We start from the raw sequence: 72,089 nt of genomic DNA, 5'->3' as shown, positions 1-72,089 counted from the left end.
CACCACCACTTCTCCCAACTTACGTTCATCGGGGTTGTTGGCTTCACCACTTCGCACAAGGCTCCCTGGCACCAACACGCACTTCGCACTGACCTTGTCCTTGGTGGGCGACTGCCGTTCGGCAGTGCATTAGGTGCGGTGGCGGCCACGTTGCCGGCTTCGGATGGCGAACCTCTAAAACTGCAACGCAGATCTCATCCCTCCGAGGCTTTCAAGTAGTAACGGTAAATGGTCCTACATAAACAGTCCAAGCAAGGTGAGGATGAGAGACATCATTGCTGAGACATTAACTTTGAGGCAAACTGGATGAAATCTTCAGCGCCACCGAGTAATGAAAAAAACTTACGCACCCCTCCGTCCGACGACGACGATGGGTGAACGCGAAGCTTTTTCGTGATGGATTCTTTTGTCAATTTTCTAGATTATCCACTGCAACTCTCTGGTGTGCACTAGGTAGGCCTAACGTTTGTATTTGAATAGGGCGTGAATCAGTACCTGCTAGTTGGCGTTCAGTAAGCCCTTTTTTCAGTGGGTGCTGGTTTAACAAGATCGCACGTTAAGCCTACCTAACTAAACAGCAAATTGGGAAGTTACCACTAACGTCCTGTAGCTAAGGGCACGCCGAGCCCCGTCATACTTCTCAAGACGGATTCTTTGGTTGCGTCTGAGTTTTTGTAACCAATTCGAATATGTCGAAATGGAGCAATGGGGTAGACGCCGGCTTCATAACGCGAGGTAACCATGCTCGTTTCCGGCCACTGTAAGCATTCTTTTTTAGCTTAGACCACGATCATTCATCGTAATAGACAATGTTGGCTGACCTGCAGGGCGTATTGGCCTACAACCGGATCAGTGGGTAAAATAAACCTTCGCTTTAAAAAAGGACGTAATCAGAAAAGGCGATTGGTATTTCATTGTTCGGTGGGCAAACCCCCGCAAGTGGTGTGTAAAATTACTTTTAAGAGATCGATCCCAACTTTTAAGTATGTGCTGACGACTTGATGATGATTTAGGATTTTATGGCGCAAGGCCGACCAGAGCAAAGAGCGCCATGACAATGGTGGGATGCTATGAGGCGATATTAAAATGGAATCAGTAAACATCCACTACATTAAAATTAAACTATGGAAGTTGGTGTATAGGGCCATAATTAAAAGTAAGAAATGTTCGCATCCAAGGAGTTAAAACCCCCACGATACCGCTGTGACGCTCGTTTAATGGGTTGGTCACAAAGTCATATTAAGGTAGGTCCACGCAGAGCTTGGAGGAAATGAGACACACTAAGGCGGGTGAAAAACATTAACAATTAGTTTAATGGGGCGCTTAATTGGTGCCGGCTTCCTCACCAGGTTGGGCGGAATCGTTCGGGTTGCAGGGGGGGGTCAATCGTCGACGGGACGCCCACGGGCCAAGTGGGTCTCGGGGCCAGGAGATGGAGGCAGTGCGGGGCCGGTGGCTCGAAAGGTCTGCGTGGTGAACCCGAGGGCAGGAACGGGAGGCAGTACGGGACGCTTATTTCTAAAATGCAGGGAGCCCAGCGCATAGCAACCATACCGACACAGGATTGGCTGGTTTCAGAGGAGCGACGCCCAAAACGTCACACATAGCAACGCCGGCAGGTACCGTACTCTCGGCGTCAGGGACGTTGGAGCGGCCGCGGCTGCCCGATTCCGGAACTAAGCCGGAGCGGTAGTTCGGCGGGCTCGAGGTGTAGACCGGGGCAGGAAACGCTGGCAGCGAGGGGGCTCCTGGGAGGGACGCGCTTTCGGATTGCTCCTACGGCTGCGTCCAAATGGCAAGACGGTCGCCCCAAGTCTAACCTCGATCCCCTCCGTTCGCTCCTCTTTATGTCCTCGTTCTCCTACGTCCGAGCAGCGGTGGGGTAACGGGGGAGAAGGGCCGGCTTCAAGCGGCGGTGGACGACGTGGTTGTCTGCCCGCCCGCCAAGGACGCGTCGAGCGGGGGGGAACTGACTGCTCTATTTGCAAACAACCAGAAACGGTGGAGCATGTCTTTCTCCATTGTTGGGCAGCAGTGTTTCTATGGGATTTCCTCCAAAGGACACTGCGAAAGGACTTTCCACTGAACCCCCATGGAATACGGTTTTTATGTATAGAGAGAGAGGATGGGGTGCCGTACGACCTCGTCATGTTGTTGGGTCTGCACAGTATTTGGCGGTCGCGCATGGCATGGCTCAACTGTGATGTAGACGCGCGGCCGACGCGACAATATTTCCGCGAAACTCGTTTCCAAGTTCATTGAAATTCAGAGAGCGAAGTTTTCTGTTCCTGAGTGGTTGCCAAGGGTGGAACCCCTTGCCATGCTTAGGGAATTTTAAATGACAACGCCAGTCCACCATGGCATGGCGGCCTTTTTGTATATTGTGTGTTTTCTGTAGTACGTTTATGTTGTGTTGCACTGTCGAAGACCGGCAATAAAGAAAAAAAAAGCGGAGGGAAGCCTGGCTCGCCCCGAGGCAAAGAGGAACCATGTGTCCTTAGCGAAGCGGCCGTGCGTTCCCACGGGAAAACTTCCTGCGGCCAAAGTTCTTCCATCTGCTTCGGAGTAGTCCGGGCACACACACGACCATCACACCGCCATTGTTTAGTGACGGAACATGAGGCCAAGTGAGATCATGGGGAGTATATGTACTTTAAGAAGTCAACATCGGCAAGGTAATTAAACACTCTTCTGTAAGAAAACATGGGACTATCTGATAAAAATAATGAAGAGTGCAAGGGTATGCAATGAGTGTATATTTCATGAAAGTGACGTTTTCTCTCTATGTTGGACATCTCGCATTCAATAACTGCCCCCCACACCGATGACAGTGTGGCTTGTTTGCGTCTGTTAAAAGGTATGAGTGTGTGGTGTGTGTATGGCCAATTCTCAATCTGCATAACAAATCTGTCATGTTTTTGAGCAGGGGGCTTTTCTATTTTGGGTTTAACGACATGTAGTTTCTTTTCTACTTCTCTGTCCCATTGTTGCTGCCAGTGGTACCACAGCTTCCTTTTTACAAAAGGTATCAGATCTGGATATGGTACCTCATTTATTCTATGCTGCTTCGATGTGCGGCAGTTGCAGCACCACTGTCAGCAACTTCATTTCCAGCAATGCCGCAGTGGCCAGGAACCTAGCATATTGTTACAACGAGTTTCAGGCCATAGGCCGAGTAGAGAGCTCTTAAAACACAATTAAAAGTAGGGTTTCTACTGACCTTCCGAGATGAAAGATTTCAGACGACACTCAGAGAGTCTGTGTATATAACTGACTTCTTAATTTTGTTTTGAAAAATGTGGTGCAAAGCCAGTAGAATACCTTGCGCCTCTGCAGTGAATATACTTGTGTTCCTGTTCATTGTTTTGGGCACATTACGTAGGCGGCCATTTTCAGTACAGGATACGGCTGTGGTAGTTTTTGAAGCATCTCTAAAATTCAGCTGCCTTGTATTTGTCACGGAGGAACAGAAAATGCTGAGTGATGACAAAGTTTGGTACATTTTTCTTTGGTATTTCTCTAAAAGACATGTCACAGTCATTGGGAAAGTGTCCCACGGAGCGACCAAATCATAAATTGAGGTACACTGGACATCAGTAAGAGGAACTTGGAACTCGCTGACGAGGTGTGACACTGCCAGCGGAAAAGGTGGAGCTATGGATGGTCGGTTTTCAAAGAGATGATCAGTTGTGTTATTTTTTTATTATGGTATTCAGAGGGTGTTCCTTCTGAGAAGTGATCTTTGCGGCATACATCAGATCAGTGTAGGCGCGCTGGTACCCTAGAGACCACTGATTTGATTCGACATGAAGGGATGGAATAGGACTTGTTCGATATGCCCCTGTGGCCAAGCGAAGCCCCAAGTTGTATACAGGGTCCAACATTTTGAGTGCTGTTTTGTTTTCAGACTGGTATACAATGCAGGCGTAGCCTATTCTTGACCTAACAACACTATTAAGAAGTGCCAGCAGACATTTTGTATCCGTTCCCCAGGACTGATGAGATAGTACCTTTAAAATGTTCATTGTTTTCAGGCATTTTACTTCTGTAATTTAATGTGTGGTATGAATGTGAGCTTGTGGTCGAGCAAACTACCTAGAAACCTGTGTTCCTTTTCCTATGTTCCTGTGTTCCTAGAAACCTGTGTCAGCCCATACCATTGAGTATGGGCTGACCTCCTAACGTGAAGAAAGTGGTTGATAACCACGTATCCTAGAAAAGACAACAACAGCACTTTTATCAGCGTTAAACTTAAAACCATTTTTTTCAGCCCATGTAACCAGCCTGTTGACACTTAATTGAATTTGACGCTCACATATCGACAGATTACAGGATTTAAAGCTAACTTGGATATTGTCAACGTAGGCAGAGTATGAAACAGTTCGAGGTAGCACAGTTTTAAGAGAACTCATTTTAACAATGAACAGTGCACAGCTCGACCACTCCTCCCTGCGGTACGCCATTTTCTTGAACAAATGTTCTCGACAGGGCAGTCCCCACACGGACACGAAATGTGCGATCAGACAAATAGTCTTGAATAACATTGAGTATACGCCTCGAGATTCGCGATCGCTGCGCCGCCTGCCGCCGCTTCTCCGCGGCGTTTGCGGGATTAGCGCTGCGTGGCTGATAGGTGGTCATGCAGTGTTTTGGTTCTCTTTCGCTTCTCTTTGCCTTTCCGCGCACTAAATAACTTGTTATGGTGACGTCTGTAAGCTAACTGAACGTTTAGGGCGCTTAAAAAAACAGCTGCGTCTTGGTAGAGCGCTCGAACGCCAACAAGAGCTACCCGGGGAGGCGGTTCTGCGCGCTTCTTGGCCGCTCTTGCGGTCGTCGGCGACGGCAGCAGCATATCACCGCTGTCGCCTTCGAACACGTCAGCACAAGTGAATTCTATTTATTGTCACCTCGTTTAGACCTGACATTGGCACTGTAAGAGGTTGGTTCGTTTTGCAGCGCAAACAACAAATGCGGCTTTGCTTCGAATATGTACGTCGTAGAAAAATATATTTCGGGGATGTGATAACCCAATAGCTGACAAAAACTTGTGCCTTTTATGGGAATATAAGCCACGCGAAAATGTTAAGTACACTCAAAGGCTGTGCATTGTCAGATATGTGCCCACTCATGCCGTATAGTAAGAACCAAGGTATATGTTAATGAAACCACGGGAAAATGAATGGTCTGCAAGTCAGGAATAAATAGAATAGTCGTACGGGAATGAAAAAAAAAAAAAAAAACCGAGAGCAGCTTCTGAAATGCTAAAGACGTTTGTTTGAGCAAGGTAGAATTTACCAGACCAACTAGATGCGAAATGCACTGATATTTCGCTAGACATGGGGGGGGGGGGGGGGGGAGGAGGGCGCTCAACTATCGTTTGTTTACAAATGCGGAGCGAAATCAACGAATGAACGTTTTAGTAATCACACACACAAGCTGCGTGTTCACTTTTCGTTTGTTTTTCGCCTTCAACGATCGGCTGATCACTCGGCAGACGCATTTTTCGAAGAATACAGGGTAGGCAGTTCACAAGAAATACGAGGTGTCGTTGAAAGAGTTGATTGATTGGTTGCAGGGTTTAACACGCCGACGCAATGGAGACGATGAGGCACGCCGTAGTGGAGGGCTCCGGATTAATTTTGACCACCTGAAGATCCTTAACGTGCGCCGAAATCTCGTACACACGGGTTCGTTTGAAGAGTGTCGTATATGATAAGGGTCTCTGATTTCGGTTTATGCTAGATTCTGCAGTCTCCCTGTGTACGACGATGTTTCGAAGAAGCGTTTGGTCGCGGTCGCGGATTACTCTATAAGCCCATCTTCGCGCTTCTCGTGGAGGATAAATGTAACAGATGAATCTTTGCGAGCGCTCACCTCGGGACAAGACGACCCAGCATTAAATTTGTCGTCGTGTGCTGACTCCGGAGTGTAATTTTGCATTATCCATCGTACTTCTTTGGTACAATGTTTGCGAAATTTATGCCGCATTGGCTTGTTGAGGGTACTGAGCAATATCTGATATGTGATATTGGCAGGCGTAACTTGCGTGCCGTCAGGTATGAGTGCTCCGCTAGATTTTGTAGTGCACAAAGTCGATTTACATCATAGTGTGTATGGCCGCAACATGACCATCGGAGGAAACACTGCTTACAGAGACACTGCCACTAAATTTCAGGGCAGCGGAATTGCAATCAGCTGCATGCAAATGCTCGCTTCGGGACGCTGGCCTGTGACACACGCCCGGCGCTCATATAGATCTTTCTAAGATCGCGTCATAAACGTTTATACTCTCGTGAACCCACCAGGCTTGCAAACAGAGTGCCTGCTCCACGTTATTCGGTATTTCGAACGGGGACAAACGGTAAATCGCTGTCTTGAACGAGCCCCAAAAGCAACGGCGACAGGGGGGAGCGGGCCGGGGACTCCCGCTCCTGCTTTCGAAACGGGCCGCTAGGGGGATTTCAGTGGCGCCCCTACAGGCCGCGCTCGAGGCGTATAGTGCCACTAAAGCCAAACGACTGCAAGTCCAATAGAATACCATATCGCCACGTTCTATCGTATAGGCTTTCTCCAAATCAAGGAATACAGAGAAGCAGTGCTGTTTATGGACAAAAGCGTCTTTAACATACCATTCAAATGCCACCAGATTATATGTAGTTGATTCCCAGACCTAAACCCTGTCTGGTTTTTGTCTAGATCACCATAAAACTCCAGAAAGTAAAAAAGTCGCCGGTTTATCATTTTTTCCAGGAGCTTACACAAACAGCTGGTCAGGGCAATGGGCCTGTAACTAGCAGCAAAGCATGGTTCTTTCCCCTCTTTTAGATTCCATGCTCTTGGAAAGCGGCCTTTCTGCCATATTTTATTAAAGAGAGAAAGAGTATTGTGTGAAGTGTGTCAATGTGTAAGTGCCTGACCATCTCATAGCTGATTCTGTCAGCTCCAGGGGCTGACTTACCACATGTGGACAGTGCAGTAATTCGTTCGGGCATCGTAAATGGGGCATTGTATCCTTCATGTCAGCGTTGGTTCACACAAAGAGGCTGGCGCTCAGTTGCTTTCTTGTGCTGTAAAAATGTCTGTGTGTAATGAGAGGAACTGAATACGTGTTCAAGATGTTTGCCGAGAGCGTCTGCTCGGTCTTTTATTGTGTTACCCACACTACTTACAAGGGGAGTAGGGTTGGTCTTGTAGCCTTCTAGTTTATTTATTCTAGTCCATATTGTGCGATAGTCTGTGTAAGAGTTTATAAACGATATAAACCTTGTCCAACTTTCGTTTTTTGCTAAGCGCCGTGTCCGCTTTCCTTTGGCTTTTGCACGTTTAAAATTAAGCAGGTTGCCTGCGGTAGGATACCGGCGTAAGAGAGCCCATGCTTTATTCTGTTCGGAACGTGCCCGCTTGCACTCCTCATTCCACCATGGTCTAGGTTTGGGGAGGGTTCTAGGAGTGGTCTCTAGAATGGTTTTTCGAGCACAGTCATGAATATGGGCCGCAATAAGTGAACTTGCTGCTTCAATATATAAATGGCTTATTCCAGGTACATGATTAAAAGTTCGAAGCGAATCGGTGTCTTGTGAGTTATTGCTTATAGCTAGTAGTTTCACGGGGAAATGGTCGCTGCCATAGGGGTTGTTAATTACTTTCCACTTACAGGTGGGCAGTAAAATTGCGGAGCCAATTGCCAGATCTATTGCAAAATATGTGTTGTGGGCCGTGTTGTAATATGTTGGATGTTTCTTATTAAAGATGCAACTTCCGGATGATATGATGAACTTTGCAATAAGCCACCCTCGCGCGTCAGCTCGCGCAGATCCCCAGATAGGGTTGTGGGCATTAAAATCCCCAATAATTAAGTAGGGTTCAGGTAGCTTATTGGTGAGGTCTTCGAATTCGACGCTGGATAGGCGATAGACCAGTGGAATGTAAAGAGAACACACTGTTATTAGTCTATCAAAAATTATGGTTTTAGCGGCAACTGCTTCAAGTGAAGTTTGTAGCTGCAGGTGCTGACAAGCAACAGATTTTTGTACTATTATTGCCACACCACCAGACGGCTGGTGGTCAGTCTGTCTTTACGAAATATAGTGTATTATGTTAAAAAGTTTGTCTGAGATTGGCGTAGGTGTGTTTCTTGGAGGCACAGTATTTTTGGTTTATGATTTGAGAGTACTATATCATATATATCGTCAAGGTTGTTCCACTGGATAACACTTCCCACTGAATTCCACTGGATAACTTTCAGCAGCCATAAATACCACGAGAAGAGAAATACAGATCATGAGATGTTCTATTTCCATTAAAAGGGTCATTAGTGAAGGAGTTTTGTTTTTGGGGCCCTTTGAGTAGTTTACCTATAGGTAGCCGAGTTAGTTCCCGGTGTGGTGATCTTGGGCTACTTCGGTTTGTTTTATTTACCTCGACCAGCGAAACTGCGGCGCTCGTGTTGGGTTTCAGGACCAGCTGTACTTTGAGAGACATGCATGGCCTCATCCAAGGTTTCCGAAGAAGTGTCAGTGGAGACACTGTTTGTGCTAGAGGCCGCAGCCACAGCACTGGACATTGCTGCAACAGCAGTGACTGCAGGAGCAGCCTTCTGCTGTTTTGCAGATGCCCGGGATGGAGCCAGATCATCACTCATCTGGACTGAGCTCGTGCTTGAGGCCTTAGGCACAGCACCAGAGCTCGTGCTTGAGGCCTTAGGCACAGCACTGGAGCTCGCGCTGGAAGCCTTATACAGCACTGGAGGAGAGTGCAGCAGCAGAAGCCACGGGAGCGACTTGCTGCTGCTGAGTGGGGGGCTGTGGCGGGACCAGGTTGCACTGGGTGCCCGCATCCACCAAACGACGCTGCACCCCCCGGCGAGCAGCGTCTGCATAACTTCTGCCTGAAAGCAGGGCATGCTTCAGGCGTGCTTGTGCAAAGGTTAGGTTTTCAGTGACTTTGAGTTGAATTATTTCTTTTTCCTTTTTGAATGCAGGGGACATGCACGTGAGTACGCAGAGTGTGGTTCACCACATTTTGGACATTTCACTTGTTCTTTTTTGCCATCATATTGGTGTGGTCAGCACCAGTGTGCACAGGTCGGTCGGCCACGACAAGACTGAGTTCCGTGGCCATACTTCTGGCACTTGAAACACCTTCGAGGACTAGGTATGTAAGGGCGTACTGGGCAGCTAGATATGAAGGCAGCATGGACGGATTCAGGAGGCGTTGGACGTTGAAGCAGGTTGAAGGTGAGAACAATATGCTTAGTTGGAATTTCCTCACCTGTGCGACACATGGTGATCCACCGCACAGCCGCGACGCCCTGGTCCCTCAGTACTTGAAGCAAATCCTCGTCTGTCTCGTGGAGCAGTTCCCTCTCAGAGATCACGCCTTGCGTTGTATTCAGGCTACGATGTGGTGTGACCGTTACTTTGAGTTCAGCCAGGGTGCCCTGCTTTAGTAGATTCTGACTTTGGTTCCTTCGTTGCACTTCTACCAGCAGATCACCAGAGGCTAGTTTCTTTGCTTGGTAATCGCGGCCAACAACGCTTTCAGGGCACCACCTGCAGAACGCATTGGATGCACGCTATTCTTTTAGTGCTAAACTTTTGAAAACTGTTGCGTGGTATATGTTTCGGCAACCTTTATTGTAGAACAGTAAACGCGCTGGCCCGGTTTGGGAATGGTGTACTGACCCCACAGAAAGCGATTGACCGTCGCCGATGCTCACGGGTACCGCAAACGCAGCCATCACTATTTCTCAAACAGCTGAAATGCTGGCGCGAGCAGGTGCAGCGAAAATTCGGAGGCGAACAATTTAATTTGTAAATTTCAAATATTTGAACACAACACTCTGTACCAGCACCGCATCTACTATAACCTTAAAGAAAATGCGTGTTATGATTCTGGACGAATAGAATGCATCGATTGCGTTTTTTTTTTTTAGTGTAGATTAAAAAAATAAACGCAGTCGATGCATTCTGTCGTTCAAAACCGTAACCCGCATGTTCTGTGCTATCGCACTGTAGGCTCCGCACCTATGGCTGCATTGCCACAGAAAGTTCTCTCCGAGTACAGCGAAGTGATACATGCTTCCAGAATAGGAAATTCCCGACATGATTTATTGGACCACATTTTACAACCAGTTGTGTACGAAAGTGCAGCGCGGGTGGCAACAGCCGCTACAAGTCGTGGTGCAAGGGGCGTATGCAGCAAGCCGCCAATGAATCGATCCACGAATTTCTTAGAGACTACAGCCAGAAGAAATCTGTGCCCGTATTCAGAATCTACTTCCCGCACTGGAAGCGCACAAATCCGTCGCATATCCACAATCAACGCATACCCTTATTTGTCAGCGCATTATGTGCAAAAACATATGTTGCCATGGTTTGCACAACCAAACGGTTTCTTATTTATTCTTTAGGCGAAGATTTACTTGGACTATTGGCGGTAAGCGCGACCGCGGGCGGCGCTGCGAAGCGCGTCTCCTCTCCGTGACGTCGGCTTAGGGATTCTCGCATCTGTCGTCTGCTTCACACGGGCTCGCTCTCCCTGCTGCTTCTTTGTGCGCGGTTGACTTTTGATGTTTGTCCGCACCAGATTTTGCGTATATCATAATAAAATACTTAAAATCATATGCACTAGCTCAAGACATAATCTAAAGTATAGTTTTTGATACCGCTCCGGAAGAAACATTGCCGTCGTCGCCCCATTCCCGCGAAGCCAATCCTGTGCGGAGCGCGCAGAGTCAGAGCTAGGTGTTAGCTTCTGTATTCAGCAATCTTTCAAACAATAGGAACAGCCAAAGTCTCATAACCGACAACAGCAAAAATGCAAGACGAAAACAAAATCCAGGCCGTCGGGGCTGCCGGCTTTGGCAGAAGGCATTACGATTCCCGGTAATGGTATGAAAGGTAAAACAGTTTTTGCAATCTTCCCGAACAGTCAATAGTATTGTACGTATCATATCAGTTTACGTTGTCATGGCATGAAAGTGTGCAGACATGCACTATGGGGGGGTAAAAAATGTCAGTTGAGTTCCAAATAAGCTAGTGTGCATAGGCACGTGCTGGTTTTATACCAGGCTTCTAACCAGTATGGGGGCTAAATGAGTCAGTGTATGGTAAGAATACAGTAACACTACGTTTGTTCAGACCTGAAGGGATATTTCGGTACATTTCCCACCGCCATATCTTCCCAATATTCAGATATGCATTATAGGAAAACTGCACTCCAGAGTAGGATGAGGAGGAAGAGGAGGAGGACATCTTGAAAAAGCATTTGATTCGATATATCATAATATTTTGCTCAATAAATAGGAGAGATATGGAATACGTGGTGTGGCAGGCAACCTTTTAAAAACCTATTTGACTCAAAGAAAGCAGTTTGTTCAACTAAACTCCATTGCATCAGACATATTAGAGCTAAAACAAGGTGTCCCGCAAGGCTCCAAGCTAGGCCCATTACTGTTTATAGTTTATGTAACTGACATCATAAATATAGAAGGTCTGCAAGAACTTGTATGTATACGGATGACACTAACGTATTCTTCACATCCAATAATATAATTAAACTTCACTCAAAGGTAACTGTTTACATGGAACAATTATCAAATTGGTTATTAGATAATAAATTGCAACTTAACAGTACAAAGACAACTTGCATGATATTTAGGCCGTACAATAAAAATGTCGAGAAAGAAATCCCGATTGTATTCAATGGAACCAAGTTAAACCGAGTGACAGAACAGAAGTTCTTAGGTGTTTGGTTTCAAGAACAACGCATATTGTTCACCTGTCCACCGAACTCTAAAAGTATAGGTCTCATATATAGAATTGGCCATTTGATACCACTATGATTGAAACAAAACTTATACAATGCTCTCATTTATTCAAAACTATGCTATGGGATTTTGGTGTGGGGGACCACAACTAAAACTAATTATAACAGGCTCATTGTATTGCAAAAAAGAATTTTGCACATATATTTAGATTATCATGGCTGTTACGCAGATTTGAGGACAAGTCCTTTATTTACTGAATATTCAATGCTTCAAGCTGACCAAATCTATTACATGAAGGTTCTGCACACCATTTATAAGCAAAAGACCCACAATCAAGTTAACAATAAATCTTCTGGCTGCCATCTCAGGCATACAATATGGCACACTCCAAAAGTAAGAATGAGCTATGGTGAGCAATCTTTCCTGTACCAGTCAACTGAAATATTAAATAAATTGGGAGAAAAATTGAACTTCGACGCTTAAAAAACAGGTCAAAGAAGTGTTACCTAAGCAAAATGCTTGCAACACTGATATATAATTAAGGGTTTGGAGTATATGTCTACATGTTCCCCTAAAGGTAGAAATTAAAAAAATTGCAAACAAAAATACATTAATACGCAATTGTGACATAGTAGTGTAACTGATGAAAGTTCATGCGTACGAATTAGGTACTGCGTTTATGTGTACACTGCGATCCTTCTGTTAATTTTAGACTTATGCTTTGTATAATACATAGGAAATGTAGTAATCACTTTGCTTTGTGCTATTTCTCTATTACGATTGTGCTATTATGCTTAAATTTGTGAACCGACGTGTTATTATGTACACTGTAAATTGGGTGGCTGAAGCCTCTGTCAGGCCACGTTTGCCTTTAGCCTCAGCCTCCCCTTGGTTTTGCCAAGAAATAAAAATCACATACTCAAAAAGAATGAGGTCAAAAATTTCAAGCGAGTTGGAGAGGTCGACCAGCCATGCTTTGTTCGATCTTATCCGAAATGACCCCACTTTATCCACTAAAATTGTGCCAGTATTGCGACCACGTAATAGTCCAGAAGAAAACATTTTATGTAACAAGAGCTTTTTATTCCGCTTTCGCCCCTCGTCGCACATGAAACACCCAGTGACGTTTGGTGAGATGGAGCCCCAATGACAGGCTTATGACGGCAGATGTGTGAGACAGCATCACTTCCTGCGGTATCTGCTCTTGGATTTGAACTTCTTGACGGGGCCCTTGCTCTTCTTGACCAAGCCCATCTCCACTCTCTCCTGGTAAGACGGCCTAGAGGTGGGGATGCAGAAAAACAACGAAAATTGATCACTGACATGTCGTCAGAAACCTGCAAAGCCTTTTGTGTCATTCTGGTTGAAACACTGCATGCAGAAGGAACTACAGATTAGAATTCTACAGAGTAGAACTGATCACACAACCCATGAGTTCGTGGTTTGGAAATACAGTCTAGCCACACACAACACCTGTTATCCAGCATTTGTGATCCGACATTTGTCTCAAATATTTTGGTTATCACAAGCATTGGGGTGACGGTCTCTTTTTGAAATTCCCTTTCATGCTCAGGAAAGGTGTAGCACTTCTGAGTGGCTCCAGTAAGAATGCTAGCTTTGCTAAGCACAGTTTTTTTTTTTTTCCAACAGAAAAAATTGTCATAGTGCCACTGTTGTGACCTTACAAGCAGATATGAAGTTTACAGGGCCTACTCTCCCAGTTTGCGCACATAATGCAAGACTTTTTCCAGGGTGCACAAGTTTTCTTTTGCAACCTTCCACAGTCCCTTTTTTACGTCAATAAATACATTTCTTGTTTTTAGTACACAACAAATGAAAGATTTCGTGCAACTGCCTCTGCTTTGTGCATTACTGTACGAGGCAGCATGTAGAAAAAAATGGAAGTCAAAGGTGGTGCATACATCCCCCAGATATAACACCAGGCAACAGACAGAAGAGAAAAGGAGTGTATACCACACAGCTGACTACACCAAACATCATTGTACAACCGGTTGAAATCAAACTGCATATTTTCTTGTACAGTAACATGAGAAAAAAAGGCATGGAAGAAAACACAAAGCCCCAAATGTTCGGTTACATAAAACCGTCAAAGAATGCACACACAACAATCAAGGACAGAACCTGCACTTCACAGGTGTGGACAATCCAACACAGTCCCACAGCTATTGAAATCAAAATCATGTGGAGGGTAATTTAAACTAGTTGTAACAGATTAATGTAGCACGGCAGAGAAAAACGTGTCCTTGATCTTCCATGGGTCACCCAGCTCATGATAACTTGCACTGCCTAATCCTTCACGTATTCGACAACTCCTTACTGTGCCATGGTAAATAGCAAACAAAAGTTTTAACAAGTATTCCCGTGCATATTTCAATTCATCTGGAAAATTAACACATACCTACTTGAAAATAAAACCTGATTTTTTTTTTTTTTTTTACTTTCCTATTCTTACATGCAGCAGCTTTCCTGTGCTGTTTTCAATGACCCTTAGCAATGATAGAAGGTTCTGCCAGCCTTTAAAAAAGCCATGAAGACAAAATACAAGTTAGGTTTGTTAGAAAGACTGCTTAGTCCCGATAACAATGATAGCAATATCATCGCAATCTTCGAACAAATAACGGAGATATTAAAGAAAACGTGTGAAGCAGTCGCAACCCCCTAGCCAATTTCCCGCAACTTTTCTATGACGTCACGGAACCTTGTTTGTGCGATTGGCGGCCGCCTAACTGACCTGTCGCAACGACACATGACTGGACGTCTGTAATGGGGCCTCTAGTTCCATTTCACCGCATCACTTGAATGCTAACATGCAGTTAACGCACTGAAAATGATGTTTTATTGTTGGCCCGTATGACGTCATTCTTGCTCATAACACGCCACTTTGGTGCAAAATTTGAAAGTTTTTAAATACTTCTTGCTTTTTTTTCATTAAAAAAAACATCTTTTGTGGCTGTAATGGAGCTGAGTGAGATACTGAATCCTAGTTCTTTCAAATTAAACGAAGTTGTATTTTCTCTTCATGGCTCTTTTAAGCTTGCCCAGTAAGCGTTCTTTGATGCCAGGAAGGGAGCAGCAGACTCCCTTGTCCCCTTTCTCGCATACGTACCCATAGCGGAATTTCTTGACTGCTTTCTGGCTGGTGTCCACAAGTTCGGCATCGAAGCCCTTGCGTTTCTTCGGCCCTTTCTTCCCCTTGGCTGCAATTGGTAAAAGCACAGCACGTGCAAGCGGGTCACAAGGATGTCTGTGTGTGCACAAACACACATGTCGCTCCACAATAATGATCGGTGAAGAGCAACGTGCCCTCCATCCTGATACACTTAGAATGAAACAATAATGTAAAGACACGGTAAGCTAATCCTTGCAGGGGTGGAGGCGGGAGTGGGCTTTTTGAAGCACCTCAGGGAGTAAGAACAGTGTTGTTTAAGAGTTGCTTCGGAGCAATAAAAGGGGAGTTTTGGAGCTGCTTTGGAGCATCAGAAGACGAGTTTTGGAGTTGTGCAAGTCTGTTTGGGAGCAAATTTCTGGAGTCAAACATGAATTTTTCGAAACTTTTTGTTCTTGTAAAACTTGCAATTTTTTTGTTCTTGGTCGACTGAACAGTAAAACTATCTTATTCTCATTCTTTGCTTTTGATAATAAGTGGGAAGAATGCAACGAATGCTCATGACAATGCATGCATCCCGGCATAGCACGCAGTGGTGCGGTGAGCTGCATTTAGGGACATAGTGCATTGCCAACCCCCATGTTCACTCCCAAATCCCATAAAACCGCACTGCCACTTGGAGACCTCGAAATTGTGACGAGTGAATCACATGAGTGAATTAGTCTTTTAGGGAGTGTGCCGGAGGACGCCATGTCGTGAATGACAGAGCAGTCCTCACTGCTCCCTGCGCAATGCGAATGGCATTGAACATCGTCTCACGGTTGTCTCACATTTTGCAGCACTGCATGGGAGCAGTTACAGTGCAATACTGCCCTTTGGAGAAGGGTGGCACGGGAAAAGTGGACTGGCACAGCACGGTGCAAATGGCGCAGCACTTGCACTAAGCTTGCTACAACTACTAGTGGTGAGGGGACATCAATTCACCTGCCTCACTACTATGCCACACAAACTAGCTTCGTGGCCTGAAACAAAAATCAGAATGTGAAGGGCAGGCCAGAGGAACTGTCATCTGCAACAGCGTTGAGACGTGGTGGACTGGCTTTCGTACATACTCACATACAAGGGAATCCTGTTGATCAGTGCAATCTTGGATTTAAAGATTTTACTGGCTTGACATTTTTTGACAAAATTTTGTGACACTTTTGTTATAAACAAGACTTATTGGATAACACCTAGGTGTGGAAGCATAAAATTTGAGGCTGTATCTCACGAAAATAGTGGGCGAGGCAATAAAAGACAACCCTCCTTTCCCCTACCAAAGAAGGAGTCTTACTACACAGTGCTTAGTGGGAACACAGAGTGTGCAAATTATTTGACGAAACCAGCACACAATCAGAAGGGGCGTAGTATTTCCTTAAAATTTAGCGTTAATCCTTTCACACTTGCGTTCTGAAAGACTATTTGTTGAAAGTACTTCAACTCGCAAGGACCATGCAGATAGAGCCACTGCAGATTAAAAACAACTGCCGTTGGTAGCCCCTTCTTTTTTGATTAAGGCACGAATAACTGCCAACAGCTGACTGACAACGTGAAAGTGCCCAAAACTGCGAGTCATGCCACAAGGGTGCACTCACGTGGATTGGCCCTGCGGGAGTCGTCGTCCTCGGTGACGGCCCGCACCCGCTTGGGCTTCTTGGCCCGCTTGGCAAGCCGTGCCTGGTACTGGGCCGTCTTCTCCAGCTCCCTCGAGACGCGGTCGTCGGCCTGCACGGTGGCGAGAGAGGGCAGGAGAACAGGAGGTGCAACAGTCACTGCAATCATGCCCCCCTGCGCTTCGCTCGACTACAAATGCTACAGGCAAATAACTTTGTTAGCATGCACAATCACCCGCGGCGTACACAAGATTTTATGGAAGGGCAGGTACACCCCGCCCTGCATCTTGAGGGTGGGAATGTGCTACGGAGAGAAAGAATGAATGAATGAATTTGAATTTTATTGGCGCAGCAGCCAAATTTGGCTATAATGCGCCAGACTCAAGGTACGGAGAGAAAGAGAACTTTAACAAAAATCATTTAAATTAAACTTTACATTGACTTCTGGCGTCCTTTTTCTTTTTCTTCTAAATGCTTGATCATTTGTTTTGAGCTGACGAAGTCACATGAGCTCTGTGTATTGCTAACGACAAATGTTATTGACAGTTGCTGTTCAATAATAATCAGCAAAGTTAGTAGCGGTGACATCCATACACCCTGTGTACGCCAGTGGCCATGAACACCTAGCAACTTTCAGCAACGAAGTAACCTACACTTCGCTGCCCATTTGTGCAGCAATTTCAGGCTTGCTAGACACACTTCATGAATATGCTCAAAATGAAGCATAAAAATAAATTGATTAATTGATTGATTGATTGATTGAATAAATAAATTGATTGAGCATTTAAAAAAGTTGATATTATGAATGCCGTCTATTGCGACTTGTTATGCGAAATCACACAGAACAGCAACGATCTCTTAAAGTTTTGGCAGATCGGATGCTTGCAAAAGAAACACTCACGTTCTGTGCTCTGGCTGGTATCTTGATCTTCTTCAGGGAGTGCTTGCTGTGCTTCCCAAGCTTTAGCTGCACTTTATCGAGAACGGAAGACAACATAGAAGCTCACAGGCTGCCCATATATCCACAAAACACACCAAGCAGATCAAAAGCCTGCAGCATAAGTCGTAACGATCCCTGCAAGGCACTTCAGGGCTAAACAGCTGCATCTTTCAGCTAAGTTTGCCCGCAGGTACAGTTCATCTCCATCGATTGTCTTCACATGCGAAGCATTCATTGTTGGCTCAGAATAGCTAGATGCTTACAGGAAAGAAATTCTGTTGTGGAGTAGAACGTATGGGTGGGAGTGTGTGTGTGTGTGTGTGCATGTGCTCACAGCGCTGCTCATGCTAACACCACCTGTTAGGACTTGAGACTGGATTTTAGGCAAACGCCAGTTTTGTACCTTGTGCTCTTATCACCTTACTATTAGAGGTTAAAAAGTGGCTTCATGGAGTTTTTATAGTGCCTACAAATGCCTATTTTGGCTTTTGTGCCTTAATGACTGTAAATACCTATTTTTCAAAATCGGGGCCCATATGAACACTACTTAACCTCAAGTTTCTTTTTTGAGTGCACTTTGATATTGTTCATTATTCGTGTTACCGGGCAGCATTGATTTTGGAAATCTACGTGCTTCAACCCAGTCCTCTGGTTCAACCAGCTCCAGGAAAACAACAGCTCGCAGCAGTGAAATGGGACGCTCATTCGCAGCGACAGGAGGCACAATTCTGAATCCAGGAACCTGGAGATGATGTACCGTATAATGCGGAATATAGGTCGACCCCCTTACCTTGTAGCCGAAAAATGCAAAAAAAAAAAATAATAATAATTAGGTACCAACCATTGTTTTATTGAGACTATAACTTGTTTCGTCTCAGATTACTCATTTGAAACTGTCTGAAGTATCGTCAGACGACTGCTTCTGGCTCGCTGTCGCCCACACAGCAGGTCGTCCTCGGTGCAGTCCAGGGAATTGCTTATGCAGCACTTCTTAAACACTCGCAAGACCATGTCATCGTGAAGCGAGCGCGAAGCATGGGACACTCGTGTGCAGACTGGAGCGACAGCCAGTCTGTGCAGGCGGTCAGCAAACATCTTGGAGTATCCATTCGCAGAGAGATCGCACGACGCTAGCGGACAAAATTTGCCCCTTTGTACAGCAGCACAGGTGCACAGAGCAGCGCCCATGAAACAAGGCCTTCCGAGCGTTGCATACCGAGAGCTGCCCCTTCAGCTAACGCCGCTAGAAACACTTCTTTTGGTGATACCGAACTGGCGCAAGGCGGACACATCATTGGCCTTGGAAAACCCCCAACTTTTCTTTTAAATGCTGCTGTAAACTGGCACCAAGTGCCTAAACTCATTTTGAGCAAGAAGAAAATAGCACGCGCACATTCGCCGACAGCGAGAGAAGCGACAAAACAAAGATGGCGTCGCGTCCAATTGATGGTGGTGGCGATGGTGCCTTTGGGGTTTGGATGGGCTCGATGGGCTGCCCGGTCGCCAGATGACAACTGCCAGTGACTGCAATATAGGTCGAGGGGTGACTTTTCGGCAAATTTTTCTGTAAAAAATCTCGACCTATATTCCGCATTATACGGTAGTTTGCTACTGTTTCCACAATTTTCGATTGATTCATAAGACTACATTCTGCGTGCTCTCCAAACGAATTTCTTCAACCATGTGCAGTCACATCCTCGCTTCTGGAAGCATACAACTCTATTTCCTTTGCAACTCTATTCTCACTGCAGCGGTTCAACATCGAACATGCCTTTGTAAGCATAAAAGTCCTATATTGAAGAGCCAACAGTGAAACGCCACTGTGCTGCTACATTTCTTTACGCCTTAAAATTCACTCTGTGCTGCTACATTTCTTAACGCCTTAAAATTCACTCTGCTGCAGGCTCAAAAATACGCCTTTCCATAAAAAATCTGTTCAGCTGCTAAACATACAGTCTACGCTCGTTACAGCGGATCTGGCAACAACGGACTTTTGGTTACAACAGAGCATTTCTGTTGGTTTGTCTGGTCCCCATGCATTTTAAATGGAGTCCACTCTGCTCACAACGGACCCGGCTAGAGCAGACTATCGGCTACAACAGACTAAATTTTACGCGAAAATTGTTTCGACTGAACGTTTATAGCGGACTTCCGCGGGGCTGGCACCCGATGTGATTTTTCTTTGTTTATTTTGGCAAGAAAACTATTATGTCTGGCAACATTGCTGACAGCCGGGTCGTTGGCGCAGCCAAGCCAAGCAGTGCCAGTGGCTTTTTTGTTTGTGCGACCAGCGGCATGAGCAGCAGGGTAGCTTATTTCACTGTTGGATAAATTAACTGTAATTAACGCTGTTGAACATGGGGAAAAACAGGCTGACATCGCCAGAAGTACAGGCCTGTCTAAGCAGAGTGTACGCTCTACCATCAAGAACAAGGCCGCTGCCGATAAACGCGACTCTGGTGGATTGAAAACAGGGCTATCGAATACTCGAAGTGGTGCACTCGGAGGCGAGGCTGCGCTCGTCAGTTTTTTTATGTAATAAAAAACTCGGGTTCAGTGAAGTTCGGCTTGTATTATTCCCACGCATGCATCGTTCCCGTTCCGTTGGGTGAAAAAGGTAAGAAATGCCTCAAGTAGGGGTTGTTCCCCATCCATTGTGTGCAATCTGCCGGTAACCGTGCGCAGTCCAACTGGTCTAACTTTCGATTTTACAGCTGTCCGTCATCAGATTATTTCATTACAGCTGTTTCAATGACCAGAATAAAATTGCTAAATATGTGGAAGCTACCTTGAGGTAGCTTCCACATTTCAGGCAGCTTCAGGCAGCGATCCGATTTGTTTGACGAACGGTTTCGGGAAAACCTGCTGATGAACGGTTTCGGGAAACCCTGCCTCGTCGTGGAGGGATTTAAAAGAGCCTAGCTAATGCTGATGGGCATGACTGATGTTTTATAGCTGGTTTATAAATGCGCCTAGTTATATTCTCGTCGTGGAGGGATTTAAAAGAGCCTAGCTAATGCTGATGGGCATGACTGATGTTTTATAGCTGGTTTATAAATGCGCCTAGTTATATTCTTGCTTTATTTGCTCAGCTTATCTTGCGTCTTTACACGCTTGACCGCATGCGTTAGGCCTTTTCGAAGTGGCGGTGCTAAGTTTTGGAAACGGTGTTTATGCGATTCTTTGCCCTCGTGCGAACACTGTGCAGAGGTGCTGCAGACGTGTAGAAAGAACAAAGTGTATGTACTATGCATGCAATATCGGTCAAAGTACCCACTGTAGGGCTCATACCCCCACATCGGATACTGCATACTTCTGCTACAGCGGACGTTTTTTTCCGGATTCAGAGGGTCCGTTGTAACGGGCGTAGACTGTATTTTGAAAAATGCTCTTCAAATGTGTGGAAGTGTATTTGGCAGTGTTAGGACGTTTTGCCTGAACACAGTGGATAAAATCATTGCATACGAGAAAATCTACAGCCCTGCACCTACCAGTCCTCATGAAAGAACATGTTAATTTCTTACTAAATCTTCATCTCTCTTGTGTTTATTATTTGTGTCTGTTTTGCTGTCTCATAACTTAATTGTGTCACACAGACACACAGTAGAGCTTTTTTGAATCAGTAATCCCAGCTTTCAAGTATTCTTGAGCATGACCTGTTTCACTGTATGCGATGCCCAAGCAAGCGACTGTGGCCGCTGAACATTAATGTTAGCAGTGCTGCTGTTGATTTAGGCCAATGCAGCGTCATTAGTCCAGCAGTTTTATTTGACAATTGAACGGCTATGTTCACCTGATGGTGCGTTTGCGCCGTCATAAACAACAACATTTCTGGTTTTCCTGTTGTAGATACAGATCATGCACATCTTCATTTGAGATTATTTGCATTTATTTAAAAATTTGTGGTGCCAATCTTTATGAAGTTGGGAGGCCTAAAACATTGTTTTGCTTGCCTATTTCTGTCTTTTTTAAGGCCCAACCATCCGGCCTCTATTTATGACGTACCACAAAAACCTGCGTCTAACACAGCCCCATATATGATACGTGAGAAAATTTCCGAACACCCACACAGAGGAAGAAGAGCTCTGATGCGACTGAGGATAGCCCTGTGAGCAGCTCACCTTGCTCGCGGAACTTCTCCTTGGGGGTCTGGAACCAGGTACGCTGGGGCTGCTGTCCCTGGGCCTTCTTGTTGACCAGCTCGGTGGCCTTCTTGACATCGTTCTCAATGGCGCCCAGCTCCTTCTCGGCCTTCTCCTCCTGCAGGATGTTCTCCACCTCCTGCTCCAGGCCGGCTATCTTCTCCCGGAACTGGGCCACCACCTCTGCCAGAAACGCACACACGCATGAATCAGCAGCCCCACCGAGACTTGGCTCAGAATATGACTCTTCCCAAAGTCCCCAGTCCTCCCTCAAGATGGTCCTCATAATTTGCAGAGCAAGACATTAGTATCCTCACAGTTCCCAGCCCTCGAGACAGTTCTCAAAAATAAAAGAGCATGACACTAGCGTCTTCTTTTCAGAACACATGCTTCCTTCCAGATAATTTATTATTGCAACCAGTCAATTTTAAACAGAGCTTACATGGCTAGGGCTCCATGTACTTAGCGTGCCCACAAACAAAAACTCCTCAGGCTCTTTGAAGCGTGAGGCATGGTATAGTGTGAGGCATCGGAAAACGAATGTCCTGGTGTGTGTGTGCCACTAGCACACACACACCAGGACATTTGGATCTCAAGCTTATATGTCTCGTCACTTGGATGTACCACTTGTATCGATTAGTCACCAAAAGGTACCATTTTCAAGACAAAAAATAAAATGACTCAGACCTCAAGCTTGCCCATCTCATTTTAAGTCGATTAGCTATTAAGAGGCACCATTTTAAAGGGGCCCTAAATAGGCTTCCAAAGGTGGGCGTTTCAATCGCGCAATCGATAGAGTACACCTTCACGACAACGTATACCAAATAATACACCTCTGCGTAAAGCAGGGGCCACACAAACACGCAAAAAAGATTTCACTTTCTCTCCTGGCTCACCAACCATACTTTGCCGCCACACTGCCGCGCTCCGACGCAGTTTTTTCTGGCTCTGACGCGCCTCTATGACGCACAAGACATTGCCCAGTACGGCGCCGCGAACGTGAACCACAGCAACAGCGCTCACCGTGCAACCGGAAGCTGGTGGGCGAAGCATGCGCGTCGAGTTAAAAAAAAAAAAACAAAAAAAAACGCCCAGTGCTTAGCGCAGCCAATGACTGCATGTACATCAAGGAGGGTGATGGATTGCCCTGTTTCTCTAGGTGGTCTTGCGCCGGGTCGATGACGTCATGGCTTCAACAGTGCTTCGGAGGAGCTACTCGAGGAGGAGAGCCCCAGGCCTTATGGCTCACCCCTTTTAATGAGCGATAACTCGGCTAATACGTAACGCATTAAAACAATTTTTGCGGGATGACGTTCCTTGGATAGTACTCCAGCGATTGCGCACGCAAAATCGCAACATTCAGCAGCCTATTTAGGGCACCTTAAAGATGAACTGAGTCAGAATTAAAGTATGTGCATGAATGTATGTGCCTCTCTCTGGGATGAGTGCCATCAACGCTCAAAAGAAATAACCTTCGCTCACACCTTCCACCTCAATTCTGTCACATCTATTTATGAGCTGAAAAGCATCCTGGATATCCACCTTCACAGAGCGGGATGGATCAGGATGTTTTTTCTGTGCTGTGCAGCTTTAAAAATGGGCACACACATTCCTTGAAGAGCTTGCAACCCCCAACTAGATCACTACACAGTAAGTGCACAACACTATGTGACCCGACAATGTGCGTCAGCTAAAGCAGCAGCAGCAGAAAAAAGTTGCCCCCTTGGCCACTGCCCTTTCTTTGCTCGCACAAATCATGCCCCAATTGCAAATGATGTCCCCTTAGCTGGTAACCATGGATCTTTTACTGGCTGGACTTGCGAATGAACTGATAATGTGCTACAAAGGCTTAGGATTACACAGTTCTCTGGAAGAAATGAGGAAAACAAAAAGCACAAATGAAAGGTTACACAAAATGCAACAAACTACAGCCCTTCCCAGGAACCCAAAAATACCATCTTTTTTTTTCCAGTGTTTATTTTGCTACAGATCATAGCTTTTAAGGGGTATTAACAGATGATGATGAGAAAAGGTGATATGATGAACATGAAAACGTTCGCTTCACGGGTGAGTCCAAAAAGGAATGAAGATGGGGCCCCAGTCTACACGAATGCCCATTGCCGATTGATGTCGCAGGCTCGTCAGATGCACGGCAAGGCAGGACCACAGTAAATGGTAGATGATCAAGTAATAGTTCTGCGCCACTGCCGTTGCCTTCCTGACTGGTAACTGCCCTTTATTGACTATATGCCGATATTGTGCAATGCTATGCACAGTTCGGAAGGGGCCACAGTTCTGCCATGTTCGGTCATAGAGAGAACTTTTAACGAGGACGAGCCACTACACACTTTGCACTTTGAGCAATCCTCCAAAGATGTCTTTTGAGTTTTCAATCCTCCCATCCAACTGAAACAGCCAACACAACTGAGAAACTAACTCGCGACCTCATACTCAGTCATGCAATGCCTTAGCCAGTAGAGCAATTGGACTGGGTGGTGAACAAAGAAGTCAATAATTGAGACTAAAGAAGAAAAGAAGCTACCAAGTTCTGGCAGACACGACGACTGATATAAATATTGATTCTTCCGTTTTAGCTTTCATCACACACCATTTATTCATAACATACAACAGCCCCAGTTCCTTGATCGCCGGGCTCCCTTGCAGTGGTTGTCCAGCCAGTAGAAGCCACCGTATAGGACAAGCAGCAAGTTGTTGGAGGCCCCAGCAGTTCGCAGCGGATGCGTATGTTGTTTTGCTTGTCACAAATGTCCCAAATTCCTCATGAATGTGTCTAGGCACAGGCAGCTGTCCTCAGAATGTGTAAGCTACAGTTCCAGCAGAAAGGATGATGCTAAGAAGGTGTGCACCAACGTGACGATGGAGACGCTAGCATACCAACCACATTTCTATAGAGAGTTGATAAGTTGATAACCTTCACAAGACCATCGCAATGCAAGTGATGCCAGCAATACTATGCCACGCTGACACTGCCGAGAAGTAGAAGAGATACAACAAAGTGCGCACTGTTCCAAGTGCCAGGAAATGCCCAGCAACCAGGGCTGCTGTACTTCTGTTAAGACGGTTCCAAAGGACGCGATAAAAAGCTCCGTGCAACGAAGATCCCTCACCAGTTGGCAGGATGCGTTGCTTGACGGGCGTCTTGGCCTGCTTGACGATCTCCTTGAGCAGCCGCCTCTCCTGCTCCCCCACCATCGAGACAGAGCTGGGAATCGACCAGGGAGAAGTGTCCATTCAGTCAACGTGCAAGACCAGACACTTCCCTCCCCTAAACAAAAGCTCTTCCCTCGCTCGCATTGCAAGGTGCAAATGGGAATAAAAACATTCCCCATTCTGAGAGCCCTGCCCTCCTATGTAAATTCCTCACTTGCCCACTGTACTGAGTAGAATGTAACAACAACTGGAAGCTGTTCGAGGAACCGCATTCTGGCCCTGATGGTGTGTTGTCAGGTGCCATTTTTATTCCCCCCAAGCAGGAGCATTACTGGGATACCTTTCAAGGTTTTTTCCTCTGCATGCAGACACTTGGCACACACCATGGGAGGAGAACAATCCAAGGCAGCGTGCCACCTACCGTCCACTTTTTCCGGCACGGGCAGTCCGGCCCACCCTGTGCACATAATGCTGCACAGTATGGGGCAACGTGAAGTTGATGACCTGCAGAAAAAGGTACGGGCAGGAGTGAGCTTGGAATCATCTCTGTGCAAACAGAACAACACTTCATGCAGAGGCTGATCCAGAGTGACCTCTTGGTGGAAGGAGACACATTGCAGCACGGCTAGGAAAGTGGGCATAGCATGCCATGTAGCCTTAGTAGCACTAATTTCAAGTGAGCCTACAAAGGGAGGGAGGGAGGTCAACCTCCAAAACCCCTTCCCCCAACCTCTCTTTTTGATCCGCCACTTGCCCCTACAAATTAACAATCAGTCCCAGGCTCACTGAGGACTGTTGGTGTGCTACTATTATGTGTTTTTGGCCAGTTTTCAGGTAGCAATCGTACATTTAAAACCAATCCCAGCATTGAAACCAATGAGTTTTCAATGCTGGGGGCCAAATATTTACTCCCTTGTAACTTTAGCAGTTTCTCAGAGCTTTCTTAATTGCTAGCATATTCACAGAGTCGCATGGTTTTGAATAATCTGGGAAGGTCACTTACAGTTGTTAGCACTGTAAATTACTAGGCTAATTGGCTTTGAGATAAATCAGTGCAGAAATGTGAAGCACAATTCCAGGGGGAACAAAAAGCTACCTGGTATGCAGCAAGAACAGAGCGTGTTGGAGGGATGAGGGTGTGTGTCCCCTAAAACTTCCCCACATTGAAACATGTACCTCAGCTGTCCTGGCCAGCACCTACTGTGCCATAAGGATGACATCAGAGACAGATGCCCATGAGCAGTGCTGTGCTTGAAGTTCCGGGCTGCCGAGCAAAATTTGGCTGGATGTCAAAAATGAATGTTTGCTACACTTTGGGAAATCCTGACTGCTTTCAGCTACTTTTTCCCGCAGGTGCAATCGTAATCGTAACATCGTGAAACCGTTCCCAAAACCACTCTGTTCTAGGTTTAAATGAAAATGTACATGGTTATCTCATTCGGAAGTTCTTGGGTGCTTCCAAAGTGCTTTGGAAGCAGTCTGCGACACCAGACCTGTCATTTCCACAAAGGCCTTTGATCGCTCCTTGTCCTGACCAACAGCGTTGTATTTGCAGAGCTCGATGCATGAAAATCACATTGGCACACAGGCATTGTGCCTCAATCTAGGACTCAATCTGGCGAGCACAGGAGGCAGAGAGCGACCAGGGGAGTGTAATGACCCACCGTCTTGACGTCCTTGATGTCAAGCCCTCGAGCGACCAGGTCGGTGGTGACCAGGACGTCGACCTCCATCTCCTTGAAGCGATGCAGGGCCTCCAGCCGCTGGGCCTGGTTCAGGTTCCCGTGCAGCTCGTCCACCCGGGCACCCAGCAGGCCCAGGAGCACACGCAGCCGGTGGGCCAGCTTCTTGGTCTGGACGAAGACGATGGTGTGGTCGTGGAACGTGCGCAGCACCAGCGCTGGAAGAACAATAAGGAAGGGGTCGCACGACTTCGTAGACCCTCCTTCGAGGCACCAAGTGCACACACACTGTGCGTCATTCGCTGTCCGTTCTCAAGGATTTCGCCACCTCTTACAAGGACAGCACCTCATCAGGCTGCTGATACAAGACTGTTGACACGTCTTTAGAGTTTACAGTTACAGATACAGTTACAGTTTACAGATACGCATGCATACAGGTAAACAACTCGAGGATAGAGGGAGGAATGGGCACCGTAAAGCTGATCCCTCCATTCTTGCATTGGCCTTGGGCCTGAAGAGTTTTGCATCCTGCATTACAGAGGTGTTCACTAAAAGGAGAAGAGGTCAGTGTACGACACAAATCCTTATCCTGTTACACACTCTGTTTATACGACTTTCTTGGGACAGTGCGAAAACGTCGTATAGCAGGGTACAAGTAAATACCACTTAAGGGGGGACGTGGCTTTCAAAATCAACTTTTTTATTTCTTTGTGGATTTTGATGAAAATTGGCACAGCAACTGGAAATGCTTCTGTGATAACACCATAAAAATTTGAAGTTAATATTTTGATAACTTTTTAATGTATGAAATTTTCTTTCTGTTCCGCTTGTACCGAGCTTGAGCGGCTTATAAAACACGATAGAAAACTTGTTCGAAGTGCTTTGCATTCCCAAATGAATGGACGAGGTCGTGACAGTTTTAGAATTTTTTTTTTACAACACAATGTTTTTTAGTTTTCATTTTTCTAGAGGTTACTCTGCAACAGACATGTCAACTGTGAACGATTATTTGAATAAAAAAATCACAAAAAATAAATCTGGAAAACCAAAAGTGTCACGACCTGAACAGTTCATCGAGGAATGTAATGCAAGAAACGAAATCAAAATAGCCCCAGCGGTCACAAAAAAATCCCTGGTACAAGCGTCACAGGTGGCAAAAAAAACTGTTTTGAGAAAACGGCTTCCGAAGTTGCAACATAGGTTTCACTTATCAAAAGTTGTCACGGTTGTAGCCTTTCATGTCCTTTTGAACATGGGGCTTCTGGAAGGCCTTGCCTTGAAATTGGAGTGCCTTTTACAGCCTTTCTCTTTCCACAAAACATCATTTTCAGCTCCTCTGTGAACAGTACATAGCCCAGTTAGCAGACAAAACGGAGGGGAGATAGCTTTCAATGGGCTTTCGATGCAAAGTAGGTTAGCTGGTTGGCAGTATCGCACTGGACAACTTCCCTTTGCAGTGTTGTCCCCATGGCAACAAGTGAAGCGTTTTTTTTTACTTAAATTTGAAAATTTCTGGCTTCTTTTATGTTTTATTACTTTGCCTGGCGCAGCAATTCAGTACTCATAGGTGTTCATTGCCAAAAGTTTGCATACCATAAGGGTGCAAACGAACTACTTTGAAGCTTGGTATAATACTGTGCATAACTCTAACTTTGATGGAAGGGGTTTTTTTTCACTACTTTTGACAGCATCCAACATTTCTCGCAGCACAGTCAGTATGCCCTAAGCCATGATTATATGCATTGGTGCCAATCATTTCCCTACAAAAATCACTATTAAATACTGCGACAGTAAGGTAAATTTTTAACGCAGAGAACATATTTTTATTCCTATATTCCTAAATCAAACCTGTTTGCATGATTATTAGAAGCGCACGGGAAACGTTGCGCAAGAAAGGCGATATGGCTCGCGCGCATCGCAGCGCACGCTTACCGCGACATATCGTACTTTGATTATCCCTGATATGGCTTGTCAGGTCGCTTTTAAGATTAAATCTAACGTCGCAGGCATTAATTACAACTACTGGCGTTCAATTGTAACCGGTTGCGCAGACATGTGATGCTGCAATGCGCGTCGGCTATGCCGTGCGCGCCGCAGCGTTTGACGCGTCGACTGTTTCTTTCCCAAGGCTAGCGAGCCCACAATCAAATCACAGCAATAACTAAGCGTGTAAACATCGCAAATTCGACTAAAAGTTCACTTCACGAACCGCTATCGCAAGCGCGCACACCGCGTCACCCTCCGGGGTCTGGCGACGGCAGAGTCACGCGCCCCACGAAGCGTTCGATGACCTCCGCCTTTCGAGCCACACAACTTCCCCTAATCTGGCTCGTGATCTCAGGCATTCCTATCGCGATAACGTCCGTGCTGAATACCACCGATTGAATAGAAACTTGGCCGAGCGAAGCACCGAAAATGAACTCAAACCGCACGCTACGCAGTTCTGGCGGCCGCCATCTTGCATTGCGCCGCGACACCCAATCAGGAGGGCCCTCTTGCCGCGGCCCGACCGGAGGACGAATAGCGCTTCAGCATCTATTTCTAGTTTCGTTTGTGCGTCATTTCTTTTCTGCTGTTCATGCGTTTGTGAATGAACGAAGATAAAAGAGACGCGGGGAACCGGAAAGATGAACGCTCGGCCGATCTAACCATATCAAAATGGCCGCGCCCGATGGCACCGTTGCGGAGATACAGCGCTCCGAAAATCGCCGTTTTTTCGCCCTTTTGCGCTGATAGTTTGTCACCGCGCCTGGCAAAACTATTTTTTTATGCCACTTTGCGACGCTTTTCAGCGGAAAAACTTCGCAGACATACAGATTAGGAAACATAGAAGCCGAATATGTGGATTTCAAAAAAACGATGTTTTGGTCATTTTTCTGAAGTTGAAAGCCGCGTCCCCCCTTAAACACATGTGATGGCACATGTTCGCTGAGAACTCATTTAAGCTACCATTATTACTCCACAACTTGCATCCCCACATAGTTCACGAACACTTACTTAAATTGCGCCTCGCATAATTTGTGATCGCCTAACCTAAACTTCAAATTCCTGAAAAAAATTCAGGGAAGTTTCCACTCGCGCGCAAGACTTGAATGGCGAAGTTATTGTAGGTGAGCATTGCCGGACACATAGTTAGACTTCAGTACCGTTGTTTATTTGCATAGTTGCAGTGCTAGTAATCGTCGTCTATGTGCTGAAGAGGTCGTCGTCTTCTACGTGGCGAGTGGTGGATGCAAAGTCATCCTCAGCATTGTACACTTCCACCAGCTCAACTGGCAAAGCTTGCACTCAGTCTCGCAAGGCTTGAACCATAGCGAAGCTGCAGGATTTCTTTATACGTGAGCACTGAAGGGCACATTCCCACGCATTTATACGGGTTTGAAATCACTCATTTACATGTTCCGTCGCTGCTTTGCACAGTGCTAGTAGTAGCCACTGTCATATACATCGATATCGTAGTATTCCTCATGCCAAGCATTACATGCGCGGTAGCGCTTGACAACAGTGCTAGAGTTGGGTTTTTCTTTTCTGAAGCCACTGCGCAAGCCGGGGACTCGGCGGTTGCCGCGAGGCGCGCGCTCACGAGCGCTCCACATCTTGGTATATTCTCCCTGCAACACCTAACTTAAAGCTTGTACAAAAGCTCCACTGTTAAAAATATTACTCCCCCGCTTCATGCACTCTAAGGCCATTCTGCGCTAACGCTCCAGGTGACAGGCCTGAGCGTATCAAGCAAGCGATTTGTACCATAGAAAGGAAACAAATGTCCGTTATTGCCAAAAATGACAGAAGTGCCTGCAGATGCAAGAGCGGACTCTTCAGTTATTTTTATTCTAGCACTACGCATCAGTGGCATTCGATTTCAAGCATGACGAGCAGCAAAAAAAAAAAAAAAAAAAGAGTCTTAATTACTTTTCAGAGGTCGTGAACCAACCAAAAAGGCAAGTGCAGATGGCTGCCATCAGAGAATTGCCCAAGATAAGCCCAGCCACCGAGAAGTGAACCAGCTGGCAGAGTAAGTGAAAATAACAACATGAAGCGGTGATGGAAAGAAAGCTGCAAAAACGAAAAAATTCTGCAGAAATTCAGAGAATTACCTAGTAATGCGTAGCATTCTTACGCCGCCTGTCTCCATTTACAACACTATTCTAACGATTACATTTGGAACTTCCGCGAAATCTGCAATATTGCGGAAATGCATGGAGTTACACAGTTCGCCATTTTCCATAATTATTTTGTATTTTTTTTTAGTTTTTCAAAATTTCATGCAACCAATTATGTCCATTTATGCAATTATAACAATTACAGGTGAAGCTTTCGCGAAACCTACATTATTGTGGAAATGCCATGCGTATACGTTTTGACATTTTCTGTTATTTTCTAGTTTTTCAAGATTTCGTTCGACCAATTATCTCCAATTACGCTATTCTAACGATTACATTCGGAACTTTCACAAAATCTCCATTTTTGTGGAAATGCAGGGCGTTATGCACTCCTGGCTAAGGGGGTACTCGACACAGAATGCTACACATTAAAAGAAACAGCTGAGTTACGTGGCAAACTTCAGGAGATATGAATCACAGAGACTGAGGTGGGAAAGAAACGAGGGAGTGGTGAGGCTGTGCAGCGGATAGAGCAGTGAGAAGATAGTACGCTGTTTGAGAAAGAGAAACATGAAGCAAGATTGCGGGGACAGCAACATGAACAGTGCAGAGGGTGCCAGCTTCCCGACCACCATGGGCAGTATGAGGCGCTAGAGCTGTCGCATAACCATTTTTTAACACGAAAGTATTTTATTCCCGGATATACCAAGACTTCACTGACGTCATATCCGGCACGGAAATGACGCCAGTACAGTTAAACCTCGTTATAACGAAGCGGGATATAACGAAGCAATCATAGTTCCCCTTGAAATTCCCATAGATACCCATGTATTAAAAACCTCGTTTTAACGAAGCTAAAATTTCCTCGCAATGGGTATAACAAACCTTTTTTTTTTTCACAACGAATGTCTACGGACTATTTCGCTACCTGCCAGGTCAATTTCTTATAGCGCGCGACCGGTTACGTCGCATCACGGATGCGGTGATTCAAAACTCGCGCTCGCAGGGCCGCCAACTACAGCGCGCTGCAAGCGCCTGGCAACACACGCGAGGGTGCGCCTCTTCCGGCACCCCCGGCACGGAGAAAATCCCTTTCTCGTGGCCTCGCCCGCACCCCACTCTTCTCTTCTTCTGCTGCGCGGCTTTGTGGCTTTGTTGCTGCTTTTCTGCGTGCGCGTCGACCGTCGAGTTGCCGCTCAGCTATTCTTTCTGTTTGGTCGTTCGAGCTCCCGCCGCCAGAAAAGAGATGGACGACGCAAAAAGAAAGCGCAAGACGATATCGATAGAACAGAAGGCGGCTATGCTGAAAGCCGTAGAGTCCGGCGTAAAGAAAAAAAAAGTAGCCGAAGATTTCGGCATAGCGTTGAGCACGCTATCGACGATTTTAAGTAGCAAAGCAGCTGTCGCCGGTGCTGTCGCACGTGGCGTAAAAGGCGACAGGAAGAAGCTGCGCGCCCCCGCCTTCGAAGCCGTTGAGAAGGCGGTCTTCAAGTGGTTTTTGGACGCAAGAGCAAGCGGCATTCCAGTGAGTGGGGCACTGTTGCAGCGGAAAGGGAGGGACTTTGCGTGCATCATGGGGCACGACGACTTTGTGGCGAGTGCGGGCTGGCTGCAGCGCTTTAAGGGGGGACGTGGCTTTCAAAATCAACTTTTTTATTTCTTTGTGGATTTTGATGAAAATCCACTGGAAAAGCAACTGGAAATGCTTCTGTGATAACACCATAAAAATTTCAAACTAATATTTTGAAAACTTTTTTATGTATTAAATTTTCTTTCTGTTCCGCTTGTACCGAGCTTGAGCGGCTTATAAAACATGATAGAAAACTTGTTCGAAGTGCTTTGCATTCCCAAATGAATGGACGAGGTCGTGACAGTTTTGGAATTTTTTTTTTACAACACAATGTTTTTTAGTTTTCATTTTTTTAGAGGTTAATGTGCAATAGGCATGTTGACTGTGAACGATTATTTGAATAAAAATATCACAAAAAACAAATCTGGAAAACCAAGAGTGTCACGACCTGAACTGTTCATCAAGGAATGTAATGCAAGAAACGGAATCAAAATAGACCCAGCGGTCACAAAGAAATCCCTGGTACAAGCGACACAGGTGGCAAAAAAAACTGTTTTGAGAAAACGGCTTCCGAAGTTGCAACATAGGTTTCACTTATCAAAAGTCGTCACGGTTGTAGCCTTTCATGTCCTTTTGAACATGGGGCTTCTGGAATGCCTTTCCTTGAAATTGGAGTGCCTTTTACAGCCTTTCTCTTTCCAGAAACATCATTTTCAGCTCCTCTGTGAAGAGTGCATACCCCACTTTGCAGACCAAACGAAGGGGGAGATGGGTTTCAATGGGCTTTCAATGCAAAGTAGGTTAGCTGGTTGGCTGTATCACACTGAACAGCCTCCTTTTGCAGTGTTGTCACCATGGCAACAAGTTAAGCATTTCTGTTACTTAAATTTGGACATTTTTGGATTTTTTTTTATGTTTTATCATCTTGCCTGGCACAGCAACTTAGTACTCATACGTGCAGGTGTTCATTGCCAAAAGTTTGCATACCACAAGGATGAAAATGAGCTACTTTGAAGCTTCGTAGAGTATTCTGCATAACTCCCAACTTCAATGCAAGAGCATATTTTTTTACTACTTTTGACATTCAATTGGCATCCAATATTTCTCGCAGCAAAGCCAGTATGCCCTAAGCAATGGTATCAATAATTTCACTAAAAAATCACTGTTAAATGCTGCGACAGTAACGTACATTTTTAATACAGAGAACATATTTTTATTCCTATATTACTAACTCAAACCTGTTTGCATGAAAATTACAAGTGCACGGGAAACGTTGCTCAAGAAAGGCGACATGGCTCGCGCGCATTGCAGCGCACGCTTACCGCGACATATCGAACTTTGATTATACCTGATATGGCTGGTCAGGTCGCTTTTACGATTAAATCTAACGTCGCAGGCATTAATTACAACTACTGGCGTTCAATCGTAACCGGTTGCCCAGTCATGTGCTGCTCCAATGCGCGTCGGCTATGCCGTGCGCGCCGCAGCGTTTGACGCGTCGATCGTTTCTTTCTCAAGGCTAGCGAGCCCACAGTCAAAACACAGCAATAACTAAGCGTGTAAACATCGCAAACCCGACTAAAAGTTCACTTCACGAACCACTATCGCAAGCGCGCACATCGCGTCACCCTCCGGGGTCTGGCGATGGTAGAGTCACGCGCACCACGAAGCGTTCGATGACCTCCTCCTTTCGAGCCACACAACTTCCCGTAATCTGGCTCGTTATCTCCAGCATTCCCACCGCGATAACGTCCGTGTTGAATACCATAGATTGAACAGAAACTCGGCCGAGCGAAGCGGCAAAAATGAACTCGAACCGCTCGCTACGCAGCTCAGGCGGCCGCCATCTTGCGTTGCGCCCGTGACATCCAATCAGGAGGGTCGTTGTTCTGCGCCCCGACCGGAGGACCAATAGCGCTTCAAAATCTATTTCTAGCTTCGTTTGTGCGTCGTTTCTTTTCTGCCGTTTGTGCGTTTGTGAATGAACGAAGATAAAAGAGACGAGCGGAACCGGAAAGACGATCGCTCAGCCGATCTAACCATATCAAAATGGCCGCGCCCGGTGGCACCGTTGCGGAGATAGAGCGCTCCGAAAATTGCCGTTTTTTCGCCCTTTTGCGCTGATAGTTTGTCACCGCGCCTGACAAAAGTATTTTTTTATGCCACTTTGCGACGCTTTTTAGCCTAAAAACTTTGCAGACGCATAGAATAGGAAACATAGAAGCCGAATATGTGGGTTTCAAAAAAACGATGTTTTGGTCATTTTTCCGAAGTTGAAAGCCGCATCCCCCCTTAACTCTTTCGTTACGGCGGAAAAACGGCCGATTTTAAGTGCTTCCACAAAATGTTTTTTTTTCTCTTGAGCTACTGGACACACGTAGCCTTGTTATGCATAAAATTGTAGCTTATAGATTGCTCTTCCAAACACAAAGCAGCAGTTTTGTTAAAGGTACAATTACTTACAGTTTATTTGTCAAGTAATCAGAAAAAAGCCCCCAAGAAAAGTATACGAAAAACACAAATCGGCACTTTTACCGAGACTAAAAATTATTTCAGGTATTTTAAGATATACAAATTGTTCCTACGTTCCTTGGCTATGATTCAATATATAAATCAACAGTGTAAACCAAGTTTTGGATTTTTGAGGGCCCGTCAACCTAGCGCAACTGACGGCTGTGCCACGCCGCGAGGGCACTCAAGGGTGAGTGAGTCTTTGTAAAATGTGCATCCAAGTACCGTACTTACCTGATTCTAACGCGCACTTTTTTTCCGGAAAAATAGGTCGAAAAATCACATGCGCGTTAGAATCGGATACGAAACCGAAACCGAAACAGCGAAAATTTCGTCCCACCCATCACCATCGCCATTTCAAGATGGCGCTGAAGCTTTTAGCAACGATTTTTCGCACGCAGGAAGCATAGGCGCCTAGGCTTTTCTATCGGCGTTCACACAAATAGTCAAATCGTTCCACTTGCGCGCTTGATAACAACAATGGCAGCAGGGGCGCTCACGTGTTCAAAACGAGCGCTCGGCTGAAGCGTGCGCCTCTGGAGAAGCTCGCGGGATGGGCGTGTGAGGCGTGGGCCACGATCCCATCGACCATGGTTGCACGTTCGTTCAGAAGTGTGGCATCGCCAACGGGCTTGACGGCACCGAGGACGAGATGTTGTGGTCAGCGGAGAGCGATGAGGAGTGAGATGAGTGAGATTACTTCGGGAAATAAATCACCCGTTTCTATCGCATTCGTTTTTCTTACTCACACAGTTCCGTGCGCGTTACAATCGGAGGTGCAAGTTTTTTCGGTTTTTTGTCAGGAAAATTGGGTGCGCGTTAGAATCAGGTAATTACTGTATACTCTTTTGTGTCTTCGCACGAAATCCTTATCAGTTCAGTGGTAAAAAACAAGAAAAAAAAATCCAGCGCTCTCGACAAGCCTCGCACCTGAACCCTGCAGCGCTAATCTGACACGAGCGCAAGGTTATCTTGAAGGTGATAGCGCGATACGGCGCGGTGCATTTGGCAATATATCCCGGCCGTACGTTCTCGAGACCCTAAACACAAAATCAAAACCGCAGTCGTCAGATAAGAAGCACGTTTTGTTTATAAATACAGCGTGGAGTCACAACGAAATTACCTGCCAGCGCTTGTTGAAGTGCGAGGCACCTGAACCGGAGCTTCGTCTTCCTAACTGAAATCTGAAGATCCCACATCATTGCTTGATCCCTCACTGTTGATGGAATCAGAAAAATCGACAGCAGGAGCTGCCGAAGTGCTTGCTACAGCAGTCCGACTGTGCGGAGCGCGGCGCGAACCCCATGCCATTTTTCCTCCTCCTCCCCTCCCCCTTTGGTTCAAATTTCTCTTGCTACGCCGCCACCACACGAGACACACAAACAAACGAAACCGAAATTGAAATAGAAGTTGCCAATGAACACACCAGATGGCGATAGTTGTCTGTGGAGCGCGGGTTTCAGATTTTGCGGGAGATTTAAAATCATCGGACGCCGGCTTCCGATCGCCTATGGCGCCGTCGTGAAAGAGTTAAGGAGCGCCACGACATCGTCGGCAGGGCCGTCTGCCGGGAAGCGATGTCCGTCGACCGCGAAGCTGCACTGCTGTGGGTGGAAACGAACGTTGGGCAGTTGCTGGAGGACAGTCCCAAGGACTTGTTCAACGCGGACGAGACCGCCCTGTTTTATCAGATGCTGCCGCAAAAAACCTTGGCCCTCAAAGGGGAACGCTGCCAGGGCGGCAAACAGAGCAAGGTCCGCGTGACCGTGTTGCTCTGTGCGAACATGGATGGGACTGAAAAGGTGCCGGCCCTCGTCGTCGGCAAAAGTGCATCACCGCGATGCTTTAAAGGTAAGCGGAAGCTACAAGTGAGTTATGTGTCCAACCACAAGGCTTGGATGACACGAGACGTTTTCGCGCAATGGCTGCGGGAGTGGGACGAAAGGCTGGGCAGACAGAAGCGAAAGATCTGCCTTGTCCTGGACAACTGCTCGGCGCACCACACTGCCGTTGTGCTAAAAAACATCGAGCTGTGCTTCTTGCCGCCAAACTGCACTGCGGTTGTGCAACCCCTTGACCAAGGGGTTATCATGAGCTTCAAATCCGGCTACCGCAAGCGTGTCATTGACCGCATTCTGTTCAATATGAGCACGAAGCGCGAGACCCAGATAGACCTGTACATGGCGATCGAGATGCTGCAGGCTGCTTGGATGTCTGTACCGGCAAGCACGATCGCCAACTGCTTCCGGCATGCCTCTTTTGGCGTCAGCAGCGGCGAGAACAGCGAGGATCTCGGTGCTGCCGCCATTGAGGGGGCTGCGGGGGACGAAGCCCTAGCGTCATGGGACGCTCTCCTTGACGCCGGCGTTGTGCCCGACTGCGACACATTCTGCACCTACGTCAGTGCCGATGCTGACGCGGTGACGACCGAGGAACTTACGGAGGCCGAAATTGTGCGCTCAGTGACGGGGGCGCCTAACGACGACAGCGACGAATGTGTCGACGACGGCCCGGAGTGCAGTGGTGGCGAACCCGACGTACCGACGTCCGCACAAGCCCTGGATGCGGCAGACCTGCTGCGCCGCTTCTTTGGCGCCCACGATGACGGCGAGGACAAACTCGAGATCGCGGCTGCAGCTGAGAAGGCCATCATTCGCTTAAAGAAGACGCGGCAGAAGTCCATCACGGACTTTTTCACTGCTAAATAAGCCGCCAGCTCGCGTGCTGTCAATCGAGCGTCGATGGGCCGTTTGGCGTAAATAAAGTAGCGATTCCTTGCTCTTCATTTTTTCGCTCGATTTTCTCCGCGCGACGGCCGTTTTTTTTTCGCGTGGCGCGCTGTTGTGAGTTTCGGGGGTGAGTACATCCTCTCTTTTTTGAAAATTGTCGGTACAAATGGTCATTGGCTATAACGAACTATTGGTTATAACGAAGTCATTACGACCCCCCGTTCAACTTCGTTATAACGAGGTTTTACTGTACAACGAAGCAAGCGGCCTGTAAAGGGTGCACCCCTGCACACAGTGTCAGCTTGCGGGGAAGCAACCTTTAGTGCTAAAGAGTACGTTATACTTAGGTTTGTTCGTTTTCGGGTTTTGTATTTTAACTCAAAAGTGTTTTATGCCGGGATACACCAAGACTTCACTGATGTCATATCCGTCCCAGAAATGACGCCAGAACATGTTTGCCAAAGCGGCCCGCCAGCAGGACATCGCTCACCTAGCACACCCACAAGACAGAAGCCAACCTGCAAATCATGCTCAGCTGCAGATTTCGCTGCACATTTCCCTTCCGTGTTTTACTGATTCCTGACAGAGGAATCAACCACAGTTTTTTTTATTATCATTATTACAGAAGTTTGCTATCCAGCATAGGGAAAACTATATGTACAGATATAACTGGGGTATTTGAAATATTGCTTCTATGGGGAGTTAGCTGGGACCATGCTGCTTTCTCTGCCCTGTCATCACTTAACCGTGGGATGCGTAATTGGGTGTTCCACTGTACTTCCCGCGAGGAGAAGTATTTCCTCCTTTGTACGGAGGACAAAGGAAGAAAAAGAAAAGGGACTTACATTCGAAAGGCATGAGATATGACAATGGAAGCAATCGGTGAACTACATGCACACAAGGCACTCCTAACAAGCAAAGGGGCGTAACGAGTGAGGCCAATTATGAAGGAATAAAATCAAAGAAAAGCTTCCAAAGAGCACGTAGGTCTGGAATATTAGGGCCTGCTACCCAGCAGGCTTCACTGACATATGCTATTCGCATTTTTATAGCCCAATTTTGTCTCCCAGCGTCAGCATTTGTGCCTGAAAGTGTTGGTATACTGGTAGGTGGTGAATTCCCAATGCCCAGAAATGCTTCCTCAAGTTCCTTTCGCCGATGCACAGAGTTTGTGCATGGGTCCTTGCATCAACTAGCAACAAAGTCGATGTACGACCGAGCAGTCGCCGCCACCACTCACCGGCGAGGATGGCCTCCCGGTCCCCCTCCCTCTGCGGCCGGATGCGGATGAACTCCTGGCGCAGGTTGAGCGCCACGTCCGTGTTGTTGTTGAGGAAAAGCTTGACGGGCTTCTGCAGCGACACAGCGGCCAGGTCCTTCACCTGCAGCCACGAGAGTACGGCGGAAAAACCTCGGCTCACTCCCTGCTCCTCACCGGCCTAGCAAACTTTTTCAGCACTGCAAACATTCCTGGGGGGAATTCAGGGCAGAGCAAAGCAGGAACCATTGCGAGCGAGCCTCAGCACTTTGGGTTCCATACAAGCAAAAGCCCTGGATCAACAAACTTGTGCATCAGACTTATCATGGGGAAGCCATGCCTCTACCTGAATACAGAAATATTTTGCATTGTTTCAGCCCTGAATTAACTCTTTTATCCATGAAGCATATTTCTTGATTTTTTTTTTATTATTTCAGAATACTGTTGGCCTTTTGGCCATTACAGGAGTGGGACAAATGTTACTAGAATAGCTTCAGTTGTAAAACTAAGCGGCGCTGCCCGGAACCACCACCTGCCCACGCACCCCGTGGTGCTGCAGTCAAACTGAGCTTCATTTCTTTAGCCGGCCGCACCGACACGGGGGACCAAGCAGAGGTGAAGTACGTGGAGCAACTTTGGCATATCATGTAGTTGTTGTTTGGTGCCAAATCACACCAACCAGAATTTAGAGCACTGCACGGGCCCCGGCTGCCACGAACCCTGACCCGCGGGCCAAGCCAAGGGGCCCGAAGCGTTTAAAGCATGCCGGTAGCAGATACAATGCGATGGGCCCGGGCCGGGATCGGACTTAAAGTCTTGGTCTGGGCTGTTAATATTTTCGATGTGAAGTGAAGAAAACAGTATTACAAAGCATGTTTGGAGTTTACTTCCACGCGTTTCTTTATGTTAGGTGCACGCATTGTTTCAAAAACGTTTTTTTGCTAGGACTGATAGTCACTGCACTCTTACTTTTAGGGGAACACTAGTCCTAAAACAATTTCTTTTAACTTTCAAGTAAGCTCTGTGCAGCTTGTCAGCCTGCTGTTTTTTCTCCACGGATTTCAAATATGCCACTATTTTTTCAGTTGGTCAATTAGTTCCCAAGATAATTAGGGATAATTAACCATTTTTGGTGGAACAATAGACAAAACAGTGTTGGTCACAAAACTGTACTCTTTGCATTTTCCAATACTTTGAACCCTGGTGAGTGCAATAATCAAAGCGGTTTTTTCATGCATAGTTTAGAACTATTTTTACAGCTCAATAAACTTTGGCGGCACCAGTGGCAAGGAACCGTTTCGAACACCAATTTCAAACACCAAAGTGACCGCTTTGTCGCTTTGTGATCGGCTGCGCCGTCACAAAGCGACAAAAAGCAACAGCTGTCTCGTAGCTTAGCAATATCACAAACATCGCCTAACATCTGTGATTCACAAGTGGGAACACATCTTTAGATAACAATTAGGAAAATTAATGAAGAACAAGGCTATGTTGCCACAGAATTGCAACAAGAAATGGTGAGCACTACACGAGAGAAGCACCCACCTCCTCTGTCATGGTAGCCGAGAAGAGCATGGTCTGCCTGGTCGGAGCACACTGCCTGATGATTTCCTTCATCTGGGACGCAAACGTCTCGTCCAGCATTCTGCCGCCATAGGTGAGAAATACACAATGAAGGAGAGGCCAAGCACAGATTAAGAGCAAACATGTGGAGTTCCTGTGAGAAAATAAAGCATAAGGCACTACCCAAATTCTGTGTAGCCCTTAATCTGGGCCTGTAAACCCCATGTAGTAGAGGCCCCTGAAACAACTGCCTGCTAACATCTGAAAAAACAATGTTTTGGTTAAAACACCTAACATGATTTCCAGAAAAGGGGTGCGATGTGGAGCAGGATGAGTTAGAGAGAGAGGGGCAGCTTTAAAAAAAATTGGCCGCGTATCTGCTCCTTTCGTAGCAAATGTCGACGAAAGACGATAGCCTTTCGTCGGCATTTGCCAAGCAAATGCCTCCCTTCTTTTTCCCGCTTACCTTTCATGCTGTTCCTCTCCTGTCACGCTCCTCCCAAGGTAAGCACACAAGAGGTTTACTCAATTCAATTTAAATTTACCGCGTTCCACTGCTCCAGGCCGGGTGCCTTGATGCTAGCGCTGCCGTACGGCGGAGGCGCACATGAATCGAGGCACCCTACTCAAACGTTTATAGAACCACAGTGCCCTACCTGGAACGTGGAACCTCTCTAGTGGAAACTTTCATCGCTGTTGCCGTTAGATTTAGGACCAGGAGCTATAGTACCACATGCAGCAGCAGGCGACAAAGTGAATTTTTCTGTAGCATTTCATTTGATATCGCAAAAACCAAGCATCCATGAGTGTTTTATTTCAGGAACAGTGCAAATATCCCTTATGTATCGATTTTCTGCCTTGCATTTGCGTAATGTCTTGTTCCTTTTCAACAATGTTAACTAGTATGAACACTGACAACGGACTTAGACGTTTAGATTTGACGGTGGGTATATAAGACTACTGTGCAGCTGAACAATCCCTTTGGTCAGGTGGCTGAATCAAGTCACAGACAGACAGACAGACACAGACAAACCAAAATTTCTGCGTTTAGGTAGCCCAAGAAAAACTATGGTCTTTAAAAGCCACAGCACTGATGAGCGGTGTCCATTGACAGAAGGAATGCCCCCCACGCTCACTTGTCAGCTTCGTCGAGGATGAGCACCTCGATGTTGCGCAGGTCGAAGCCCGGCGTGTTCTCCAGGTGGTCAATGAGACGACCCGGGGTGGCAATGATGATGTCCGGCACCTTGCGCAGGGCAGCCTCCTGCATCTTCAGGTCCAGCCCGCCTGCGCACATTGGACAAGACAATTGCCCCATTGCGGCCCAAGACGGACAATGGGACAACACCACTACTGGGGAAGAACTCCGCTGCAAAGATGCGTGCGGATGGATCACAGGTGGTCACCAGTTACAACATTCGCTTGGCTGCCTTCCAAAATGGCACCACCAGCATTCAGTCCTAGTTCTGGTAAGAAGTACGGTAGTATAATTTGAAATGTTCAGCTGGGACAGAAAATGGGATGAAGACAGTGGGGCTCTTCGATGTGCAGTCTCGGACTCACTATGCATAGTCCGCGGGTAGTCCGAGGATTCCCCGAAGCCATAGAGATACATGGGAAAATCGAATGCCGGACTGTTTCTCGGGGAGTTCGCAGTGAGTCCGAGACTGTGAACCGAAGAGCCCCAGTGTGGCCAGACGGTCCCCAAAAAACGGACTCCTGGGCAACCTGGCCCAAACCTTTTTTGCTACCGGGTGCTTAGGTGAGCTCCACTTTCTCGCAAAGTTTGGTTCTTTCTGTGCATTTGCTACTGATGAGTTAAAGATAAAGTTGGACACACTGATCTTCAGAGCAAAAGAAAATTACCAAAAAATCAATCAACTCAAGCCAACTTCTCCCCGCACAATTTATTTTCACCCAACCTGCCTTTCCTGAATTTCCAAACCCTCCAGGTCAATGCTCACACATTTTGGCTGACTCCGTCATGGCCTAAACAGTTTTCAGTGCTGAGAGCAACCTCTTCTCCTCCCTTTTTCCCCTATTTCACTTTCTCAACCATAACCAGCTAGACTGTCCTGTCCTTGAGCAGTACTTGTCCTTGCGACTGAATTCCCCCTTCCGTGACTAAACCGAGCACAAGGCTCCAAGAGAAAGAGAAAGACAGAGGGGGCGGGGGAGGTAAAGGAGGGAAGGGGAAGGAACAATACAGATGGGGAGGTGAAAAAGAGGAGGGGAAGTTAGAGAGGGGGAGGGAGAAAGAGAGGTAGGGAGAAGGGAAAGGACAGAGACAGGTGGTCACAGTGGCAAAAAGAGGGGAGGGGATTTAGAGGTAGCGAGAGACTGGGAGGGGGAGAAAGGTACAGAGATGGGGACATGGATAGAGGAGGTGTGGAGAGATAGAGAGTGGAGAGAGATGAATATGTGGGCGAGAGGAGGGGATAGAGATACTGGGAAAGGACAAGAGGATTTAAGAAGGGGAAGGGGACAGAGAGAGAGATGGGGAAGGGCGAGAGGGAGAGGGGGACCACCGTCACCCACCTGCGGACAGGGTGATCATGACGCTGGTGAACTGAGCCAGCTGCAGGCTGACCTGGTAGACCTGCACAGCCAGCTCACGGGTGGGCACAATCACCAGCACCCTCGTCACCAGGTCCTGCTTGGGGCGGAACAGCAGCCGCTCCAGCACGGGCAGCATGAAGGCCGCCGTCTTGCCTGCACGACAGGAAAGGAAGGGGTCATCCACCCTGGGCCTCCACCCCACGGAAACAAGCATGCGAACCGAAAACGGGTACAAATTTAATTTAATGTCTACTTCGTAGGGGCCCCCACATTTTTTCTTGTATGAGAAAAAAAAAAACACAAGCGCAAGCATTTGTGTAAATTTATGGCAGGCTTTTCAGAACATTAGGTCTTTCTAGCCGCTGTCAAGCCAGAGGAGAGATGAAGCTTCACAGATCCAGTGGAACAAAATTGGCAGACCCCCCCCCACATGTGGCAATCGAAGTAAAGCGAAGCTTTTGATGATGGTTACAGCATCATAATTGTCAGTGTTCTGAACTGCACGACAGAGTTCAAGCCACGCCGTTTGAAATGATTGCACGGGCGTCATTGCAAAAGTGGATTGAGACAAAAGCGCCTGGGGCATTTTTGTTTGCTCGTCACCCGTGGGCACACTCACGATGTTTGTCGTCTTTCATTGCCGCCATGCATTATTGCCTTGGCTCATGTAATCGTGCCAGCATACCCAGCATACATTCATGGTCAGCAAAACATTTCGCTGTTAGCGACGACGTTTCTGCTTGCATGACACTCCTTTTGGGCCCGGATGTCTGGACACAGGGAGAATGTTTTTCAGCAATTTTGCCAGCACCCGTTCACATGCTCTTTGGGCACATCTGTCAGTAAGAAATCGCCGGCGGGCAGAAGGGGGGAGGGGGGTAAAGCACTGTTGTGATTGGCACCCATTGCCTAAGTTCCTGTTCGGGTGTTTCATAGCTGTTTGGCGGCATTTCTTTTTGTTACTTCAATGTATACAACAACCATGTGGATAAACGGCTTTGAGCTGATGGTTGCCCTGCTTCTATCTCATGAGCATGTACAGATTTGTTGGAAATAACGTCAAAGCTGCAGCCTCCTGCACAAGGCAATTGCCGATACAGCTCAAATCTGGTTGCACCAATGTGCATAATACAGGCCTGCAGTGCGCTCGTGACGAGCAGGAAGGATGGGTTAGCGGCAGCATAGAAAAGGGAAAATGTGCCACACTTGGGCAAGGTCGCGGTACAAATGCAAAGATTGCAGGACTGGTGGGGCAGACGGGGGAAGAGGTGGAGGAGGAGGAGGAGGAAGGGAGGACTGCCAGTGACCTCGTCCCGAGGTGAGCAGACAGGCAGAAAGTACAGACCATTCAATCGTTCATTCATGATGGAACGAGGTTATTTTACAGCGAACAGCACCACTGGGCGATTGAGAGAGACACTTCGTGCAAAGGAAGAAACAACAACTTCCTGTAGAGTGACGCATTTTCCATTCATATTCCCTCAATCTTCAGAAGATTCCCGTTCAGACACCCCCCCCCCCCCCCACTCCAAACAAAAAGGCATGGCGGTGTGCTCTATCTGGGGAGACTTCGGCAGTGGTGCAGAGTGGTGAGAGAAAAACAGGCACAAGTCTACGCGCATCAGTGACAGCGCCAAGACTACCGTGCCACCTGGTGGTTTTGTGAGAAACCCAGGGCGAGAAGGAGCTGTTTGGAACAAGCGCCATAATCAGTGAGGGGAGCAGCAGCATCAACAAACCCCCGAAAAGCCACGAGAGAGGCAAATAAAGCTCCGCTCTAAAACACCCAGTAAGACTACGCAGCGGAGAAGACACTTAATGCCCTAAGCAACTTTTACACAGGCAACAAGGCTGGACTTTGGAGCAATATGGACCAAGAAGCTTGCTCCCTCAATCCCGAGTAGCATGTGCCCTCCTCAAAGAAGGCAAAAAAAAGAAAAGAAAAGGATAAGCAGGGAAATAGAGCAGGCAGTGCATGCAGAGCATGGGAGGAGTTCATGCGTTTGCAGAGTCACCATAAGCTACAAACAAAAGGGGAAGAAGCACGCCACAGAGCAACACACACCTTCAGGCCCATAATCAGGTGAAGTGTATGCATAAGTGAGAGTACTTTCAGTTAAATTGAGGCCTCACCTGTTCCAGTGGCTGCGCACGCATAGATGTCCCTCCCCAGAAGTGCCATGGGGATGGTGGATGCTTGGATGGGCGTCGGGTGGACAAAATTCATGGCTGTCAGCGCCTGGACCGCAGAGGTTCAGCAACGGGTTATGCAGGCCCTCTTATTAAGGGGACACTAGAGTCTAAAGAACTTTCTCTTTTGATCGAAGGAACACACCTTTCTGACTCATTCAGCCTTTCGGCAACAACAAATGATGCTTTGTTCATTTACAAACAAAAAAATTAGTTTGCCATTTTCTCTCCCTTTTCACTATCACTTTTTGCTGGTGTCAAATAACAATGAACAAAGTGAGCTGGCCACAGCTGAAGGAGCGTCAAGCAAGCAAGTGGACCTAGCCCGTGTGGTGCCGCTGCCATCTAGGAGGACGTGTAGAAAGTATGGACACGATGGAACGTGGTTGCCTGGCAACTTAAATAATTTTCACTTTTGCCACTCCCTGACATATAAGCCTACACCTGCAGCAAGAAAGAACGATGAATCCCACATTCACAGGCATTCATTTCTTCACTGCTTCTCTACACCAAGGCAAAACGTAATTGAAATCAAAAATGAAGCAAGGTTTCTGGCCAATGGTAGTGACGCGGCCCGTTTTGTAATGTTTAAAGGCAGGCTTAAGTGTGCATAAGTGGGTATATGAAATAACATTTTTAACTGCACAGAGCTCTTTCAGGCAGTACAGAAGAGGAGGCATACCTCCACTTTTGTTTTTCAGGGCATAATCAACAGAATTAAAAGCCGCTTCATAAAGTGGTAAACTTTTCATCCATGCACAATTCACCGAGTACGTAGCCCAACCAAACTGCGTGGTGGTGGAGACATGTGCCCAAGAGACTCATAGCCCTTTCAGAGCTTTAAAAAGGCAACACAAAATAGGGTTGCTTGTCAGCCTTCTTACCTTCAACAAAGGCCTGGACAGGTTCATCTGCTGAAAGGACATGTCCTCATCCCCGAAAAATGCCTTGGTCACGTCGTCCTCCTCCTCTTCCTCTCCCCATCCTTCCCCATCCTGCACAGCAAGGACACCAGGACATGGCCGGTTATTTCCTGACACTACTTATATAAGGGTGTGAAGATCCCCGTATATGCTCAAACCCAAAACACACAGTAATCAATCAGACAGCAGCCACGTGTGAGTGATTTCAATTGGGCACCCCACCCACTGCTACAGAGACATTTGCTCTTAGCAACGTCATTTGATGCTTCAGCATTTGGAATTTCCCAAACTGAAATACTGGAATAACCTCCCACTTGGGGAATTTCCTCTAAAAAAAAAATGGAAGGGCAATATGCAGTGAAATGGCATGGTGATGCGTTTCTCTACCTTACCTGGACATCATTCTGCCGCGTCTCATGGCTATTGCCTACTACGATGAATGAAAAAGATTTGTACCTTTGCATTTAGGAAATGCTGAATTGGTTGCTCAGCATCCAAATGCAAAATTGAAACTACAGTACACGCATTTTTTAGTCTTGAATTGAAATCAAGAACCAACCCAAAGGAAACCAAAATAGCTGAGAAAGTGTATTCATTACCACAGAGAGAAGAGCCATTAACTAAGCACCTTAAGAAGCCAGTTTACTTGGTTACGTGACAAAATACATCCACTTTTTGGTGCTGGCGGGAACAGTGCACAAACTGACATCATACTGTCCCAATAAAATTTGTTCCCCCCCCCCCCCCCTTCAATTTTCCTCTTCAAAGGGACAATGAAGTCAAAATGTCAATCTTATCTGTCAGTCTTAAGTCAATCAGTCTTAAGTTAATCTTATTATTGTAAACTTATTTCATTGTAAACTTATCATTGTAAATGTCAGTCATGTCTATCTTATCATTGTAAACTTTACCCTGTGCAGTTCTTTATTTCACTACCTAGTGCAAGTTTGGAGCCTCAGGACATGTGCAATGGGTGGCAGAAGAGAAGATACCAAGTTCTAGACTTTGCAGTTGCTGCACAAACTACCGTAATGACTTCACATTGGTGTGCAGTATGTTTCCACGCAATCTCAGCATTCAAAATTTCTATTTGCACCCATTTCATAATTAACGACGACTCTTTTTTGTTGTCCACACAGAGCTAACCCCGGTTAAAAATGGTGGCATTCCACTAAATTTACCATTGCAAACTTGTCTCCCCTTAATCATAGTAGGTGCCAGCATATCGGTGGGGAGGCTGGTGCGAGAAAAACTGTGCTGGTGAAAACATTTTTTTGTAAAAACATGCCCATAAATCAGCAGGAAAAACTCATACCGCAGCCTACGTGCACTACACTTAAAAACCTGGTCTGCTAATTTTTGCAGAGTCCCTTTAGGCAGCACCGTTCATGTCAGCCTGTACTTTCGTGGACTTCCTCAGGCCTCCTCCAATGTTACCAATGTTTTTCACGATAAGAGGGTGAACCATAGACGATGGACCCATAGAGAATAGGCTCACGACAAACACCATCCACACGTCACCCAACATCACGCATACTTCTGCGTGGATGTCCGAGATTATCTGTGAAAGTATTCTGCCTACGCCACAGTTTTCTGCACCTCAGTGCAGTGACCGCTCAATTTTCGGGCCAAATAAAATGTCCGTTGACAGAATCTTTCACCTCTCAACGGTGAAACATTTGACCAAAATGCAGTCACACATTGACGGTGGAGCCCATCATGGGGGAACGTACCTCAACCCCTTCGATGGTCACAGCTTTCTGCTTCTCTCGGTGATCTTTCCCTTTCTTCTTCTTGGTCCGGAGTGTGTCTGGAATAGACAAAAAGCTTTAACGAACCTTTAAAAGGCATATCTAAGCCACCCCTGTACTCGCGCAGCCATAGCAAAAGCGTTCAATCAAGCATCTGAACACTCCTTCCACACCAAAGTTCTCAGTTCAGCCCACGACAGCATGAAAAGCTATCCAGATAACAGCTTGTCATCCAAGGTAAGCTTTGACTGCCTTGCCAGCAGTTATAACTAGAGCCAGTCCCCCTAAGCAACAGTTCAAGCAACACTTAATCTTCACAGCAAAATCACAGAATTAGCCGCAATTTTCTTGAAGGCAACAGAAAAATTGCATCGACCTACCACAGTTTACTACTTTTTCCTTCAACACATTAGCAACAAAAGTAGCAAAGAACAGTACACGCAGCTATCGATGCCACCAAATTCTGTCGCACAAGCTTGAAGCCAGATGATACCGATCATCGCATAAATGTGTCTGTTATACCACATAGTGAGCAAATAAAATCAGCACAGCTACACTTTCAGCAAAATGTTTCCAGCCAGTTACCAAGGCTGCCGTGCACACCAGGATCACATGTTGTGCTGAACACAATACAACTAAATCATCCAATGTGCCAACAAAAGCAAGAATTTAAAGATCCATAAGTTTGGTGACAGCAAAATGTGACAGCACAAGATATTCCTTATGCAAGCGTGGGCAAACTCAAGCCCACGAACTGGAGTAGTCCCAAAACAGGAAGCAGCTGATACAATGGGGCTGCCACCTCTTTCTTAATTCTGCAACTGTTGTGTTTTGTCCCATAGCTGGTATAATGTAGCCCAGCTACATTTTTACCAGCAGAGCTGTTTTGGTCGAGCCTTTTCTCTCCGTCACACCAAAAAAAACCTCGAGCCTCAAGAAAAAAATGTACTAGTTAAAGAGGTCCCCGGAGTTGAACCTGGGACCTTTACACCAAGAAACCGGACACCTAGTCACTGGGCCACACCCCAAAGCCCCGACAGGTACAGCATTAACTGCAACGGGAAACAATAATATGTGCAGCTAAATGGAAAGGAAAAAAAAAAAAACATTTCCCGTGGTTGGAATCGAACCTGGGTCCCTTGCATTATAAAACTGACATCTATGTCACTGAGCTATCAGCGCATTCCGGGCGCACAGCAACATTTCCTTTGGCTTATTCCTAGCGTTGACTTTGGAGATGGCCGCCGGTTCTAGTGCATGTTAACGCAGTCCACTTCGGGAGAGATGTGAAAGCCTGCGGACGGGACGATCCGGGCCTGCCAGTCATGAAGAACTCTCAGCTGCGAGTTGGGAAATCCATGTCAGGTTCAACAGCCGGGTCTACGGCCAAGGGACAGGGGCGCCAGCTCTGGTGCTTCTCAGGATTGCACCACGAGTGCAAGCTGCAGCAATTTTTTTTATGTTGCACCTCGGATTTTATTGTTGTTTCATAGGATACAACATGTTTTAGAAGTAACTAAGTGCATGTTTTCAAAAAGAGAAAAGAAACCAAGATCTTGCCTCACATCTGCTTGTACAAGTGTCTTTTTTTGTACGTGTTGGGAGGGGGGGCTGTTACGGTGCCAAACCTGCACCTGGAGAACTGCGCGGATCAATTTAGAGCATCTTGAGATCATTACCCTATACCAAAATCTTCACACACGGGTTCCTTTACCTACAGCTGCCTCCATTTCCATCAGGGATGTGCTCAGGGTGTGGCTACTGGGAGTTCAGCCCCTCCAAAATCTCAATCCACAAATTTTCACACCATTGCCATTACAGAAGGCATGAACTTTTTTTTTTCTTTTTTTCAAGTGAAACAGCAGTGTTCATAAACACCACAAGAAGTGTTGTGTTGTGCACAACGGTTTTTTCAAAAACCGGTGTGTTTTCTTCCTCTTCAGGGAAGCCCATTTCCAACCCCGAAATTATCAGCTGGACCAGCAGTTCCAACACACAACGGTGTACTAACTAACAAAGCCCAAATCATCTTGCTTCTGAGAAAGTATTTCAAAATCGGTATTATTGTATTGTATTTATTGTATTATTGTATTGTACTGCAATTACTGTATTTCAATGTACAAACTATATTTTTCAATAAACCTCCAAACCTTCAAACCAACAGTACAGCAAAAGTCACAGTGTGTTAGCAAGGCACACAGGCAAGAGGGAAAAAGTTGTTTCTCTCAGTTTCTCTCAGTGCAACATTTATGTGGCATTTATGCACAACAACCAGCAAAACATGAGGTAATGATTGTCTTGACTGCAGAGAACAGTATTTGCGTCACAGTGCACACCCTTTAAACAATTTCCTAGCAGCTGCCACCTGCACATAAGGACATTGATGATGCTTTAGCAGATGTTTCCATGTAAATGGTGGAAGTTACAATTTTTTGGTGACAAGCGAAATCAACATTTTTTATAAGGTGCATCATAGGGACATTCTGTACCTGGCTTTGTGCGAATCTATTTTTAGCATTCCCAGAGATGCATTTCAATAACTTCAATCCTATTGAACTTACAACAACAAGCCAAACAAATGCTATTTGTCCTAAAGGGATCTCCTGGTGGACTCATCCAAACAAATGTGAGAAAAATGCAGCCGCAAGTGCTACTTTACCTTTGACGTCCTTTGTGTCGTCTGCCACATCTCCATTCTGCTTTGCAGCATCATCTGAACCTTTCGACTGCAAAAACAAAAACAGACCAAGAGAACCAAGAAAGCAGTTTTTGAGAGCATACACATCCAAAGCATTGGCAGCTCACCGCCAAACATAAACCCCAGGCCCTCTCCTCTTGTTGCGTAAAGCACGTGCAAGTTTTTTAACTGGAGGACAGCTTCGACGTCGAAACTGCATTGCATGAATAATTGAGTTTTTGCTCCAGAAGATAAACGGTGAATATATTGCACTTTGTACTTGTAACCAAATAATATGAACTCTAGTTTCCTTAAGTATAAACTGCACACTGAGAGTCAGTAAGGTCCTTCTCATCACATAGTGCAGGCAAGCGTACCGTTATTGTTTTTTCCCACTGTTTTCGGATTTTCTTTTATTTCGCTTTGAAAGACAGGCTCATGCAAAAAAGAAAAAAGAAAAGGCATGCTGAAACGCACCCACAATGGAATTACTGCTTGTTAATTGCCGAGGTGCCCCCAACAACTGCCAAAACGGAGGCCCTACACCTTCTGATTCAGCACCTAAACGCAAGTTAAAGAATTTTTTTTCTCTTGAAAGTGCACTTCCAGTAGCTAAAAGGATGGGCAGCTGTGATGAGAGATATTTGTTGAGGGTTTAACTGAAGGGAGCTGTATATCACAAGAATGAGCCACCAAAGAATTAAGAGAAATGTATGCGTGGCTGTGCAAAAGGTGACCAGGCATGCTTTCAAATGAGTACTGACACCGAAGTTCAGTTTAATAAAAAACGATATGATTCCCTTCACGAAGATGTCAGACACCTTCTTGTAATTATGAGTGTCAAACGTCGTTTAAAACTGATTTTCAATCGTGGTTACTGCAGCAGCTTTGAGAGGCCAAGAAACAGCAGCTCAGGTGCTCTGTGATGTCAGACATACCTGGAAGCTTCAAGCCAATCAGACTGGTCTTCCCCTCCCTTCTCATCTCAGTAACATGCATGTTAGCCGGGAAAGAAACCAAAAATTAAAATGCCCATGAACGGCAAAAATAGCAACAGAAACTAAATATTTCAGTGATGCGTGCGGCGTGCCGTGTCTTTTGTTCCTCTTCGCCCCCTCTGGTGGTATCAGACCTGCTGAATGGAGATGAACTAAGACTTAGTATACTAGGGGGGAAGACAAGTATATAAGTGGTCTTTAAAGGATGCCTTGGATGCTTCTGAAGCCAAGAACAAGGCTGGCGTCCGCCTCTGGCAAAATAAGGTGACGAACGCTAGGCCCCAAAAGCCCCCTCCAAACTCCCCTTTTCGCATCCACTCCCAGGTTCTCAACGGCCCAAACTGAAACCGAGGCCATGAATGGCACTGTAGTTTGTGATCAGCAGCACGTTGGCCACTCTTGATTCAGGTGGTATACTTTATGACCTAGCAGTGGCTCATAAAAGCCAAAAATAAAAAAACAAAGAACCCATACTTGGTACCAGCTCCTCCTCAAAGTTAGTCAACCCTGATTAAATGTACCTGTTTTTTGTACATTCCCCTGTAAAGGGAAAAAAAGAGCTAGATAATTTAATTTCTCCTTCGAATGAAAACCCAACACCGAGATTGCAGAGCAACAATTCACTTTCAATAGGTCTGTCTGTTAAACCAAATAGATAGCTTGAACTAGCATCATCAAAGCTATCAGTCAGGGGACCAGAGTGCCAGCATTTGGCCGTGCAACCCATGCCACACGTACACGAAAAATGACATTAAGTGCTTAATGCCTTAAGTTTTGATGCCATTAACTTGCTGCTACACGCAAAAATTTAATGTCATTCACTCTAATGTCATTATTGGTTTAAGGAGTTCTGCACAACTCATTCACCTTCGTGAACGCCTTAAATCTGCCTACTCTCGAACGCAATGAGCACCAAACGAAGCCAACAAAACTCTCAGCACCAGAGTGTTGACGTGGAAACATAGCTGAATTTCGAAATAAGATGACTTTTTGAGCACATTTGGTGGAGAAGTTCTGAAAAAGACAAAATACATCGGCAAAGGAAAAACATCGCATTACTCTTCATGTTAAATTTTTCGGATTTGGCTACCGCTCGCCGGAGACAGCAGCTGCTGAAGCCACTTTTAGAAACGGCTCACACCATTTTTAAGAAAACACTATTTCTCATAGCGTTTTCTTTTACAAAAAGAGTTTTAAGTTTTAACCCTTGTAAGACGTTTTTCTCTACGTTAAAGACTTGTAAAATATGAGTGAATTTCCCTTTTTGGTCATGATCACCATCATGCCTAACACATTTAATGCCTTTGCATTTTCGCGTGTAGCATGGCCCGCCCAATTAATGACATTCGTTATCTTAAGGCATGGTTTCTCAAAGTGAGTTCCGCGGAACCTAGGGGTTCCGCAGGCCCCTCCTCAGGGTTCCGCGAGCCACTGATAAATTTTCCCTGGTTCCGCAGTTGCAAAGTCTTATATGGTAAACTTGAGTTGCGGTCGATCTAAGGAACCTCCATTACTCACGCCCGAGTGTCAGTAAGCACATCTCGGCGCATAACAGAAACGGGCGAGCTGCGCAATAAATCTCGCCAGCAGCTTGTAGCCAGCCAGACTCCGAAAACGGGCCACGTGGTTAAACTATTGCACTTCAATCTCGGCCTTATTGACCCCCATGCGCAGTTCTCCTGTTTGGAGACAGGTGGCGCTAGCATACGCATTCGCGTAAAGTCGACGGGAAAAAGAACGACATCCTTGCTTGCTTTTGAATTTATTGCACGTTAATGTAGCATGAATGGAATGAAAACTGGCGGGAGTGGGGGGGGGGGGGGGGGGGGGGGGGTTCCTTGGCACTTAACGGTACTTAGCAGGGTTCCCTGGGACCAACATGCTTGAGAACCCCTGTCTTAAGGCCTTAAACAATTAATGTCATTTTTCGCGTACATGTGGCATGGGTACTAGCTGCACGTTCAGCGTGTGCAGCACTAACACCCACCTTGCGTTTCTCTATGGCCCTGGATATTTTTTCGTCTATCTTGACGGTCTTCTTCTTCTTGACGAGTTTTGTCAAATCGCTCCATGTGTCATGAAAATATTCGGCGGCAGTGTCCACAAAGTGGAAATTCGATGAAAAGGCGAACTGCAAAGCAAGAAATGGTTCCGCATTTCAGCAACATTTCCACGCATGGCATCTCGGGCAAAATGGACATTTCAAAGGCTGCACAAATTCTTAATTACGAGCTGGACTGGCAGCTACTTTGAGTAGGCAGAAAGAAAGACTTTTAAATGCTTTTCAATAAAACGGTGAATAACAGGCTTGCATGATAAGTCAGGCAAACTTGCAAGGCTGTCATGAACCCAGCTTCACCAACATCCTGCCTCACAACCACGGTGTTTTCAAGATTTTTGCACTTCCCCGAAACTCCCCAATCAGGGAAACGAACACAGACTGGTTGAGGTAGAGTAACACCTCTTTGAAATATACCTGCTCAAGCTAAATTCAGCTTAACACGTCCCTCAAGGAGTCCTTCAGCTACTGCAATCATTCAGCTGCCTTGAAATTGGTTCAAACTAATCAGTAATCTGGCTCCCGCAAAAATACTTCATACAAAAATGCATTATTTTAATCTTCTAACCAACTATAAACAAGGTAACCCTTATCTCTCTACTCGTGGCATTTCAAGCTCAATGAACCACAACATCAAACAGGAAATTACAACAGAACAAAGTTCATTTGACAAAACAGGCCTGCGTTCCTATTTTTTCGAGGACGGATGTGATCTTTGTCTGGTAACTATTCACAGCACTGAGCAGGATGTTTTCCACAGTGGCCTTCTCTACTTCTGCAGTTTCGGACGCTGGGAGTTTTTCCAAGCAGCTTCTCGGCCTAACGGTCAAATATTTCTTGGTTGCATATCCGATAGTGCGCACAGTTCTCACAGTTTCACTTTCGTTATAAAAGAATAAATAAGTGTCATTGAAATGAAGCATGACCAACCAAAGCTCGCATTTAATTTGCTATAGCTGATAATTCGCTATATCAGTGTTCGTTATAGCGAGGTTCAACTGTAAATGAAAATGATTTTCACCTATGAGAAGAAAGGCCATCTTGGACGTTTGCAACCACCTTAGAACAGCAGCTCCACAACGAAATGAACGACAGCAGTTCACAGTAGGAAGGAGCTAAATGAAGTGGCAGAAGATCAGAAAACATTTTTTGTCGCTAGTTTATGATGGTCACAAATAGTTACATAAGAGCTCACATGAATAACAATAAAATGTCCCCATGGTTCATCGTTCGCAATGCCAATAAATGTTCTTTTTTTTTTTTCATCTATTTCAAATGAACTGTCGTCTGCTGCAACAGGTTAACCAGCTTTCCGAAATCAGACTCGCGAATCTGTCTTCGTAGTTTGTCCTTGTTCCACTTTTATTGTGAACGTCCATTGTCTGCGCTTGTTACATGCCATTGTGAGATCATTCACTGCAGACAAAAAGGCAACCTGTTCCTCAGCAATGAATAATCTCATAACGACACCTCACAAGCACACACAGAATAGTAAAAGTAAAACGAGTGAAATCCAAAAAACGTGAACAAAGAATTGTGAGCCTGATTTCAGAAAGCTGAGTAATCTGCAACAGCCGATGACAGACAATCCGAAAGCAGATGGAAAAAAAAATCGTGGCAACGATAAGTCGTAGGAATATTTTATGAGCAGTTACGAAACCATATGTGGTTATCGTAAACCAGTGATGAAGGCAGGTTTTTGATCTTTCACCCCATTTGGCTAGGCGCATTTCATTCTGCAAACCTGTGGTGGTGGTGCCATTCCAAGTTTGGCATGAGCACCCAAGAAGGCCGCCATATTCCAATAGGCGAAAATCATTTCTATTTTCTAAATAATCAGGAAAGTAACACTCTGTACACACAGCAAATTTCGAGGACTGGGCCCTAATCCAGAAAAAGAAAATGTAAAGCCTGTGCCTGTTTCAGTACCGCACCAGTTCATCGTCACCTTCCGAAAAGTTGACGACGACCAAAGCACCAACAAGCTGATATTTGCTCCAGGTACTCAAGCAACGAGCTTGCGACAGGGATAAAAATTTGCATAGCACTCTCAATCCCTGCAGATGCCATTTCCTCCTACTTCCGGACCAAAGCAAACTTGGAGGACTCACGGAATACCACTGCAAGCCGAATATGGTGCTGCAATGCTCGTTATGGCACACACGCCGGTCTCCATAAACAAAAAATTAGAGCGCGAATTAGACAACGACACAAGGAAGAACGACAGGACAAGTGCCCAATCTTCCTTGTGTCGTTGTCTAAGTAGCACTTTAATTTTTTATCACAATGCACCAACTTGCCTAACAGCTTGTTTTAATGAAGGCATCATAGACGCGCCAACTGTCGGTCTTGCAAGCTAGGAACCATTAATTAAGCAACGCTTGGAGGACATCAAGTCATACTTGGTTCAAACAGACAACTGTGTACTGGTGTAGTCGGGCATATTATTCAACCGCCGAGCACAATGGACGCTGCAAAGGTGCAATGCAAACACCTAGCAGATGTGGTAACAGTCTCCGTCAACCTGCCCCAGTACTGCACACAACTGTTCTAGGGGCAGCTACTGCACCATCCTTCCCGCTCATTGCAAGGACACCTTTCCCATCAAATGCGGAAAACCTGCCGCTGTCATAAGTATGAGCACTGCCAAGATTGCACAAGTGCCATAAGTATGAGCACTGCCAAGATTGCACAAGTGCCTCATCATTAAGAAGTAGATTGCATTAAGAAGTAGATGAACAAAACAGCTTGCACAAGAGGCCAGGCACAAACAAGGTAAGGCACTTTAATAAAACACACCCTGTGGGATTCCCAGCAGGGCAGTTTCAGGCCACCATAAAAACAGAGCTGCTGTCGTGATTACTTGCAAACGGGCATTTGTTTTTGAACTAACCATGCAAGCTAGCAACGCAAGAAACCACATTTCTAGTGTGTAGCTTCTGCATCATCTCACAACTGGTAACAGTTCTTGTTGCTGTCTGACATTGCCACTACACAAACCTAGAGTTGATTGATTGGTTGCGATGTTTAATGCACCGAAGCTACAACTGGGCTATTAGGCGCGCTGTAGTGGAGGACTCCGGATTAAGTTTGACCCCCTGGGGATCTTTAACGTGTGCCGAAATCTCGCATTAGTAAGCTAGAACGCACAGTTAATTTGAGGGCTCCAGTCAACTTCGTCTGCTCTGTGTTCTTTAGTTGGCATTACCCCATGTGATTCAATTGATGATTTCTTGAGGGCTGGTCTCCTCTCCGACACGTGGAGCACCAGGTTTGGTAAAATTTTTCATACGGGTTCTAGCCTAGGACGCCACACCTTCTTCACACTTTTGAAAAACCGGTTGCTGGGGCAATGTTTCACCCACTCAGTGGTTCCTGCCTGCACTGCGAGGTCCACTGCCGCACCATTTTTTTTGCCTCATTTTCTTCGTTCGCTTTGATCTCGCGACTTGGTGGTCTTCTCTGCCCAAAGACGACTGACTATTGCTCCACTAGGGTGTTGGGGCTGGATAACTTTACCAAGTCAGCACAATGGCCTGTAAAGGCTCTTCTTCCATTTCATAGGCCGCACATATCCCTTCCCCCTCCCTTCCACGGTGCGCCCACTACAGGTAAGTTCTTTGACTGATTGATTGATTGATTGTGAAGCTTAACGCACCGACGATACACAGGCGGTGAGGCACGCTGTAGTGGAGGGTTCCGGATTAATTTTGACCACCTAGGGATCTTTAACGTGCACTGAAATCGAACGCACAGGTGCTTTCGCTTTTTGCCTCCATCAGAAAAGCAGCCGCCGCAGCCGGGAGTCGAACCCACTTCCTTGGGCTCAGTAGAACAACACCATAGCCACTGAAACACCGTGGCACAGAACAGGTAAGCTCCCAAGCACGGTTCAAAGAGCAGAGAACTTGCATGGCTGTTGTCATAGAACACTTCCTTGGTGATCATTTCCCCGTGTGCACTGTGCATCCAAAGTGCCACCTTGGTATAGGCCCTCTGCTCCCAGATACGCTTCTTCCCTGTGCAGAGCCTTTCGTCCCAGACTAGTCCCTTAATGTTATTGAAGGCTCACAGAGACACTCCACACTTCATCGGCTCACAATGGGACAGTTCACCCCGTACTTCCAGCACAGTACGGCCCACTTTCGGGCATTGAACCGGAGTATGAGGTTGCCCTCATGACCGATGTGCACCATCCAGCAATCGCTGCATCTTCGACTTGTACCTTGCTGTCAGCACGACGTCACCCAGGTAGTAGATCAAGCCGGAAAACGCCTGGCACACTTTTCACTCCATTTACAAAACGACTGGTTGAGTCTAGTTAAGGCCACTGTTATCAATGTTTGTGATTAAGAAGGAAGCCACAGCTTGAACGATCAGACCTGCAGTTAGCACATGGCCTGAGAAATCACTGCCCTTAATGGTGCCGCCGGATGCCTGAGGCTCGTGAGTGAAACGCGTAAGAACCAAGGCTGGCTAATGATTCAGATCAACACATTCGACGTGCTGTTATAGAATCAAAAACAGAGCTCACTACATTACCAAAATTAGAATAAGAATATTTTTGACAGCTTTTAATTAAATATTTAATAAAACCATGCGGCAACGTTGTAAAAAAACGTGAGGGGGAAGGAGGAAGCACGCTGGCTGGGGTTATTATCTGGGACGGCGGTCCATGGAATTGTAAAGCACCTAATTTCCGTATGATCAGCATTACACGGTAAGCGTTGGGTAGAACGATGACTCATGTTAGAACTACAGTTAAAACTACAACTAGTATTTCGTAGCAACTGTCGACAAAAGCAAGCCACAAAAGCCTTCCGACGAACCCGTACGGCTTACCGGCTAATACAGTTATTAAGCCTCTGTAACTATTAATCAATAAATGAGCCGCCAAATCTGTCCGCAGGTGTGTCGACATATAAAACCTCCCTAGCAGTCAGCGCGAATGGTTCACTGCATTTCATGACAGGTGCGCACGGGTCCCACGGCGATGCTCTAAACGCACCTTGAATAGCTCGCGTAAATGTATAGGACATTTCTCAACGCTGCGCTCTTACCTCGTCCTCGCTGTCACTTTTCTCAGACTCGTCCAACTCTTCCGTCATCTTTCAGACATACACAACGCTGCACCAACTGGCAGAAACACGTGCACGAAACCAGCGCCGATATCAACGCAGCACGATAACGCACGACGCATGCACGAGTCACGACGCAAGCGCACGTGAAGGAGGGTGGTAAGATTTACTGGCGACGGAGCCGGTTAGCGGTAAACAAATATTTGTCGTCATCATCATCATGATTTAAAATGATAAAGTTTTGTTGCATATATTTGCACTAAAATATGTTTGTATTTTCAGGCTTTTCAGAAAACAATACTATATTGTTTACATCACACAGTTTTAAAAATATTTGTCTGGATTTTTTTTACACAAGTTGCGTGCAGCACTGTAAATGCTACACGCTGACACGGTCTCTTTCCTTCACGAATTATGCAAAGGCCCGCTGAAGAAAAGCGACAGTAGGTTTTGGTGACATTTCAGTCGCCCCCGCTGGCCAAATGGAACCAGTGGACCCTTTAGTAACACTAGTGGAACTGAGTGGAACCACCTTGGTGCGCGTCAGAGTTACAGAAAGTTGTTCTTGAAACCAGAAGAAAGTTATAGCAAGAATCTTGCTTGACACTACAGATTTATAGTGTGACACTACAGATTTATTGACACTACAGATTTATAGATTTATAGTACAGATTTATAGCTTGACACTACGGGGAAGTCCGCAACCGGACCTGATTAGGGTGATTCTCGTGACGGTCGCTAGGTGGCGAGCACAAACACGGAGTCGTGACCGGTAAAAAGCGCAAAGGCTCATGGGTGCGTCGTCTGCTCTTGCCACTTCCGGTTCGAGATCTCGCCTGGCCTCCCGTACGCCGACGGCTTTCACGCGCGCGTGTGCTTGTCACAGAGCGCTTACCTTTCAGAGAAGCCCCTAGTAGGATTCATCCTTGTTATTCATTGAATGCGCGATGCATGAGCTTTTTTTTTCGCTGGAAAAAGCTAAACAACAAGCTCACGCTCGAGTGAAAGCCGCCGGCCTACGGGAGGCCAGGAGAGCTTTCGAACTGGAAGTGGCGGGACTCCGCGGGAGCAGACAATGCACCCATGAGCCTTTGCGCTTTTTAAGCCGAGTTTGCCGGGCGACCGTAGCGCTAGCCGCGGCAGACCCGCACAATTCTGGGCCAGTCCAGCCGCGCCGACCGCCTTCAGCGCCCATGAACGCACCTTTGCAAAAACGTGTGTCACAACGTTATTTGCATGTATATCTACTACATACTGCAACGAGGTCATGCAGAAATGTTACATAGTAGGAGGAAGCCTCCAAATGAAACGGGGCGCTGATAGAATGCTGTCGCCTTGCTCCCGAGACGTAGGTTGACACAACGAGGAGATTGTGTTCAAGGCTTTTCATTCTACCGCGTATTCTTCTTCTCTTTTTTTTCTTTTTTTGCAGATACAAATTTCAGCTGTGGTTACTGCATTTTGAAAATCGCACAATAAGCGAGAGAATTACTTGCTGTTGCGGTGTACGAGCAGATAGCAGACTGGTTTGCAGGCGGTAAATACACATAAATGCGGATTAAATTTGGTCACAGCGATGGCACCCAAGCACAATTACTGCAGCGTAGTTGATCGCCCAGCGGTTATACTCTGCTCCATCTAACATTTATTTTAATTATACGCCTCGAGCGCGGCCTGTAGGGGCGCCACTGAAATCCCTCTAGCGGCCCGTTTCGAAAGCAGGCGCGGGAGTCGGCGTCAAATCCTCCCTGTTCTGTGGCGTCCCGCTCCCCAGTGCCGCCGCTGCTTTTGCGGCACGTCCACGACTGAGATTTACCGTGTGCGGGCGTTTAAAATTCATGTTTATGTGGAGCAGTCACTCTGTTCGCAAATGAGGTGTGTTTTCGAGAGTGTAAATGTTTCTGACGCGATCTTAGTGTGGTATATTCGGTCTGTATAAGCGCCAGGTGTGTGTCACGCCTCACAGGCCAGCGTCGCGGAACCAGCGTGTGATTGAGCCGACTTTAGTTACACTGACCTGAATTTACTAGCAGTACGTGTCTCTGTAACCACTGGTTCCTCAGATGTTCATGCTACGGCTATACACTACGATTTAAATTGGTTTTGTGCGCTTACATAATCAGCGGGGCACTCATACCTGAGAGCACGCCAGTTACGTTTGCCAACATTATACCTCAGACATTGATCACCACCATTTACAAGCCAGTATGTGTTAATTTCTGGAATATTCAACAAAAGTACGATGGACAATGCATAATTATACTCTGGGATCAGCACACGACAAAGTCTTCTTGTCGTGAGGTGAGCGCCCGCAAACATTCATCTGCTCCTCTGCGAGCAGCGCGGAGACGGGCTTAGAATATAATCCGCGTCTGCGACTAATGCTTCTTCTAAATATCGTCATATGGCACTGGGAGCCAGCAGAATAAAGCAGAAACTGAAATCAGAGGGCCTTATCACGTACCACTCTCTTCCAACGACACCTTTCATCGCTTGTTGAACAGCCTACCCTGTATACTTCCAAAAATGCGGCCGCCGTATGATCAGCTGTTCGTTGAAGTAGAAAAACAAAAGGAAAGTAAACGCGAGATTTGTGTGTGTGTGATTACTAAAACGTTCATTGCTTGATTCCGCTCCGCATTTGTACACAGCGTTCCCCTCCACGGGCGGGGTGCCTGAGAACCCGGGCATACACGGGCATCTAAAGGCAGTAGGATGACACAGGTGTATGCGGTGGCAGAGATCGGGGAACCATGGACCATATTGTCAGGGACTGCCGGGGGGCAACGGGGAAACGACGTTGGCGGAGGCTTTGGGATTTGAGGTGACGCAGAGCCTCAACTTCAGGGCCATAGCGGTGACAAAGTGGCGGCTGGAATGATGGGGGAGGAAAAGTAGAGAATCAAACGGATGATAATTTAGCGGGGAGAGGAAAAGGGGGAGGGAGTGATGGGAGTTTAAAACAGGAGTTGGGGGGATGCAAATTTGTTAGGTTAGCTTAGAGTAGGGAAAGTAAATGGAATAAAACAAACAAGTCGGTTGCTGACAACCGACGCCGCGATTCAAAGGGAGAACCAGTAATCATCATCACCAAACCGGCTTCCGGGTAGGGCTGCCGGGTAGGATCCCATGTTGACAGAATGAGCAGCTGGGTTCTCCCGACTGTTTTGCGACATGGTCGATCCCCGGCGCGTCCTATCTCTTCCAGCGATCAACTTTGCACCAGGGGGAAAGGCTTTACAACGCTAAATACGTTTACAGCGTCCAGGAGACTGCTGGGACAGCGACGGCGCTCTGCCCCTCGCAGGTTCACCGATGGTCGTATGAAAGCGTCTCGTTTAAACTAATACACTTGGTGAAAAGCGTTTTCAACAACCGCCGATCAAAATAATAAAAAAAGAGTAACGCAATCGGCGACGATTGTACGTAAAAATCAGCGAGTCCGGCGGACCGCACAGGCGGTGAGCCGCGCTTTTGCGCTCCTGTGCCCGCGTGCACTTTCCTGTGCCCATATGCGACTACTTGGTGCAGCGCTGGCTTGCCTTTTGGCGAGACTCAGGCGAGACTCAGAATACGGCCTTAAATACTTCTTTCATCTCACCGATAGAACGCCTCCAGAAAACGAGGACAGGCAGGGCCATTCTATCCAAAGTGGGCTCCCTGGCAGACGTGCAAGAACAGGGAACTCATTCGCATTGCAACAAGCCTTTTCTGCTATCAAATCGCAGAAGAAATTTACCTTTTTTAACAAAAATTTTCTGCTTCAACCCGAAAATAGGTTATGCAAATCGCGGAAATTCAAATTTGAAATGGGGCGCGTACGCGTATTACCACGTTTTCTCTGTTTATTCATCTTTTAAAAAGAGATAAAGGTATGTAATATACGTTTCTGCAAGTTTTTTCCTGCCTTTCGCTGGGACAGTTTGTTGATGAGATCTTAAACATCGACCCTTTAACAAATCCCAGTCCGGCTGCTATCTGTGTCCATCAGCTGCAGGGTCATGAAGCTGCGTCGCTATTCGCGACGCATGGTTTTGCACAAGTGCAACGTATTTACCTGAGATTGAAGAACTGTGAGCCGACTTCACGATTAGGCACATTATGCAACGAACAGCCTCTTCGCAGCATTAATTATTGAAATAGATCTCTGTTTCCATCTCTGTGTCAATTGGAAATCAGCAGGGGACAAACATTTTCGTACCAAACCACGGCCTGCCATATTTTTCCGGCCCTCGGGGGTGGGGGAAGGGCTAAGCCAGGGTGGCCCGGTTCATTTGAACCCTTTGAACCATGAATAATCCGCCCCTGTTTGTAAGAAAAAAAAAAGCATGCAATTTGGCAGAACACATGTCGGCAGAATTGTGTGTGTGTGTGTGTGTGTGTGTGTGTGTGTGTGTGTGTGTGTGTGTGTGTGTGTGTGTGTGTGTGTGTGTGTGTGTGTGTGTGTGTGTGTGTGTGTGTGTGTGTGTGTGTGTGTGTGCGTGCGCGTGTGTGTGTGTGTGTGCGTGCGTGCGTGTGCGCGTGCGTGCGTGTGCGCGCACACGCACACGCACCCCTGCTTGCTCGCGCCGGCCCCATACGTTTGTAGTACCTCCCGTGGGGACGAAGCGAAAAAAAGAACCCGGGCTCGAGCCCGAAACCATGGTAGCCCCGCGAAAAAATGGCGGGCGTGGCGAGCGCGCAGGGGTTTGTTACCAGAGCGGGCTGAGAGATCCGCGGCTTTACGGATGATGCGTGCTAATCAACAGAGGGCAGTCCTGGTCTGGCAAGCATGGTAGCCCCGCGAAAAAATGGCGGGCGTGGCGAGCGCGCAGGGGTTTGTTACCAGAGCGGGCTGACAGATCCGCGGCTTTACGGATGATGCGAGCTAATCAACAGAGGGCAGTCCTGGTCTGGCAAGCATGGTAGCCCCGCGAAAAAATGGCGGGAAAATTTGCGGGTACGCCAGCCGAAATGCTACCCCGTTCCCCTTTATCCACGCCTGTAGTTACGCTTTTATGGCTTGCATTGCCAGCCTGTATGCCACTGAGGTAACCGTAATAGGCCTGCTCGAATTGGCATCATCCCTGCCTCCTTTGCCTTTATATATCATCTTCATCCGGCTGTTACGCCAAATGTCCGGTACTTTCTTATTTTTTATCACTTTTTCGATTGTTCGAATCAGTCGTGCCTTGCTTTTTGGGCCCAGTAGGTTGACCAGCCGTATAGGAATTTCTTCCGTCCCTGTTGCCGTATTACCTGGAACATTTTCTTCGGCTTTTTTTCCAGTTTGGATTCTCCAACTTTAGCTCTCTATCAGTACGCACCTCAGTTGCCCCACTCCCTAAATGCTGTACTATTCCTCTCTCCGTTCTTCTGAACTTCTCTTGTATCGTTGAGCGAATGTGAAATACCGCCTCTTCCCCTTTTAGTATCTGGCCTTCACCGTTTATGACATGACGTTGCACTTCTGTCCTTTTCCTGAGTTCCTTTGCATGGTTCCAAAACTTTCTCGGCGCGTCTTTATCCTTTGCCCGTATATTCGAGACCCATCGCTCACTTTCTCGTTTCAGTTTTTGCTGTACAAGTTTCGATTCCACTTCAAAGTTATTTCCTCTGCTTGCATTCCCATTCGCTTGGCCTCGTTGTGCTCTCTCGATGCTTGCTGTCTTTGTGTTATAGCTTCCTTGATTTCCTTGTTCCACCAGCTTCTAGGTTTTCTTTTCCCTTTCCAGTAGTTGCGTTCTTTCGCGTTCCTTATCTTTCCTTGAATGAAACCAATCAGTTCGTTGTATTCCCAATCTTTCGTACGTTGTTTCTCGATTTCAGGCTCCAGGCTTTTGGCAATATTAACCATTTGCTGATGGTCACTTCCTAAGCTGTGGGCACCTATTTTATCTATTTCCATTAGACTCCACCTTTCATACACTCCTTCTGAAAGGAGGCTGTAGTCTATACTGGACTGCTTTTCCCCTCGTTCCCAAGTAATTTGTCCCTCACATTTATTCTCTGTTTACTACAATGAAATAGTGTACGGTGTGTGTGTGTGTGTGTGTGTGTGTGCGTGCGTGCGTGCGTGCGTGCGTGCGTGCGTGCGTGTGTGTGTGTGTGCGTACGCGTGTGTGCGTACGCGTGCGTGCGTGCGTGCGTGTGTGCGTGCGTGCGTGTGTGTCTGTGTCTGTGTGTGTGTGTGTGTGTGTGTGTGTGTGTGTGTGTGTGTGTGTGTGTGTGTGTGTGTGTGTGTGTGTGTGTGTGTGTGTGTGTGTGTGTGTGTGTGTGTGTGTGTGTGTGTGTGTGTGTGTGTGTGTGTGTGTGTGTGTGTGTGTGTGTGTGTGTGTGTGTGTGTGTGTGTGTGTGTGTGTGTGTGTGTGTGTGTGTGTGTGTGTGTGTGTGTGTGTGTGTGTGTGTGTGTGTGTGTGTGTGTGTGTGTGTGTGTGTGTGTGTGTGTGTGTGTGTGTGTGTGTGTGTGTGTGTGTGTGTGTGTGTGTGTGTGTGTGTGTGTGTGTGTGTGTGTGTGTGTGTGTGTGTGTGTGTGTGTGTGTGTGTGTGTGTGTGTGTGTGTGTGTGTGTGTGTGTGTGTGTGTGTGTGTGTGTGTGTGTGTGTGTGTGTGTGTGTGTGTGTGTGTGTGTGTGTGTGTGTGTGTGTGTGTGTGTGTGTGTGTGTGTGTGTGTGTGTGTGTGTGTGTGTGTGTGTGTGTGTGTGTGTGTGTGTGTGTGTGTGTGTGTGTGTGTGTGTGTGTGTGTGTGTGTGTGTGTGTGTGTGTGTGTGTGTGTGTGTGTGTGTGTGTGTGTGCGTGCGTGCGTGCGTGCGTGCGTGCGTGCGTGCGTGCGTGTGTGTGTGTGTGCGTACGCGTGTGTGCGTACGCGTGCGTGCGTGCGTGCGTGTGTGCGTGCGTGCGTGTGTGTCTGTGTCTGTGTGTGTGTGTGTGTGTGTGTGTGTGTGTGTGTGTGTGTGTGTGTGTGTGTGTGTGTGTGTGTGTGTGTGTGTGTGTGTGTGTGTGTGTGTGTGTGTGTGTGTGTGTGTGTGTGTGTGTGTGTGTGTGTGTGTGTGTGTGTGTGTGTGTGTGTGTGTGTGTGTGTGTGTGTGTGTGTGTGTGTGTGTGTGTGTGTGTGTGTGTGTGTGTGTGTGTGTGTGTGTGTGTGTGTGTGTGTGTGTGTGTGTGTGTGTGTGTGTGTGTGTGTGTGTGTGTGTGTGTGTGTGTGTGTGTGTGTGTGTGTGTGTGTGTGTGTGTGTGTGTGTGTGTGTGTGTGTGTGTGTGTGTGTGTGTGTGTGTGTGTGTGTGTGTGTGTGTGTGTGTGTGTGTGTGTGTGTGTGTGTGTGTGTGTGTGTGTGTGTGTGTGTGTGTGTGTGTGTGTGTGTGTGTGTGTGTGTGTGTGTGTGTGTGTGTGTGTGTGTGTGTGTGTGTGTGTGTGTGTGTGTGTGTGTGTGTGTGTGTGTGTGTGTGTGTGTGTGTGTGTGTGTGTGTGTGTGTGTGTGTGTGTGTGTGTGTGTGTGTGTGTGTGTGTGTGTGTGTGTGTGTGTGTGTGTGTGTGTGTGTGTGTGTGTGTGTGTGTGTGTGTGTGTGTGTGTGTGTGTGTGTGTGTGTGTGTGTGTGTGTGTGTGTGTGTGTGTGTGTGTGTGTGTGTGTGTGTGTGTGTGTGTGTGTGTGTGTGTGTGTGTGTGTGTGTGTGTGTGTGTGTGTGTGTGTGTGTGTGTGTGTGTGTGTGTGTGTGTGTGTGTGTGTGTGTGTGTGTGTGTGTGTGTGTGTGTGTGTGTGTGTGTGTGTGTGTGTGTGTGTGTGTGTGTGTGTGTGTGTGTGTGTGTGTGTGTGTGTGTGTGTGTGTGTGTGTGTGTGTGTGTGTGTGTGTGTGTGTGTGTGTGTGTGTGTGTGTGTGTGTGTGTGTGTGTGTGTGTGTGTGTGTGTGTGTGTGTGTGTGTGTGTGTGTGTGTGTGTGTGTGTGTGTGTGTGTGTGTGTGTGTTATGATGCATTCGCGAGTGGCGCGATGATTGCACCACAGTGGCAAAGCGCTACCACATTGCAGAGGATCCACGGAACTCGGGCTCCAAATTACGAAGACGCAAGGACCACGCAAGACCGCAAGCGCCGAATGATCGCCTTGGGAGAGGCGGTTTTGCATCGCGTAATTAGCGGAAAGGTATATGGGGCGGCCATTTCTACTGCAGCCAATCGGAAGTTCACGAAACGGAAAGTGATGTTCTTTGATTAGGCTGCAGAGAATCCTTTGTATTTAGAAGGTGTATATAACCTCTTGTAAACAGAGCAGGAGACGCATTAAACATTCTCTTCTCTCAGGTATCGTAGTTGTCTCAACCTCAAGGAGCCAGCAGATAACGAGTTCGTCGTCATTCCCCATGTCAGCAGCATCCATCTTCTGTGTCGTGACTGTTGGTATACTTTGTACATAGCTATGCAGGTACAGAAGATTTATTTCCTTATATGCGAGCAGACTGTAGTTGCGTTAGCGTTTCTATTGCTCACTTTTTCCGTAAGAACCAGACACCCGAAGTGTTTGTTTCAAGCTTCTGCCCTACTCCCCACTGTTACGAATCAGCCCGCTGCAGTGCTTTGTGCAGCACTTCTAGGCTGTGTGGCGAAGCCTCCACTACGTACGCCTTTCGAGCAGGCCTCCCTGTCGGTGACTCACGCTTGCAGCCGACGGATTCAAACCAGCTGCTACATGTCTGGATCGCTGGCGCCTCGCTATCGGCGCGATTAAAACTTCGGTGGCGGCCGACGAAACACGCAGAGACTTGTCCGAAGGACGTGGAAGCCGCTGCGGAGACCTCCTCTCTCCCCTATCTCAAACTCAGCGTGCGCCGCTATTACCGACCGCTCACGAACTCTGGAAGGAGTTGTGTGTGTCTGTGCCGTTCGTGTCGTGTGCACAATCTAGAGGGAACACTTCTTTGACCGTCAGCGCTCTGGGTATAAATACCCCCCCCCCCCTCCCCCCACAAGCGCTGCAGTGAATCAATGCTGTCACTCTGCTCAAGTCCTGTAGTGTAAGCTCGCCCGTCGGGGCATTGTTCTTTGGCTTCGGCTCACCTCTCGCCGTGCAGTCAACGAGTTAAGTTTGCATACGGCTTCTGGTCTTTTTCGAGGCAGCAATACTGGCTGGCAGCTCGCTTCAAACTACGCTACCACACGCATGTCAGAGGCGTCGGAGCTCGGCCCGGGTACGCCTGCCCATATGCAGCAACGGGTTGTCAGCGGTGGGATGACAACGTCGCAACACCACATAGCTCCACAAAATCCCCACATAAGTTTGAAATGCAATCATGCAGAATGAAGAGGACCAATAGTATTTTATTGGAATTGCAAAGCTACATGCGACCACATCAAAATATTGGGGGTTCCTCATTAGCTAATTTTGACAAACTAATTGCTGGTCTTTATGTCAATCAATCTGTAGAAAGCACTGGTACGGAGACGATTCTACTCTTTCGAGGGCAGTCGACAAAAAACTAAAATAATTGAAAGAATCTTGCTTAAAGTATGTGCTTTTTGACAAATCAACAGCTGCGTGTGCTACCACACTTTTAGAGACTGAGGTTACGTGAATACACTTCTAATGTACAAGCCCAGTGAGCGGGTGAAAATCTTGGCTGTGACATGACATTTGCAGGGTTTTGAACTCGAAAATAAACAGTTGCCACCGCAAAAAATGTTCTGGACATTGCCCTGGCTCTTGGCTTTACAACTCCCTTCGTTTGTTGCGAATTTGTCATGTGTGTACGACTGCATTATTTGCATGTATGCGGAAGAGCGCATGTTTACTAAAAAAACAGCCTCATGCCAGTAACAGCAGTGAACGTAATGATTTTTAATTAATTCCACGGTGACATTGATTTAGGAGAAATTTTGTTTTTAAAGGTCGTAATAACGAGTATATTATATGCCCTCCATAATGAATAACAACGTGTTTATAAAGAATTTGAAAAGATATAGTGGGATAATTTTTTACACACCACTGCATTGATTTGAGGACTTTTTTTAACATTGAAACGAGCTCGGCCGCATTTCTCGGGCTGTGCTGAACATCCACGCATCAACCGGAGAAATCTGACCAGCACTGCTCAAGTACAGTGCCCCAATTCCCGAGCATTACGTTGGCAGGAGAGTCAGCTGTTTCGTTAAGACATGGCAAAGATGCGCGCAGAACGTAAGCAATTTCCATGTGCAGCCCTGAGCTCATTTCTCAGTGTAACTTTATGCTGCAGAAACGATCTCAAGCTTAGTTGTTATTTTACAATGTCGCCATAGCAGAATGAAGAGCATCGTCATCCTAGTTCCCACCATCTTTTCAACACACGGAAGTGATGATAAAATCTTTTATTAGGAATGGGAGGACCGATGGTCGCATGTGCGGGAAGAGGGGGAATAGGGAGGGAGGTAGACGCCCACTAAATAACGCTCGAAAGGACACTGGCAGCGCCAGACTGGGCTAAGGCGGCTAAGGTCACCAGGTGTTGACGATGTCCCTATGCAATGCTTCTATATCTGAATTTTGAAAAAAAAAAAAAAAACACTATGGTTCAGTTTATGAAGATCAAAAGCGGAGCAGAACAGACGGAAATAAAATTGCAGATGCCTTGCACCCAGAACATGAGCTACCGTATTTACCCGATTCTAACGCGCACCCGATTTTCCTGGCAAAAAAAAACGAAAAAACTTGCACCTCCGATTGTAACGCGCACGGTACATTGTGAACCAGACAAACGAATGCGAGAGAAACGGGCGATTTATTTCCTGAAGTAATCTCACTCATCTCACTCCTCGTAGCTCTCCGCTGACCACAATATCTCGTCTTCGGTGCCTTCAAGCGCGTTCGCGATGCCACACTTCTGAACGAACGTTCAACCATGGTCGATGGGATCGTGGCCCACGCTTCGCACGCCCGTCCCGAGAGCTTCTCCAGAGGTGCACGCTTCAGCCGACCGCTCGTTTTGAACGCGTGGGAGCCGCTGCTGCCTTTGCTGTTATCAAGCGCGCAAGTGAAACGATTTTTCAACGGAGGAGTGAGGAACATCCCCGTGGCCCTGGTTCCAACAAACGGGGGCGAAATTCGGCGGAACAATCCGCAGGCCATTCAGGTGGACCTGCAAGGAGTGACCCAACATTTCAAAAAGATCTCGGAGGTGAGACCGTTCGGCAGGGGTGGCATACTCTGCCGGTCATCTGATGCGGCCTGCGTCATGGACCTTCTGGCCTGTTCGCATTTCTCCTCGGTGCCGGTGAGAGCGTTTATTCCTCCTCATCTTGCATGTTCAAAAGGTATCGTAAGGGGAGTGAGCAAGGACTTGAGTCCACCGGAGGTGCTGAACAGCTTTGCAGCAGCAGGCGCCGTCTCAGTATTACGATGCAGCAGAACGGTCAATGACACGAAGGTACCCACAGAATCCGTTATCGTGACTTTCGCGGGTATCTCTTGCCCTTCTGAGATTAAAGCATGGCCTTTGCTGTTTCGGGTGGAACCTCTTCAGCCGCGGCCGTTCCAATGCCACAAATGCTGGAGATACGGCCATAGCACCAGAGGTTGTAAATCAAACTCCCGATGTGTGAAGCAGCTGAACCTCGATGTTGCCTTTGTCAGGGATCTCACCCTGCCGATTACTCTAACTGTCCAACTCGTGCCCAGGAAGTCAGTGTGTTGGAAGCTATTGAGAAGAGAAGGTGTTCGCGTGGTGAAGCGGTAGCGGTGGTCAAAGAAAAGGCACGTGGTTATGCTAGTGTGGCCTCCCGTCAAGATGCTGGCAGCGAAAAGTCAATTTCTAACATGATAAATACTTCGGTAGTCAACTCCATGACTTCTATTGTACAGCCACTGGTAAGTTCCTTGTCCGAGTGTATGAGTCAAATGCAAGCTATGACTCAGAAAATGGCAGAGTTCCTCGGGCTTTCCTCTTCCGCCTGCAGGCGTTGCATCATCACTGAATAGTCTCGGCCTAGGAGCAGCCGCGTCATCTTCCACAACGTTGGCCCATTTGGCCCCATTACCGCCTACGAATGCACTCCAGGGGACCCCTGGGGGTTTCGAGCCACCTCCTCATGCACACATGTCATCTCCTTCTGATGAAAAGGCGGCAGCCAATGAGGTAGAAGGACAGTTTCCTTTGCATCCAGATATGCCGTCCGCCAGGGTTGAGGATTCGGACGAGATGGAGGTAGGCCAGTCCACCTCACTGGCACAAAAGCGCAGGCTGTCCCCCGAGGAGGAGGCCAGTAAAGTTCCCAAACCAAAGAATAATAAAAATAATAAAAATACAAAAAATTTGGCACAGTCTACCAATCAGCCTCATGACATACTACAACAGGCCATATCATCAGCGCAGCTTGGCTAACAATGGCAAGTATACGAGTACTCCAATGGAATTGCCGCTCAGTTTTCTCTGCTTCTCCTGATCTTAATTGGCTTGTGGCTCAATACCACCCTGATGTTATCCTACTTCAAGAAACTTCGCTTTCTCCCCAGAAATCATTTTTTATTCCAAATTTCCGCTCCTTTCGTTTGGACAGGCAAGGTAGAGGTGGAGGGTTATTGATTTTAGTATCGCTAAAATTCTGCCATAGTGCACACATGTCCATTGTTTCACTTTCATCTGAGAGTGAAATTCTTGCACTTGACTTTGAATTGCCAGTAAATGTTTCATTCTCCCTTGTAAATGCATACTTCCCATGTGGGGTGACATCGACCGGTTCACTAGATGCAGCGTTGGCTGCTTGTAAAAGTCACGCCATATTAGCAGGGGATTTCAATTCCCATCATGTTGACTGGGGATTCCGTACTGATGCTTGCGGAAGGCGCTTATGGGATTGGGCTAGCGACCACTCTCTCTCCTGTATGAACTCCAGAGTTGCTACATACCTACGCGACCAAAGTAAGTCGGCATTAGACTTGGCGTTTGCAGAACCGGGTCTGGTTACTGCTTGGTCTACGGTAGACTGTGCAACATCTAGCGATCATCTACCCGTGGTTTTTGATATCAGTGTAAGGAAAAACGTTATCCGCAGGCCACGCTCCTTTGTAAATATGCCTCGGTTTGGAAACCTTATGCGTTCACCCCTGCCTTCGATACCCACTCAAGATAATGAATGTAGCGCCAAGTAGCTAGTATCATTGATACAGGATTCGGCCACGCGAGCTAAATTTCCTATTACTTCGGTCCAAGGGAAGCCTTGCAGCCCATGGTGGAATGATGAATGTACGAGGGACTACCGTCGAAGAAAAGCAGCGTGGAAAAAATTGCGGTATAATCAGTGTCCTAGTAATTGGAGCAACTTTAAGTATTTTCGCGCTGTGTTTAAACGTACAGTTTCACGGGCAAAAGAGATTTACAACACAAACCGATTCTCTATTCTCTCAGAAGCTTGTAATAGGCGGGCGCTCTTCAGCTTCTTGCGGATAAGGAAAAACGGCGTTACTGCATCAAACCTTGACTCCTTCATTCATACGCCAACTGCCTTAAAAATTCTTCTTGAAATATTGGCTTTAGGACTGCAGGCTCAGTTCACATCTCAATATTCTGTACTGGCCCCCCAGGTGACTGACTCTCCTGTACTGAGCTCGGCTGTAAATTTTGAGGAGGTTACAAGGGGTGAGTTATATGACGCGTGTTGCAGCGTGTACCTGATGCAGCACCAGGCCCAGATGGAA

The 72,089-nt window shown here is 46.8% G+C and overlaps 1 protein-coding gene across 1 annotated transcript; it reads right to left on the bottom strand.

Annotated features, from left to right (window-relative positions):
• Positions 1–12,831: 12,831 nt before the first annotated feature.
• Rs1 (Dead-box helicase Rs1) lies at positions 12,832–58,613 on the bottom strand. The gene is made up of 18 exons (XM_077698067.1): positions 58,436–58,613; positions 53,304–53,447; positions 50,301–50,367; positions 47,624–47,700; positions 45,852–45,962; positions 44,911–45,016; positions 42,757–42,930; positions 41,355–41,505; positions 40,201–40,300; positions 38,638–38,779; positions 26,467–26,702; positions 25,224–25,306; positions 24,760–24,854; positions 21,611–21,814; positions 17,451–17,521; positions 16,532–16,661; positions 14,898–14,988; positions 12,832–13,049 (listed from the first exon to the last, which is right to left on the bottom strand). The coding sequence occupies exons 1-18, from the start codon at positions 58,481–58,483 to the stop codon at positions 12,953–12,955; spliced, it is 2,127 nt and encodes a 708-aa protein (XP_077554193.1). The 5' UTR covers positions 58,484–58,613; the 3' UTR covers positions 12,832–12,952.
• Positions 58,614–72,089: the final 13,476 nt, after the last annotated feature.

The sequence above is a fragment of the Haemaphysalis longicornis genome, unplaced genomic scaffold (genome assembly GCF_048455015.1).
Source record: "Haemaphysalis longicornis isolate Haplotype H1 unplaced genomic scaffold, Haemaphysalis longicornis Haplotype H1 scaffold_2, whole genome shotgun sequence".
Taxonomy (NCBI): domain Eukaryota; kingdom Metazoa; phylum Arthropoda; class Arachnida; order Ixodida; family Ixodidae; genus Haemaphysalis; species Haemaphysalis longicornis.
This window is presented reverse-complemented; position numbering and strand designations above follow the sequence as displayed.

Excerpts from the sequence above, each read along its gene's own strand:
- Rs1 (XM_077698067.1), bottom strand. The coding sequence starts at position 58,483 with ATGACGGAAGAGTTGGACGAGTCTGAGAAAAGTGACAGCGAGGACGAG. Across the intron at positions 38,780-40,200 it reads CGGCTACCATGACAGAGGAG|GTGAAGGACCTGGCCGCTGT; the intron begins GTGGGTGCTTCT and ends TCGTGGCTGCAG. Across the intron at positions 24,855-25,223 it reads CGTGCCGGAAAAAGTGGACG|CTCTGTCTCGATGGTGGGGG; the intron begins GTAGGTGGCACG and ends GTCGATTCCCAG.